The following is a 72,089-nucleotide window of genomic DNA, read 5'->3' as shown; positions in this document are numbered from 1 at the left end:
CATGCCGAAACCTTTGCTCTTTTATTATGGCGCTGAATAAGAAAGAAACAAACAAACCTTGAACCACAATTGATCATATGAGTACATGACTTTCGATGATACTGTAAACAAAATGAGTTTCATATTGCATCCGACATTCATAGTATCCCTTTTCGCTAAATAATGTACTTTAATTTTATGCTACTTAGCTCCAAACATCTCATTTTAGAGGTTTCTCATACTTTCCAAGTTAGTATTCATTGTTAAGAGTTCGATATTCGATCCTAGCCTAGGGATCTTTTGTAGTCCATTTATTTGTATATTACGTCTGATGTAAAAAGAATATTTTAATTCTGTATATGGGAAAAAAAGTAATAATAATAATAATAATAGATTTATGGTCGGAAAATCTTAAGATATCAAAGTATTTTCAGGATCTCAAGATTCACACCAAATTTTAGAAATATTTTCACCAATAATGAAGAATACCGATTTTTTATGTAATTACTCCGATGCCTGTAATTACATTATCTATTTTTTTTTTCCTTTTTGGAATCAGCACTGGCTGCATCTTCTCTGTCCTTTACGTTCTAGGGAAACTTCATGTTGATGTTGAGGAAAGTGACGTACCACCGGCAAACTGCTTTACATTTCTTCCGCATTATTAGCAATCACCTGCTGGCAAAATTTTCAATTACCTACCGGTGAAGTTGATCATTTAATTTTGTCAACTGCCATATTTTTATGCAGAGTTGAAATCACCGAAGTGTTAAAAATAGCATCCGCTCATGTGGTGATGGTTATCCTGGTAGTAAACGTTAAAAAAAGCAAATCGCTGTTAAACTGCCATCAATTCATTTAAGAAAAAAATTTTCTCTACAATTTTTTTACAAATCTTTCAAGAATATTATTTCCTTATATGGACTTATGCTTACTCTAGCAGCGAAGAATAGACAGATGATGGGATATCGTGGTATTCGATGAAAGCCTCTTAATGCTCCTCCACAACCTTCATGGATATCTAAATAAAAATTTACCCCATAGTTTAGAGGTATAAGTGCGACAACCCCATGAATTCTCAATACATATTTAAATGCAGTTGATCTCTCGCTCTAGTAGCATTTGTTATGGTGCTTTCCTTTTTGCAATCGTCGTAGTAGTAAACCATTGTGATAATCTGTCAGTGACTACTTTCAGCTTATCATTAGTAATGATGGCATCTAGCTCTGCATGTACTTAGGAAATTCATATGTGCTCATTATGCAGTCATTTTTTTCACTGTGGTTTCATTACTGCAAATAATGCAACTAATCTATTATATTTAGTTATGCTACAACTTAACTGAATGTAATTGATTATTATATAGGGAAATTTTTTATCCTAGTTATGTCAGTGCCTTTGATGCCTACCATAACAATGAAGATCACGGGGATAGGAACAGTCAGCGGTTTCAAAGAATGTGACAAAATAAAGGCATTAAAAATTAGAAAATCAACTGACTTAGATGACATAAATACAGAACTTTGGAAATATGGTGGAGAATATTTGCATGACAGATTCTTAAAATTAATAAATAACTGTTGGAGGAAAAGTGAAGTGTCATCAGATTGGTCAAAAACTAAGGTCATATCTTTATTTAAGAAAAGAGACAGAAATGATCGTGGAAATTACAGAGGAATAAGTTTATTAAATACAGGATACAAAATGTACAGTAAAATCCTGAATAAAAGACAGAAATATTGAAAACACCCTACTCTCAGAAGAACAAAATGGTTTCAGACATGGAAGATCATGTATAAACAATATTTTTGTGTTAAAACAAATTATTGAGAAAAGATGAGAATGTAATTTTGAGATTCATACGGCCTTTATGGATTAGGAGAAAGCTTTTGACAAAATACACAGAAAAAATTATGGAAGATAATGAAAAAACAAGGATATCCATTGCATTTGGCACAAGCTATACAAAGTTTATATAAAAATACAGAAATACAGCTATAGTTAGGTATACATCAACAGAAGAGATTGAAATTAATCAAGGTGTTGGACAAGGTGTGTGTGTGTGCGTGCGTGCGTGCGTGCGTGCGCGCAGATGATCAGATTATATTACAAGGACAATGAAGATAACCTTCAAAAATCAGTTTACGAATTAAACAAAATAAACTAACAATACAATTTAAAACTTTCACAAAAGAAAACAAAAGTCATGCCATTTAAAGGTCAAGATCACGTTAGATCAAAATTAAGTCATAGAAAATAAAACAATAGAACAGATGACAGAGTTTATTATTTAGGCTGCATAATAACATATCTAAAACATAAAGATATAAATGGAACAATAAAGGAATTTCAGAAACGACGAGAAACTCAACTAAATTTTTATAAAGTAATGGCCGCTCCTACTCTATGATATATGTAGTTCAGAAACATGTTAAAAAGAAAGATGAAAGTAAAATACAAGCTGCAGAGATGAGATTTTTAAGAGCAATTACAGGATGCACAAAATTGGACCATATAACAGAAAAGAACTAGATATTTACAATAAATGAAAAGATCAAGGAATATACAGAGAAAAAGAACATCTAATTAGGATGGATATATAGACCAAAGGGGGAGGTAGAGAGAGGAGGACCAGTTGCAAGATGGAAAGATCAGTGAAGTCGGAACAGGCAAATGACTAATCCTTGAAGAGAAGAAGACTATGTGTAGCAAATGGCCTTATTGCCCTGCTTCGTAATATTAAACAACTAGTACCTTAGCAGTAAATCTTTTCAAAGATTAATGCATTCCTGACAGTAACTGAAATATTCCAACATTCTTGTTTGATTTCAAAACATCGTATTGCTATTATGAAGTTCAACTAAAACGGAGTAATTTTAGCCATCTATAAGAAAATCGTATCCACCATTTCACTAATTAGAAATTGTATCTGTTTTGCCCTTTTTTTGACCTGCTTGGAATTAGAATTAACCAAATCACTCTTAATCTGTGACGGCTTTATAAGACCAGATTACTCGTCCCTTGAGTTAAAGTTGAAGGAATGAATGTTTCTCTGCACAAGATTTCAAGCCTTTCTTTTCAACCGAAAAGTGCATATATATATATATATATATCATTCTTTCGCTCACGATATATATGCACCGAAAATGCATATATATCATTGTTTCGCTCACGTTATGAAAGTACCACAGAAAAAATACATTATTATTATTATTATTATTATTATTATTATCATCATCATCATCATCATCTGAGACCTCCAGGGAGTCAATGACTCATCGAGAGAGGCTATAAATCTCCCAAAACAGCTGTCATACCTTCCATTAAATTCATTCACACTAGATGTACTCACTACCCCTAAAGGCAAACTATTCCACTATTCTGGGAGAAAAACCTAGCTCTTAGACCTTTCTTGACTGCAAATAAATTTAACTTCCATGGATGCCTCCGTGCTCTCTCCCCCACCTTCCATACAACGAAAATTTTCATCAGACGCTGTCCTATAACCCCCATTCAAAAGTTTATAGAGCTCTATCATATCACTCCTCTTTCTCATGTTAATCAGAGTCTGCGATCCACAAACTCGCAATCTGTCCTCATAATCTAAATCCTATAATCCGGATGTAATCTTTGTAACTCTTCTTTGCACCCTTTCTACAGCTTCTTTATTCCCTTGGAACCCAAGAGAACAACTCCGCACACAATAATCCAGGTGTGGTCTTATCAAAGCCTTATAAAGAAGCAAAATGACTTCCTTATCCTTTCATGTCAAGGTTTGCTTCAACATCGCAATTATATTCTGAGTTGTATTTGCAACTTTTGCTATGTGACCTTTGAACTTTAAATTCTTATCCACCAATACACCAATATCCCTTGTCTCTTCAATTTCTTGTAGCATAACCCTCTAATATAATATGCCACTGGAAATTTCATCGCACCAAAGTGCATAACTTTACTAACATTAAACTGACCATTTTCGTTTGCCCAAATTTCCAGCCTGTTCAAATCATTTTGTAAATGCTGAATATCAGTGACATTCCTGATTGCCCTGCCTATTTTCGTATCATCGGCAAACAATTGCATATTTGATGTTAGACCCTGCCTGATGTCATTATTATTTGTTTATTATTTACATTTATGAGTATTATTTGTTTTATGTTTAAGCTTCGATAATAATCAGTATGGTTTCCTCTAGAAAAAACAAACAAACGCTGAACACACTGGTTTAAATTTTCTCAGAACATCTATAAAAGTTTTGAAAACAGTAAAAAGTAGACATTCTAAAGGGAATTTATTTGTATTATTCAAAAGACAACTCAATTCGGGAGAATTGCAACGCATCGTTTAGATAATGAGTACAGGATAGCAAGATGAATGATGTTGTGAACGAATCTGAACTCATCAAAACTGGAATACCCAACGTTCCATTCTCAGTTGCATATTATTTCTAATCTACATAAACTTAATTAATCTGGAAAAGAACCTAATTAGCTATGCTAATGGCACAGCTACAGTTTTCTTAAACATCGTGCCAAGCATAATCCATGTTATGAATTTGCATTTATATATTTTACACAAATACTTGCACGTTTAAGATTCAAATTGCGGTCAAGTGTTCTAGATTACGAAGGGGAAACTGGAATTTTCAAGATCGTTTTGCTGATTAGTTGGCCCATTCTCCAACACAAAGTCTGATAAAACTTGCAATACGTTAACTTTCTTTAAACGAATTTAACGCAAGCAGACATTTTAAATTGCTTCGGGAACGTTATTATCAGAGGATAACAACAAGAAATTTAATATACACCCGACATCTACCCTTCTCTCACTGATTTCAAAAGCTCTAGAACGGAAACGATATTTCTTTTCCTCGAAAAGGAAATACGATCGTATCATGTTTCTCATAAATAAGGACGAACAAATCCAAATCTGCTACAAAACGTTGAAAATATTGTCTTTAGTTAGATGGCCAATAACAACTGCTGGCCTCGAGTTCTTTTCTTTTTCTTATGAAAGCTAAGACCTTTTAACCTGAGGCAACAGATAAAATTCGTTTTCTGCCATTGCCAGATAATAACCCCTGCTTCTAAGTAACGGGCACATGAGTTTCCTGCAAGTCTGTGATCATTACTGAAACAAGATGCTTCCAATTGTATAGCGATTACTGCGCTCATGGGATTTGGAGAATGAAGAAGCTGGAATTGATTTTTTATTATGTACTTAATGAGACATGCAGGAAAAGGTCGACTCAAACACCAGTTTCCCATTGCCTGCTCGTAATGCAGACATTGGAGAGAGAGAGAGAGAGAAACAGGATGTTGCAAGAGCCAAAAAAGAGTTATTTGATACGTCTTATACGACTTTAAATCTTTCTTTAAGGGTAATTTTATATATGTTAATGCTAAAAACGTATGGCCGTAATGAAGGTAATTTATTGTAAAAGTTATTAAGTTGCATATATATGCATTACTGTTCTCTTATGAATTAGTTCCGGTGGTGACAGAAAAAAAATCCCAAGGAACTACCTCTTTTTATAGTTTATGTATTTAATGCTGACAGTTGCATTTTCATGTCCGCGCGGTTAGTCCAGTGGCTTTGCGCTTCGCAACCATATGACTGGGGAAGGAGTGTCCTAGGTTCGATTCCCGTCGACGACGTGAGGAGCTGAAAGATCTTCCTCAGCCATAGTAAAGTTAGCCGGTCTTGGGCGTGGACAGCAGAGTTTTTCCCGCTAGTTTATCTGGCGTTTTTCATCCCGCCAGCAGACAAACCGGCACATTGAACACACAGGGATACTTCGAGGCATAAGGGTGACCATTCTATCCTCGTATTTCGGTTACGAAATTCAAGCATGCTTGGAAGGTTGTGGGCCTTAAAGGCCTGTTAAAGTAATTGAGATAGATAGATAGATAGTTAGTTGCATTTTCATGCTACAGTATTCCCATGTTCCAAGTTCAGTGTTTGAACAATGAATGACATCATAATGTAAGACCAATACTCTTAACAATGGTGTGCTTATGGCTTTATTTTTATTAGATGAGTTGTATTCAACTCATCTAATAATGGGATCGTTAGTATTATTTCCCTATTATATAAAAAATTGGCTTGATTCGGATTACTTTTCTTAGTGTGATACGCACTTGGTCACTAATTAGCATGCTTTATCATATTAATTTATAAAATATCATAAATGATTTCGAGGTAAACTCAATGTCAAGGTAATTGATAGATTTTGATTTCTCTTCTTTATTTTTTGTTGTATTACTGTTTAAATTTTGCTTATTTAAATGTAAGCTAAGGTAAATCATTCTAACAGGAACAGTTTTTTCTCTTAAGTTCTAATAACACACAACCAAGATTGAGATGAACGTGACTCTTTAAAGGCTCAAAAGTTGCGTAATTCCGAGCGAAAAAATGTAACTTATCATATTTGTTGGTTTTGTCTATCATAGCTCCATTTTAATCAAAAATTTCATTTTTGATCAAAATGGAATTTTCATCCGTGGCACATATTCCTGAACTTTACCAGGTCGATTTTGTTTCATTATTAATTCGTTTCGCATGTCCACACTATTTTAATGTCTGTAGTCTGGACGATATAATTCCCTATCCCTATTTGTTGGTACATCATCTGATTAGGGACGTGCTGAAAAGAAACTAGAGAGAGTTTGCAATTTCTTTAGTAATTCATTTCGACTACCAATATTTTTCTTATTTTTACCCTTTTCAGAACCATATGTCATCACATTCTGCAGAATAGAGTTGTTGAATACGTTTTGGCGCCCTTTGTGCCTCTTTTCACTAGCGACGACAGATTTCAAACATTTCATTGCAGTTCTTTTTTAGCTGCATTTCGTAAAAATAAGTACCTACCTACCTACCTGCTTCGTATACGTCCTTATGCATATAACAACTCTGGTTTGGCTGTACGGATTTTATTGAAATTTCGTATTCGAAATGTTTACTAAACCTTGTCGAACGATCCAAAATATTGAAAGCAAATCATTTGTAATAGCAAAATTAGTATTATAAGAACGATATAAATGACAGCAAATAAATGAAACTCGGTCTCATACGAAAGCAGCTGGTTTTCCGTCAGGAAACTTGGATTTTTCATTCCACAAAACAGGCAAACATGTCGTAAGGATACACGTGACAGACATATAACACACAAGTAACAGTCATTCATAGTCTTAGTTGTTTGGCTGTAGCTCAAAATGGCCCAAATAGCTTTCCTCTCGGAAACTCGGATTTTTACTCCTGCTAAACGGCAAAATGGCCAGCAGAACATACGTTTGCTAGATGTTTCTGTTAACCAACAACAATATAGCTCTAAATAATGGCGTTACTGTAACGTCAATGATATAATTGGATTATTTATTGTCGATTCATGTGTTCTCCTAATTTATTAGCTGTTGTTTTTATGTTGCTTATTTACATGCATTTCCTAAGGTCTAGGCTCGTGCAAAAGATTTACGTTTTTACTGAGAATATCCATGAAACAACAAGAGAAGATGAACTGATTTGGATGAAACTTTATTTTATCTTGAAAGTCCTATATAATCGAGCGATTTTAATTTGACTCCAGTATGACGCACGCAGAGGAGATGCCACGGAGTCACTGATTTCAATTTTTAATCTCTTTCGGTGAACATAATCTAACACTTAAAATTCTCACTTAATTTGCCTCTGGTTTTGATGGTGATTGATCATGCATATGAGCGTGTGTGTGTGTGTGTGTGTGTGTCTGTGTGAGAAACGTTCAATAAAGGAATTTTTTCCATGTCATTTAGGATTTCTTTGCATGGTTTAGCTTTTGATAATGGAATAGTGACGCGTCTTTTTGATCCTCTCCTAACTTAGCCGCCCTCCTTTCACGCGGTCTTCTTCATCTAACAGACTATGGATTTGAATTCCAACGGTCATGTTTGTTTTATGTTGCTGTCTTTTAGTTAGCATATGAGTTTCTTCGCCTGATTCGATAAGTTGACAGGCTTTTCTTAGTGGGATATGTGTTTGTTTTTTGTACGGCCGAAGTAACTAAAGAAACCAGATCCTTATTCCCATGGTATCCTCTGTCTCTAATTTGCGTGAGTCCTTCTGACCAGTTTAACTCTTTTGCGGGATGAAAAACTCATACCGCCTGCATATGAGACCGACTAACTTACCTTCAATTGAAAAGCCTTGATAAATTTTCTTTGCCTTCTAGACGGGGATCGAACCTAGATCTTTCCAACTAAAAAGCATCGTGGAAACTGACTGAGCTACGAAGGCTGTAACTCTGCTTACACAGTTCAGTATTTCTGATATTCTTATTGGATTCATCTTGCAAATTGCATAAACAGTTATTAGATTTTTTTTCGTCATTACGAAACAAGCTATTTCTCGGTTCTGGCTGACAGGATTTAACTGAAATTTTGTAGTAAACGTTTTCGGGCCATTTCAGTTTTATTTCAGCTGGATCAATTTCAACCGAACAAAGCATGAAACATTTCGACATTATGTATTGCTGTTAATAACTCTGCTCTAGATGGATGGAATTTAATGCGATTTAGGATGTACACAAGGTGATATCAATCAAAATGTATGAATCAGTTTTGAGTTTTTTCAGTCGGATAATCTTTTTTTTGAATTAATCGAACTGATGTTAATAATCCAGCACTGGCTTCATGGAATTCGATGAAATTTAATATTTTCAATGAATTTTAACATTTGGAATCTCTAGTGAAATTCTGAATTTCTTGAATTGAACCATTTCTAGTAGCAGAATTATGCGGAAAGATATTCACTGTCTGGTTTACGAAAGCCAGAAACTGATGATTCGACGTACTATAAACGCGCTGTAACTTTGACACACTCATCGGATTTTTACAAAACTAAAAAAATGCAATATTCATGTTTGAATCCCATAAATCCATTTGTTGACATCATAATAATTCTCGCAACAACGAATGCAATATCGGCAATCACTAATGCTGCTCTGGACAGTTTAATTACAAACAGTTATAAGAACCTGATCAGTTTAATGTTTATATGTTCATAGGCGTTATGTATATTGCAGTACCGCAATTTTCATTGTCGAAGTAGGCTTTGACCCTCTGTAGCTTATTTAGTTTCAACGGAGCCGTTTGGTTTAAAAGAACTGGATTCGAATCCCGTCTATGACGCGAAGAACCTATATTAGAGCTTTCCAATCAAAGGTGAGTTAGCCGATCTCACACAGAGGTAGAGGATTTTTCATCCCTCTGCTCCCGGATTTCCACTCCTAGAATAGAAATCCGGCCATTAGTTGTCTAAAACCTAATTAGAGACTCAGTCGTTCTCGGACAGAAAACAAATGAATGGATGGATGGATGAGATAGGCTTAAGTTCAAGACTTATTATAAGGAATTAAGATAATTCCTCCGGTGCATGATAAAATTTAAACGGAATTTAATGTTTAAGGATCATTGTTAAAATCTGTCCTTTTACTTGGATTATTTTAATTTTCAAAAGGACGCCCAAAACATTAGCTAAAGAGCATATGCTGAAACACCGCTGGGTTCAGTTGTTATGATAATGAATAATGTCACCATACTAGAATGCGATTACGAAAAGCACCTTTTATGATGTCTTAGATGTTATTTCCTTATTTGTTTTTTAAGTTGGTTCTGCTATTAAGCTTTATTCAGCTTGTTTTCCCTGTACCAGTTATTTATTGTCTATGTTTTCTGTTCGAAGTCGTCATCTTGACTAAAATGTGAAACATTCTTATGGATTCATTATTCAGAATGAATGTAGAAGACGTTAAAGCTGATGTGTAGACTGACTGTTTCTGCCTCATGAAACTAACAGGTTCATTAGGCTTTTTTCTTTTTCTTTTTTTTTTTGAACGCCTCTGAAAACATCTAGCACTATTAGCTCATTAAAACCTTTGATAAAAGGATAAGTAACTTCCACACATGTTAGCATAGCAATATTTATTAATGTGTACAAAAAGAAACTTGTAGACAAATTTTTTATGCAAAAACTGGCGTTATTTATGTAATTATTTAATAAAAATGAAGCTGGGGCTTACATGCAAAACTCTAATGATACGTGCTTAACACGTTCATTGCCAATCACGCGATATCGCGCGATGCGAGTTCTCACCAAAGCAGTCGATCACGCGTTATCGCGTGGGCATCGCTAACTAAATAAAAAAAAATAAAAAAAAATTTGGCCACCACACGAAATTCCAATTTTCAGCTTGGCAATGAAAGTGTTAAAGAAAGTATATATATACTTCTATCGAAATAAGTATGGAAACGCTTCTGTTTTGGAATAATAACAACTGCCCTCCCATGTGGCCTCTGTTGAATATATAATTGACGTTGACAAAAGCAATGCCCAAAATATAAATTATAGGCAACATTATCAGCCGATGGAAATATGAAGGTGTCGCCTCAGCCCAAATATACAGACGAAGTCCCAGTAAGCTGACCCAAAAAGTGATTACAGGATACTTTGAAGGGCAATACGGCCAATACAATGCGGGAACGATTAACCGGAAGTCCAAAGCATCTGCTGCGGATCAGGTTATTTTATTAGTATGATACTATTATCAAGAGCTGGACGATCTCGATATGTGGAAGTACAGCTGCAGTGGTGATAAACGAACGAAGACTATACTGGCATGAAGAACGTCGCAGCTAGTCCATCACTGGAAGTTCGTGACGTGGAGCGACAATCATTCTATACTCCTTTTCAGTCACAGGGGCAGGTGTCAAAAATCTTGGGGAATTCATATTTTCCGTGTGCACCGTCAATTGTTTCTCCTGATATGCTCGGACTTTTGGTTGTGCTTCAGAGGATGAATGCTGAAGAATATGCAACACTTCATCCATTGTGAGAGTACTGACGGAACTTATACATGCCTCTTTCAAAACAAACTGCTTCCTAGCATACTGCAGATGCTGTAGGAATATCACTTGAAGGAAATGATGCGGGAAAAACAGGATTCGCCTGTAGACCGCTCCAATCGAATCCTGTGCAGTTTTGGACGAACCAAATGTCCAGTACTGCTTAGATCCACTAACAGCACGTGGGTTACGATTACAGTGGAGAGAGAGAGAGAGAATGGTTCAAAATATCTGATTCGTTATCACAGAGTAGTGGAGAGTGTTTTAAAGAGTGAAAAAGTTTGATCAGAGTCAGAAGAGTTCTCCTTGCTTATCGAATGAGAGTTCGAGTTACATTTCTTTGAAATCGAGTATCCTCCCCCCAGTACTTACTTATTTCAGCATAGCTAATATCAGTTACCAGTACTCTTCAGTGTTTATTCTATCCACGAAAGGTTATAAACCTGTAGTACATTAGTACAATGTATGGGCTAAAGATTGTTTTTCAGTATTTTATCATTTTATAATTTTTTTGTATTTTTATTTATTTATATAATCCGGAAATCCTGCTCTAGAGACTAAACGTACACTTTTTCAAGCCATTTCAGACTTCCAGTAACCTGGGTTGTTGTCTTGCTGGGCGATGCAATTTATCTCCCACCTTGGGATTGCGGTATAGGATTAGCAAAATAATCACATCTCAACTTACTGATTAATGACGTCTCGGAAAATTATCAAACAAAATCGTACCAAAATAAATATCTCTGAGGACTTGTGATTGAAATACTTACTAGAATGTATTTAAATGCTGTTTTTATATGACATGTTCATGACAGATGTGAAGTGATTGAATATGCTTCCATCCATCCTATGGCAATAATAGGTTCTGTTTGCGTCTACCAGGTGGCAGAGTAGTGGAGTAGTGAGCCAGCTGGTAAATGGTGTGTGTTTCCGCTCTCTGCAGCAGAATATCGTTAATAATATTACCCCCTCGCTACGCTCGCTGAAGCTTTAATTTAGAACAGCAGGAAAAAGTAGTAAATGATGGCGGTGTGCCTCTTTGTATGAACAGAGTGGCATATCAAAAAAGCAAGCAAAATTGTTTTTTTCTGTAAAAAATGTCGAGTTCCGTAAAGAAAATGAGATTTGTCTATCGCACGCAAACTATCTACTCGCGAATCAGCTATTATTTTTATCGTTTAATATTAGCTGCGTGGATAGCGTACTTGCTCTCAACCAATAGGCTACTAGTTAGAATCCCACCTTGGGTATGAACGTTTGTTGTGAAATGTCTTTAGGTAGTAGGATGATTTGTCATCGCTCACTGTAACGAAGGGTACTTCCATCTTTTGAAATTCAGTCATTCTCCCACTTTCCTCAAACTCAAACGAACATCCTTTTGGTTGTAGATCAGTGCTCGATTTCCCCACTTCCCACAAAAAGTAAGTTTATTACATCACGTGTGAAGCCACTTCGTTCATATTTACAAACTTTTTCTCGTGGATGATGTTAGTAATAAAGATAACCTTAGCCCTCTTTGGAAATCCTTCAAGAAGTATACTTCATGGGTGATTAAGCCACTTTTCGTCATAATTGTTATATTTATCACTCCATTAACCGATCCTATATTTAATTAAATTCACGTTTTTAATTTATTAAAAGGAGTTAGTTTAAAAATGTATCGAAAAGTTTCAGTTAAACTTTCGTCAATTTTAATTAAACTGACGAGTTTTTCATTCAACTTCACTTTACTTGGAACCATGAAGGTTCATACATGTGGAAGCTCTCTTAAATTAATATACAGCAAACTGATAACAGTCAAAAACTTCTAAGGATTAAAAGTATGTCTTTTTTATTATAAATAAATAAATCAGTATTGTCAGCATAAAACTGTTTTTATTGCTCCACTGGGTTTTAATTTGTTTTACAGTGCTAAGAAACCAAATACATGACATCGTTCAAGGACTGACACCAGTATACAGATTTCAGACTATTTACAATTACCGAAATGATATTTGCTCTTTAAAAATTTATTTACTTCATGATAATACCACACACAAATTGTGATTGTATGCACACAGAAAGATTGGTAAGTAGGTGCTGGTAGTTGGTTAGAATTGATCTATGTACATAATCTGTAGAAGTTCAGTTTTGGTCCTCCTTCGTATTTGGCATCAGGTAGATAATTAAAATGGTTTATAATATCTCCCTTATAAACCGCATTAAAGTGCAGTTTCGGTGATTGCCACTGTATAGCGATTATATTGAACCATTGCCATAAGCGATAGCTTTACTTGAAATTGATCTGTCGGTAGTTTAAAAATGCTAAACTTGTAAAACATTTCTGATTATATGTAACTGTCTACTGAGTATGCAGTCAGACTGTTGATTACAAAAACAATCATTTTTATCTGTTTTATGAGTAATGAGATACAGCATTAGAACAACGGTTACTGGCCATTTGATAAACTGTAGTTCGTGTCATTATTCTGAGCACTTATTGAGAATGAGAATCGCGACTAGAGCAATACAAATGTTATGCCTTAGTAAAAAGTACCAGAATTTTTTTTCTCGTATACACTTATCGCTATAACAAAATAGGAAGGTCTCCCAGGGCAAATTCCAGCACTCTCTATGGATCAAGTGGCAAAGTATAATCTGTTTTTCAATTTGTATACGCTAAAAAACGTAGATGGATCCTTATACGAAAAATACAAAACCAATATATGAGCCAGACGCCAAACTAGTTTCCGAGTCAGTCGAAAAAAAAATTTAAAGGCATATCCATTGGAACGTTGGTTAGGTTTTTTGGATCCTTATCTTGAAGGATCGAAAACAGGTATGGGGAAAACAGAATATAAGAGCATGGAATTAAAATATGATAGTGTCTCCTGGGAATGCCATTTAAGAGAATGCCATTTTGAAGATGCTTCAGAAATTTGACTTAACCTAGAAGATACTTTAAATTAACGACCCAAAATTTATTATGGGTCGAACTGTCATTTTTCGATTCAGACGAAAAAAAGAAAAAGAAAAAAAAAAGTACTGCTGCAGTATTCACTGAACAGCTATTAATTATGTGGATCAACTATATTTATTCTCATTATTTAAATTAATAGTTCCGTTGATTGTTAATCAGTAAATAGCGGATTATACACAGCACTTATGACAACGGTTTCAATTTAGAAGCTACTTGAAGTTGTCTTGTCGACAAACAAAATAATCAAGAATTAACCCATAGGAGAACTACGAACACATTGGCTAATCTGAAAATAGTTGTCACACTAACTCAAAACACACCATCGGTGTATAGAAAACAATTTTCAATAAATAACATTTGGAACACATTGGTATTTCAAAATATACATATGTACAATACATTCCTTTTTTTTTCTGCTAGGACGTAACATCGAGGAAGCAATTCAGGAATTTCCAGCAAATACATTGATTTTTGTTTCTCGATGCACTTGGAGATGGGTTTGTTTATAGCTCATAATTAGTGTGGACATGGTAAACTTTGCTGGTGTTTTTAAACCCGACTTTTACCGAAAAATACAACACCTGACCAAATATATCAAAATAATAATTAAATTATCTTACAAACACACGACGGCAGGTCTCTAGATGGACACATTTGCAAAACTGTGCTGGCAGAGAGACGTTTTGATAAACTTAACAACGTACAAAATTGTCTTGTGGATGGCCACCGTTGGAGAGGCACTTTTAATGGCCTGTGATGGAAAAGGAACACGTAATGGATGGGACTTCATACGTGGACTTTTTGTTCTTTGAAGTTGTGCCTTTGAAGTTCTTCATTAATCGCCCCTAATGTCCTGTAAATAGTTTTGAAACTTGGCCTGTTGCAGGCCTTTCTATGCCAGCAAGCTTTCATGAGATTGTACAGAGAAGGAGAGATGTTATCTGGATGTGGAAGTACGTTTCCTTCTTTGATAAACTTGACCACTTCTTCGTGAGTCATGCCGTAGTAAGGCTGCAGTGCAAAGGAAAAGATTTCCCACAGAACAACTCCATAAGCCCACACGTCTGACTCTACTGTGAATTTGTTGTAAAGGATCGACTCCAGAGGCATCCATCGGATTGGGATAGCATCGTGTTCATTGCCCTTGTAGTAATTAGCAGTGTAGATTTTCTGCGAAAGACCGAAGTCGGCTATCTTTACTACCATATCTTCACTAACCAGACAATTCCTGGTGGCCAAGTCCCTATGGACGAACTTTCTCTCCGACAGATACATCATTCCACCTGCAATCTGTCTGGCTAAATCTAGTAGGTCGAGATAACTCAGACGAACATCATTGTAGATGTCACCATTAGCTGTCCGCACGATGTAGTTGGTTGGCGAACAGGAACGGAGGAACTCGTTAAGGTCTCCTTTGCCCATGTATTCAAACAAGAGACACATTGGTTTTCCAACTGCGCACACGCCGAGGAGCTTGACAATGTTTGGATGGTCAAATTCTGCCATAAGGCACGCCTCTCGTTCAAAATCCGTTTGCAAATCTTCTGAAGCCTCTTCCTTAAGCATCTTAACTGCGACCATAGTGAATTCCTCCCCTTTTATCAGTCCAGGAGCTTTAGCTTGAAACACCCTTCCGAAAGCCCCTTGTCCAATGTCCCTGATGTAGATGATGTCATTGCGAGGATATTCGAGCGATTCCAGTCGGGGGTTCAGTTGGGCGGATGTCCGATGGTAGGCCATATTGGATGGGAGCTTCTCGAGATCAATTTCGACGTCGGACGTTGGCGTTGCATTGTAACCGCGACGATATTTCTGCAAACGACGGCAGCCAAGGACGATAAGGATGGAGATGACCACTCCAGTCAGACTTAGGACGATGATGATCAGGATAAAAGTAGGAGAGAAAACAGGTTCTGGCGGAGGTTCGAACATGTCCATGAGCTCCAAGTCTGCTGCTAAGATGTGGCTGTTGTTTTCTGAAACGATTTTTGAAAGAAGAATGAAAGATCAAATTTCTGGAAATGTTAAAAATTACACAAGAACTCAAAGTTATTGATATTTACTAGTTTAATAGCTTTACACCAAGAGACATCTTAGACCACTTTCATTGAGGAGAGATATTAATCATATTCCATATTCTGCTCTTTTATCGTTCCGAGGATCGAACTAACATCGCTGCATATTCGAACACTACGAGATCATGGTTTCTATGAAACCTGCAGACTGACCTTGTACTGATTAAGTTTAAAAGAGGTAAACCGTGAGTAGACATAACTATACATAATAAATAACGGAAAAACTCACGTAGAAATATTATTTAATAGTATAATTTTCGCCTGTGTGTCACAGGCATCTTCAGTACAATTAAGCTCAAAATTAAACACTAACTGACAATTCCAAAAAGCGCCACCTAAGTAGCTGGTGTAAGATAACTAAAAAGGTCGATAACTTTCCTTAAAAAAATAAAAATAAAAAAAATAAAAAATTAATACAATAAAAAGTTAGGAAAGATTAGCTGATTTGTAAAGTACTATCTCCCATAAAGGGGATAGACGTAAGCCGTCGGATCTGTTTAAGTTAGGAGAATGAAGCAGAGTTTCACATGCTTCTTTATAAAGGCGTTCCATGAGAAACTGACTTTTGTGAAGAACTCTTGTCTTTCTCCAATGAACTCTGTGTCTAGTGAAGATGGCATGTTCTGCAAGTCCAGACTTTTCAGGTTTAAAGTATTCAATATAAGATTGGTGTTCTTCTAGCCGAATGGAGGCAGATCTTCCCGTTTGTCCGAAATAACATAATCCACAAGAGCACGGAATCTGGTAGACACCTGGATGATTAAGATGTGGAAGCTTGTCCTTTGGAGAAGCGAGAAAGGTGGAGATTTTTCTAAACGGTCGAAAGGCAACAAAAATATTCAGTGGTTTTAAAATTTTTGCTATACGTTCACTGATGCCTTGTATATAAGGGATAGTAATGCGCGTTATTTCCTCTGTGTTTGAAGAGGGAGACATATTAAATCTACTCAAAGTTCTTTTAAAACCACTGAATATTTTTGTTGCCTTTCGATCGTTTAGAAAAATCTCCACCTTTCTCACTTCTCCAAAGGACAAGCTTCCACATCTTAATCATCCAGGTGTCTACCAGATTCCGTGCTCTTGTGGATTATGTTATTTCGGACAAACGGGAAGATCTGCCTCCATTCGGCTAGAAGAACACCAATCTTATATTGAATACTTTAAACCTGAAAAGTCTGGACTTGCAGAACATGCCATCTTCACTAGACACAGAGTTCATTGGAGAAAGACAAGAGTTCTTCACAAAAGTTAGTTTCTCATGGAACGCCTTTATAAAGAAGCATGTGAAACTCTGCTTCATTCTCCTAACTTAAAACAGATCCGACGGCTTACGTCTATCCCCTTTATGGGAGATAGTACTTTACAAATCAGCTAATCTTTCCTAACTTTTTATTGTATTAATTTTTTATTTTTTTTATTTTTATTTTTTATTTTTTTTAAGGAAAGTTATCGACCTTTTTAGTTATCTTACACCAGCTACTTAGGTGGCGCTTTTTGGAATTGTCAGTTAGTGTTTAATTTTGAGCTTAATTGTACTGAAGATGCCTGTGACACACAGGCGAAAATTATACTATTAAATAATATTTCTACGTGAGTTTTTCCGTTATTTATTATGTACTTGTACTGATTGTTCATCACTGCGACAGATACATTTTAATTCACAAAACTACAACACTTTCTTTTAAGTTAGCATTCGAGAACTTTTTTTACCATATGCAGTTTCTTTTGTTTTAATTAACTTACAAAACTTGTCACTTTTTTTCTTTCATGAATTCTACGTACAAAAGGTTTATAAACTTGTCGTATATTTAGTACCTTGGGTGGACTAAGTTTGGATAATCCAGTCGCCAGGTTTAAAGAAAAAAACAACAACATGGCTTTTCGAGGTGTTTTAGGCTTCCAGTAAGTAGGCTGATGGTCACCTAGCGGGCAACAAAAGTCATTAACCACTTCAGAAGGACATTCACAAAAATTCATGCCACAGTGAGTTTGGAATCAGCCTGTCATTTGGTGAACGGCGACATTATCTACTCTCCCAACCAGACCGGCAATATTAAATCAAGCGTTTACATTCTCCTCCATCATGACGTCATCAGCCCATGTACAAGTTTTGCATTGGAGCCTCAAAACTGTTAATCCAGTCGGTCAGAATTAATAATGTGTAGCGTGTAATGAAATGAAAATTAAGTGCAAAGCGTGTCCAAATCAGGATTTAGGAGAATTCTTATCAGAATACGGAAAAAAAAAAGTGAAAGGAAAAAAGTTTTTGCAAACCGTGTTTCTTATCTCAAGTTCTGGAATTTTTTTTATAAAAAATCCCTTACGGCACTACACTACTCACATATCAATAACTTGGTAAGAACACCTTAACTTTTTACTACGGATACCTCAAGAATTGTAGCGCCTTAAGGCTTAATTTTTTTTTCAGGAAAATATCACGATTTATAACAATTTGTTTTGCTGTTAAACAAATTCTTTTGTATTTTGCTCTATATATGGAAAATTTCTATGGACTTCACAGGATAAGAGAAAAAGAAGAAAATTGGTATGAGATGTTCCGCCACAGCAGGTGTGTTTAGATTGTTGTTTGCTTTAATCTCATTGCAATTTTATTATAGTTTGCTAATGTCGTAAATGGTGCTGGTTAGTTGTTCTAGTTACCTGATTAACTAGATTAGAGAGGTAAAATCTCTATGACTGCTCCTCTCCTTCTCCCCACAAAAAAACAAAATTTGTGAAGTTTTAACGACAATGGGGAGAAGGAGAGGAGCAGTTATAGAGATTTTACCTCTCTAATCTAGTTAATCAGGTAACTAGAACAACTAACCAGCACCATTTACGACATTAGCAAACTATAATAAAATTGCAATGAGATTAAAGCAAACAACAATCTAAACACACCTGCTGTGGCGGAACATCTAATACTAATTTTCTTCTTTTTCTCTTATCCTGTGAAGTCCATAGAAATTTTCCATATATAGAGCAAAATACAAAAGAATTTGTTTAACAGCAAAACAAATTGTTACAAATCGTGATTTTTTCCTGAAAAAAAAAACGAAAAACCTGACTAAATACGAATTCTGTGTTTTACTAAATGAGAGTAATAACATGGTTCATCAAAGCAAAAATAATTGAAATTATTAGGCATTTGGTTTGAAGGGAGAAAATCTAAAAGAATTCGTAAGTAAAAGGTATTTTCCCACTCGAGTTGATTAAAGGAGTAATTTTTGTAGACAAAAATACTGTTAGTGGCATTAGTGTTATAGTGGACAGCGACGTTGTGTGTAGATAGAGGAAGTAGTGTAGACAGACGGCGGGTTGTATGGAGTAAAGTACACCCCTGCACAGGGGCGACTCGTGCATGGGTACTGCGGAACTGCAACATCCCCAATTTTTCTCGATATATAAATATATTTATTAATTTATTTATATTTGCTTGTAATATTTAATTTTATCATCAACAAACCTATATAATTCTCTTATTTTGTATAAAAAATGATAAAAATCCATCTTGTAGCACTTAGGAAGGCGAAGGACGCTAGCAGCACTGTGTTGTTTACCACAGTGTCATATTGCTACGTGCCCAAGTATATACATGTCATAGTGAGATGCGAGCTATTTGCGTACGCTAATAGCTCGCATCTCACTATGTACACTCAGTACGCTAAAATTGAGCGACGTACACTGTACGTCGCTCAATTCCACTGTTGTTTATATGCAGTTTGCACCAGTAGTATAGTGTTCGTAGTGTTTATCGCGTTTACTCCGTCTCTTTAAATATTTGGACATTGCAATTAAAAGATTTAATTGGAATGTCCAAAAATTGTAAATCCATTATTCCTTTAATTACAATTAAAGGAATGCATTTTATTTTTAAGTAATTTTGAATTATACGAAACTGTATAATTTTGCAGATAGTAAACAATTTTTTTTATGTTTATTTTTTTTTTTAATTTTTACCATAATTTCGATATTTTATCCAAACACGTATACACTGTACTTACAGTGTGTATGTATATTTCGAAAGTTGCAGCACCCCACGATTTCAAGCCACGAACCGCCACTGCTCCTGCTATTAGTCTTGGAGACATCGCGTAATAACAATAATAATATTTACATGCAACAGTGACGATTAATAAGTTAAATATGGCGGTATACCGCAGGATCAATCGCCAATCTCTCTACGAAGTAGTACATATTGTAAAATAATGTTTGCAAATAGAACAAAATCATTATTGTAGTCTCTATTACTGCCTATTTAAGTTGCCTGCATCTTAATGTTAGAACGTTAAAATGCTAGTTAAAAAAACACGTGTTTCTATGAATTATGAAAAAAACAATCTAGAATTATCGGCGAAGATTTTTTTTTCTTCTATAAAACGTTATTCGATGAATGGGCAACCGTTCGTTAGATTGTTTATTCCATTAATTGCTATTGAACAAACTTATGAAGCTTCATGGGACCGTGAGTTTCGCCTGTCCGTAATGTTCTTTGCTCATTAGTGTATCATTAGTATGTATATACATTTTTTTTTCTAGTGTTTAAATGTCTCACGATGGGAAAGGAATTCAGGTTGGATGAAAAATTTCTTTTTTAGTAGGGATGCAGTTATACTGTAGATACCTCTCAACTGCTGGAGAATGTCCCCAGAGAGGATATTAGAATCTCAGGGGGGGGGGGGGAAGGGGATGTGCAGCTAGAAAAAAGCTCCGTTTTTTTTTTTTTTAAATAATAGCATAATTTAAACAGTGTTGTCCTCTTGAAGAGTGATTTACGTGGTGTTTGTTCCTGCATGCTAGACACCCATAGGTTCTGACAAATATGCAGACTGAATGTTTCCATTGATAGCAATCGAATTTGATAACCTATTTTTGATATAAAAATGACGATCAAAATAAATACTCTTTCCAAAGTGTATAACTGCTTTGAGTTTTTTTTTTTTTTTTATTTCATTTACTTTGAAATTCAAATCAAGTTACTGGAGGAAAACGAGGTCAAAGCTGAATCAGGGCGTGAGATTTTCATGTTTATGAAAAGTGGAAGCATGGCTAGTTATAAAATCTGAGACGCTGTTGTTGTTACAGCCGGAGCAGCGGTAAGACTAGTGTATTTTGCTTGTTTATTACTAGGTCCGTTTTTCTGGCTGGTTTGTCTGCTGTAAAACTTGAGTTTCCTGGAGGGAAAAACCAGCTTTTGTACGAGGCTGGTAACTCTCGCCTTATGAAAGTTCCTCACCTCCTAGACGGGATTCTAACATTCTAACGCAATTCTTTCCAACCAAAGGGCATCCTTAACACTTCATTCCCCCCCCCCCCCCCGATCATGTTCAGGTTAGCTCAGATACTTCACAGAAGTAACATTTCTTTTGCCAAGCGTGACACGTCATCTAACATATGATGTCCATGACATCGGAGCTTAATAAATATTATCACACGCGGATATAATCTCGTGAAAACGGATTTTCAGACAACTCACCACAGCGAGGTATGTCGCAATGTTGCCATCGTATCCTTGGGTCTACGGTGTAACACCAGGGCATTGGCTCTTCTCCTCCAGCATTGCGGCAATAGTTTTCCGAGTTCAGAACTTCGGGGAACACCATGGGTGGACGGTTATGATGGTGAGGTTCCTGCAATTGAAAATAATTCAGATATTAAAAGATAAACAGCACGCACAAGCGTAAAAGGTTATTATAGTTTCTTGCATAATAAACTTCTACACATATTGGAAATCCTTTCTAGATTTTTTGAATACAAAGGAGATATTTCCAAGCTGTAAAAAAAGCAAATAAATGAAGTTACTACGAATAATTTTAAATTCCAAATGATTACTGATTTCTTTTTAATGTAGAGGAGTTAGACATTTTGGATTTATCAGTTGTATTCGTATGTTATGTTTAAAATGAAAATTTATTTAATATTTGATCGATCTCCACCCAGTTTCGTTAAATATTAATTTATTATTCATAATTTCAGGTTTTTTTTAAAAATACAATATACATCCTCACGTGTATTTGTGTTACAAATGAAGTGATGATGACGAAATTGAATATGCACGTTCAGTATTTGAAATGTTCTAAGAGCATATTTGGCTCTTCATGGCTTTTGTAATATTTACTGGTTTCACTTCATCGATCAGAAAATATTGTATTCTTATTTCCTTGAAGTTAGTTGAATTGCACAGCATAAACGAAGCATGAAACGAATGTAGTAATAAGGCCGTCTCTCTCCGAGATTAAAGAACGGATTAGGTTTTAAGCCATTTCCACCAGTAGCGAGGAATATAAGAATTTTATCAGTCGGAAACAAGATTAAAGCTCCCATTTTATCACAGCTTGTGATCCCTTTTCACAAGTCATTAAAGTTCATGACTTAATCTGCGTATTATGTTAGGATTTATAATATAACAGTACGTTAGAAACGTTTGTAGCATTTACTAACTGCTGTGGGTAAAAAGAAAAGTATGGCTGTATAAGTTGAAGTTAAAAACTATTTTTAATTTTTTTGCCGGAAAACGTTTTGTTCGTTTAGGATTAAACACCCGCAGTAACCAAATTGAATAACTTTTTTTTTATTTATCATCCAGTTTATTGATTCATGACATAGCCCTTTTTCTGCATCGGTTTATCCGTTTTTTTTCTTTCTTTTTTCTTTCCTTTTCTTTTATTTATTTATTGTTTTTTGTGTTGTTGTTGATTAAACCAAACTCTAAAGCTTGACTCGCTAGTATCTCTTAGGAAATGAAATATTAAACCGCAGAACTGGAAAACGTTGAGATTTAATACCGAACACGGCATTAGACAACATCAGAAATTGGATGAGAAGTGAAAAAATGCCAAATACATTTTTATATAGAACAGGCAAATTTTATTTAAGAATTCATTAAATAACATTTAGATCTAGTTAATTTTTTTATTTAACTTTTAATTTTTTTTAGTTAATTAATTGAATCTTATTAAAAAGATTCAATTAATTATCCTCACACTTCTCAAGAGACCAATGTTTTTTTTTTCTTCGATAGTCACTTAATTCGCTTTGATTTTGAAAATCTTATGCTTTTCGCGCTATCAAAAAATCATGAACAATTCTCATGCGTTGTTCGTGATTCTAAGATCTATAGAGATGAGGAAAGAAAACAAATGCCATGGAAACCTCACATATGTCAATATTAGGAAGAAACAGTGAAAAGAGCTCGAACATTCGAATTAGTTTTCCAACTTTAAAATAGAGTGGCATTGCAGATAATGCTGAACTTTGTGAACGTTCGTCTAAGACTGAGTAAAATGGATTAAAATATGACACGGAAGTGATCTTTTCACGGAAATAGACTGATCGTTATCTTTGACTTAACTAAGCAGCTGAGATTCATTTGGATCAGGCCCAAGCATTTGGACAGAAGATCTAAACAAAAGAGAAAACAACATTCGAGATTTTCATGTAATAAATGGAAGTAGCGCTTATTACATTCACAGCAAAAGTTTTAGATAGAAACATCCTTTTTTAATAATGGTTCTGTCTGGATTTCGAAATACATATGTTTTACAATACGCAGAGTTCTTGGAATCACAATTTAAAAACATGGCCTTGGAATCACAATTTAAAAACATGGCCTCGGAAGCACACTTATTTTTCTGTGATCTTCAAAATACAATAAATACAAAAAATGGTTCATATTGTAATTGTGCTCCATTGTTTTCAAAGTAAATATATACATATATATATTATAAAATTTATATAACATTTTATATCGTTATATTTGCTTGTTAGTGTGACAATCTGCGACGGGATTTAAACATAGTAACAGTTGACCAAAGACTGTATTTGAAGTCTGTATTTCCAAATGAAAGCTTATATAAAATGCTTTCAACTGAAGGTGGGTTAGCGAGGTGGCATTTCTCCTGTCTGATGAGAAATACATTGGTCATAGCCTTAGTTGATTCAGCTGTAATTCCAACCAGCTCAGCAGACGTGGCTGAAATAATAATCAAGTTCCACCTATATGCGAGTTCGTTCAATGTAGAATTGGTTACAGTAACTTTGATAACATAGTTTCTCTGATATGCTGGTTATTTGTTTAGAGAAACTGTTGGATGAAAAAAAAAATGAAATGCCTTAATGCATCATTCTTTATGTGGTAGTGGACGCTGTCTTCAACACAAGCAATACTGAACTCAACTGTAGTGTGTTGTGATTTTAAGAGTAACTTTAGAAACTCTTTCTTGAGCAGTATTGTATTAACACTGACTAGCTTTCATCATGGTCTTTAAACTTTTTTAATATCTCAAAATTAAAGAAAGAAATCCTCAAGGATAAGAAACTTAAACCGCGTCCGATTTTGATAATTTTTATTAGTTATTTATTATTTTTATTATTTTTTGAACGCAGATAATATTACATGTATTATTTATCCTGTTTAATTGCTGATTCTAAAGACCAATTCCACAGAGAAATGAATAAGTAAGAAAAACGGTTAGAACATACATCAAGTTCATAGAAGGCGTGCAATATTTGAAAATAATAAAACAGTGCTGCACCAGTTTCTCGCTTATGATAAAAAAAGTTTTGCAAACCATTTTACAAACATTTTTGAAATCACAAAAAAAATTACAAACCATTAGGAAAAAGAAAACTAGAATGTCCTCTTAAGAGATTCAATGATGACTTCTAAGGCCGGAACATGATGATGATGGTATTTTGATAGGCATGATGATGACGATGATAAAAAAAAAAGTAATGTGCAGTCTGAATATCAGAGTGACGGACGACACCATTTAAAACATCGATAGCATAAGTTGGAAAAGTGGCTAGAATGTAAACAAAATACTGCTGGAAACTTATTTATTTTAGCATTATTTCAAAGCCGAATGTATAAACTATGAAAGTTTCGTACGAAATTTGACCAGAGAGTTTGCAGGAATACACTCGCCGGCATTTACGAGTTGCCCTAGCGCGGACCTTATAGAAAACATAATCTTGCCCAAGCGTCCATATATTCGCCTTCTATTGATCCATTTTTGATAAGGTTTCACTGGCCTGGCAGCTGTTTCAAACTGGTTGGTTCTCTTCAGAGACCAGGCAGAAAACTTAAGAGAGCAAAACTCTTGTACTAAGGAACTCGAAATGTCGGAGAAGTGTATTTTTTCGTAAGCGAACTCTCGGTCGGTGCGGAAAATATTTACTAAAATAAGAGCCAAAAAGCTTCAGATTGCATCGCCAAAATGAAGCCTTTTGGCTCTTTGCGAAATTCAATGCGAGCATACCTGAGCGTCCCATCTTTGACAAGGGATTCCAGATTTAGTGACGTTTGAAGTTCCTTGATAAAATCTTCCTCGACCCTGCACACAGTCCACTACAAAAAAAAAAAAAAAAGAAAAAAAAAAAGAAGAAGAAATAAAATCAAACTGTCGTAAATCTTTTTTTCTTAAAAAAAAAGTTAAAGATATTAGGATACCGAGAGCAATCTTTGCCAACGGCTCGTTCATAAATTACGTAACGTTATTCTTCATATTTCAAAACTTCTTTGTAGCAAGGGACATAATATAATGGACTTCTAAGGATAGTGTGATAAAAAACTCTCTTCCTTCAAACCATGGAATCTGTCTGGTGGGTGTTGAAGTTCACGAACCTTTGCCAACATGTGAAAAATATGGACAAACTTTAAAGAAATATCACCAAGAAATTAACTATAATAAGTCTTTTAGTACCTGTTAAAGTTAATTATAAGCATATTCAGTAACATAACAGAATTCATATGAAACTGAAATGTTACAAGAGCATCTCTGAAACATCGGTTTTGCAAAAAACACATAACGACGAATTCTTATATAATTTTTAATAGAGATTATGAGTTAGAAGTATCCCGAATAATTCCCTGGCATCTTCGAGACAGAGACGTCTCAGTTTATTCAAAACGTATCGTTTTACTTGGGTAATGGTCCGTGAACTTCAACACCCACCAGACAGATTCCATTCGCAGCGAGGATTTTTAAACTAATGCGTTTCTCTTATGATGAATAGCCGGAGATGGAGTGGGAACAGTTTGAGCTAATTTACTAAATCTGCCCTCGTTGAGTTTACATGAAATTGTAGGCGCTAAATATTAATCAAAAGCCCAGTGGGAAGACTGAAGAAAGAAGAAAGAAAGAAAGAAGTTGCATTGACAGTACGAGATAAATCTCAATGAATAAAGTGTGCAAAGAAAGATGTCTTTGTAACAAAAGGCGGCTTCAAAGGAAGAAAAAAATGCTCAAGTAGTTTAATATTCACGGATGTGTGCTTTCTTACTTAGTTTGATGAATGTCTTTTGGAATCTGCTACTTGGAATAGAAGATTTTTTTTTATGATCAGTGTCATTGTTTTTATGATCGGTGCGAATGTCTGCGAACAGATTTTAAACTCGTCTTTTTTTTTTTTAATAAACGAATAATCTATGATTATATAAGTGGCAGGAATTATAGGTTGATTTACCTGTAATGTCCTCTTCTTGAAAGTCGGTCAAGTGAGTGTGGGAACACATACCGTTAGAAATGTTAGTTCTGCTTGGCAACACATTACATTCTGGCAACCGGAAGTGACCTCTGGACTTGAAGTAGATACCTCGTTGTTTGTTGTCTTCAATCATTGCCCATTCATTGTAACAGAACAAATCCTGAAGAGCAACACAGTCTTCCCTGTATGGACGAATAGAGTGTTAAAGGATGTTTTCATTTTAAAATGAAAATATAGAGCTACATTCAAAAATTAACAGCATTATAATCATCATAGTTTTCAAGCTAATTTGCTACTCAAATGATTCCTTTAAGAAAACGGGAAATAAATGTGTTGTAATACTCTGAACAATCAAAAGAAAACCTGTTTGATTTTTTAGAAAACTTATTTAAGGAATAGTTATGTGGACACCATTAACAATTAAGCTCTCTAGTACCTGTTACTATTTGTGCAACATTCGTTTGATTATAACAATTTGACTTCCTTCTAACAAACCATAAGATTACGAAAATACAGATTGTCTATAATTAGCAATAACACTGAATGATACTCGATGTGTACTGTCAGTAGTAGAGTGAACAGGATGAAAAATAGGCCAGTTCTGATTTATTGTCTTGATTTTAAAGTTCAAAGATTGGGTAGAACTGCAAGGAAGCTTTGCTGTTTCAGCAATCCATTTATCGGAATGTCATGTTTTTCATTAAATAAATCATAAATTATAACATTCATTGAAAATGAGCAGAAAAGAATAATATCTGAGGGAGATCTACATTTAGGAGCTGAGCCTTCTTATATTAATATCCTCCTAAAAATTTTCCGTATCCTGTAAAATATCTCCTCATCACATAATTAAGAATGCCTTTATATATATAATTATTTTTTGTGGTGGGAGGAATGAGACTCGAAACTTGGCAGAAAAAGAATTCCAGTTCATAGCAATATAAGCGATTAGGAAATTATTTTTCTGTTAGCAAACACAGAAGACTGCATTTACAAGATATTTTCTGTTGTCGTTCGTTCTATTTCTAGGGCTGTGCCTACATAATTCTCAACACTGACAAAGAAATAGGCCATTGAATGCACTTGGCGACAAACGTCGCGGAAGATTTCATTTAATATATTTCACTAGAAACTCTCCGGAGAACTACTACTGAGTCGTTTCCTTTTAGAAGAACATCTCCTCCCTCCTGCTTGTTAAGAATTTCAAATAAGATAGGTATTTTCAGTGGTTGAGTAGAGGAATTTTTCAGCATTAAAAAAAAAAAAGGAAATTCAAGTACTAGAGTTTGAAACTGGTGGTCATGATCATGATACCTAGATTAAGAGTCAAACCATCGATCGCTTCTGATAGAGCAGGATAAGAAGATCGTTCGCTTCAAATACTACGAAAATAAAATTAGGTATCACCATGGGGGTGACAGAAACGGAACATCTGGCTGTGGATATCAAAAGATGAAAATAAATACGTTAGGCATTCGAAAAAAGCATGCTATTGGTGTTTTACTGGTGTGGAAAGTCATCTACCAATCAATATCTTTTATGGTCTGCTATGATGTCATTGTTTTAAATCAATATCACCTTGAAACTGCGTTTTATTGAACATTTCTTCTAAAATGACTAATTATTATATTCATAAATGAAGAAACATATAATATCATTTTTCCATTTACAAATTAAATTAGGTCATTTCTGCATTAAAATGAAAACGATTATGTTGAGAAATTCTGAAACAAATCCAATCATGAACCGTAGTACATAATAATTCTGTAGTTTGATCACGACTGATAGATTACGATCCTCTGAGACTTGCAACTGTAGCTCAGTCACGAACATAACTTGACTGCAACATGACGACGTCTGTAATCATCACAACGCTGACATAACTACCAGAAGATAATTTGTTTTCGCTTATGGCTAGGTATATTTCCAACAAGCGGTTCATATTTTCACATAATATACAGTAATATGTGATAGTTATTGGAAAGAAATGTTACTGATCCTCAGAAAATATAAAAATTCAAAATATAACACATGTGCTGTCGATAGCGAAAAATCAAACTATAAACGATAAAAAAAATTAAATTAAAAGCACGGAAATGTAACTGGTTTATTGAAGTTTAATAACATGTGCATAGGCACAGAAAATGCGCACTTGGTCCAGATTCATTACCTAACCGATATCATTAAAATATCGTATATTTTTACTAAGATTTAAAAATCTTAATTATGTGAACTACATACATACATGCATGTATGTATGCAGCGCAGGATTTGAGTTCGTAGGGCAAAATGTTTCTTCTGTTTTAACACTGACTGCGAATCACCACAGATGACGTCATTCAAATTTCAACTATTATACAGCATATGATGAGCCATGTTAGTTAGTTGGAGAGACTTTGGTATTCGTTTCTAGAACAGCCGCTAGATAGCATATGTGTATTAAATGAAAGCTCCTAAACACACACACACACACACAGTTTCAGCTAGTTTTTTTCTTATTCTTAGTCACCAAACAGTAATTTTGAAGATAATCAATTGTGCATTCCCTGGTAAAAAAAAGTTGGTCACATTTTGAATGTGGTCTGATGAACTACATTTTCATATGTTTAATCCTATAGTTTACCGTGCTGACTGAGCTGGATCTGACCTGAAATGTCCGATGAAAGACTACCTTTGTTTTTATCAATCTGTCTGCATGAGAATGTTGGACAAGGAAGATTCATATACAGTGATATTCTTGGCATTTACAAAGACATTTGATAGACTACTACATATCAAGTTGAGATACAAGATGCAGAAGATGAGAATGATAAACGGGTTGGAGATTGGTTCTCTGAACAATACTAACAAGTTGTGTATGATCAGACAGTGTCTCAGAAAGAAAGATGGCTGCTAGTGGTATGCCTAAATATGCCTGCATAATAAGCGATAAGAATCATTTATTATTTCATTCGACTTGGATTGCCACACGGAATTGAGTGAGAATAATCCCCTTTTCACGATTTCTCTTACATTTCTCAGAAGTGCTGGTGTCATTCACGTATTAGTGCATCACTCTTTTCTAGTTGTTTATTCAACTTTCTTTTGCTATACAAATATTACCATTAGGATACTGAAGCAGTTTTAGGAACGTACTTATTCGTTTATATATATATATATATATATAAAACTTATTTATATGCATATATATATAAATAAGTTTTTTTGTAAAGAAAAGAAAAATAAATTGATTGAGCGAGTATTTCTGCGTTTTAAAAATCAGTAAACCTCTTGAATAAATTTAAATCTTTACAGAAGATATCCCAACTTCAGAAAACTGTTTTTAAACTAGGTATTTATATTATTTGTATTCTTATTTAAATCAAAAAATAAAAACTAATTTGTATGCACGTAGCCGTATGATAACAGTACGAGACTGTCCATTTTTTTTTTAAAATAAATTTTTGTTTGTTCTGCGAATAGTCGAAATCATTGCTAACATGATTTATATTTGTCCACATATTTTAGATATTTCACGTATTAACAGAAAGGGGGATGGTAAATCCCTTTATGTTTTAAAAGCCGGGTACGAAACTCGGATCGAAATCCATAGAGTTTCATGCCGAAAAACTATCGGCAGGTCCAAGTGTAAATGATCACTTGGGTAGTACCACACCAGGGCAACTCCGAGCAAAGGTGGAGCAAGCTCCCTCACTAACCTTAATATTCTCTCATAATGTAAAAGCCAGCTCCTAAGAGATGTGTGTGTATATATATATATATATATATATATTATTTTTTCATTATGAGAAGAGGTCACTATCCAGACCGGTTTCAACCTTTTTTAAGGTCTCATCAGTGATTAGGTAGACCTGGAATATCAAGGTTTTAAGTGAACTCGTTTACACTTGGGCCTGCCGATAGTTTTTCGGCATGAAACTCTATGGATTTCGATCCGAGTTTCGTACCCGGCTTTTAAAACATAAAGGGATTTACCATCCCCCTTTCTATTAACAATTTCGCCGGTAAAATAGCCTTTTGGCTTTTTAAATTTTGCGTATTAGTTTTGTTCTGGTAAGCATTAGCCACGTGCTGCCATCTGGTGAGGATATTTCTTTTAATCGAAATGCATATTTTAAATTCAGATAACAATGCCGGTAATATATTATTTATATATATATAAATCTTCTCTACTTAATTAGCTGTTTAGAATTTCCAGTTTATTACTTACCTGCAAAGCGGCTTGTTGATAGCGAATCCCTCCACCCACTCGCAACGTGGGAAAGCATAATGGCACAGAAGGGTTTCTGCGGCAGTCCGACATGGTTCTAACAGAGATGAAATGAGTTCATCCCACAGCCCTTTCGTAATTTGCTCGTTAATGGGTGTGGTAGAACCATCGGTGCTGAAATTATAATACACCAGCCCTATATCTTGCAAATATCTACTGCACACGGTCCCTGTATAGACGGAACAATACCCCTGAGGGATGTCTGGGATGTTGGGCTTCCTACGAAAGGGAAAGGCGTCACCTCGTTGGTCGTCCGCTGTATCGGAAGAGACGTCTGAAAGGAAAAGCAAAGCGAGATCGTTTTAAAATAGTTTTGACGTTATTTCACTTACATGAAATTGTAAAGCGGGCTGAAGAGAAAAAAAAAAACGGATGACTGGCTTAGAATTCGTTATTATTCTTGAAGGAATAAAAAAGAAATCCAGTTTCGTAACAAACTGTTTTCCTCTAACACTAATGTTAACAAAAATTAAATTATAAATAAATAATTATCATTAAATGTATATTTTAATATTTATATTTATTTCAATAACTTGAGTCTGTTTTCTAAGCTCTATCATAATATCATTATAGATGTATTCTGTGTTTTAGAATATTATGAATTTTTTGAATATTTAAACGTTTAATAATTGGTTTTAAGTAAAATATAGGTTACTTTATTTCAGAGAAAAATAAAATAAGCTAAATTAATGAATCATGTAATATTGCATTCATAAGGGTACTTCTGTCTAATATGACGTGCAAACGAAAGCCCTTTTTTTATAGACATCTTAAGAAATACTAATTGTTAAATATTCTTTCATTGAACTCAACTGACCTGTTTTGAGAACGTAAACGTAAAATTGTTTGGTGTCCGTGACAGTTCTGTTATTGCTGCTTACATAATTATCGGCTCTACACAAGAAAGAAGTACTCTCCGTGGCGTTCACAGTTAGCATGGAATGGGAAACGACTACTTGCTTGTAAGAAAGCTGTAAAAGACATTACAAACTTGTTAGACTTGTGACTACTTATAGAACAAATCGCGAAGTACAACTCAACACGTCCGGCAAAGTTATCTAATTAAATTTCCACGCTCAAAGCTGTTAAAAGATAGGGGGCGCTCTGATTCAACTATTTTTTTTTTCGGTAAGAGAGGGGGGGGGCAGATGGGGTGGGAGAAACTTTCCCGACTGCCCATCAAAGACGGCAGCCAGCGGCCTCTAAGTAATTGATTTACCACATCCCATCGGAACCCATCACCACCTTCCCCGCTAGCATCTGGGAGAAACGAATGTCTGCGTGAGCAAGCTCTTGACAGCGCACAACGTATGAAGTGCACGTCTTCTTAGCACAACATTTATGTGGCAGACGGATTAAGGAACGCAATGACCTAAAGCAGGTTGGATTTAGTGCAACAACTGGTGCCTCATGTTGGATTATTTGGTAGCTGTGTGTGCGGGTAGTGACAGTCACTCATTTGGTGCTCCGTCTCTTTCACCCCATTTCATATAAATGGTTTTCTTTCCCTTAAGTAGAATCGGACGAAGCGCAAAATACTTAGCTGAGAAGGTTAAGATTTTGTGCTTTATCCTTCACAGTTCCTAAAAGGAAAACAAAATTATAAATCTTTATTCGATAGTCATACTACTCCATCGTTCTAATAGAAATGATTGTATAACTCTTGGGATCAGATACTAAGTTTAATGCAGTTTAGATGTGTCAGTTTTCATGCGTTATTTATTTTTTTTTTTTTTATCAGCCAATGAACTCGTTTTAGAGAGTGTAATTAGCTCTATTTCTAATGAAAAAAAAAAGTTGGTACTGAAAACCAAGGAACGTTATTTTTTCTTTCTCTTTCTCTCTCTCCCCCTCCTCTTTTTTCAAGTCCTCTCGAGACTTTAATGTGTCACTTGCATAGATAGAGATCAGCCAATTAAACTATGGCAGGCAATTACTGTTTGTCGAAATGTCACCCCACGGCAATGAGACAAATAACAGGTTTGGGAATGCTTCGAAACGGTCATTACGGAGCAGGGGAACGTGTAATTAGTAACCATTTGAACCGGTAGTTTCTAGTTCACATAAAAGGATAGAATATCTGTCTTAAAACAGGGTGGAATTTAAAAACTCATTTCGAAAATAGTTTGGAATAAACACATGATTTGAATCCATTTTTTTTTTTCAGAGGCTTTGTACAGGATTACAATGAGTAGATATTTTGAATAGTGTCTGTAAGTTATCTGCGTGATGAATACCCAACTGGTAATACAATGCACATGCAGTTAATTATTACAAATCGTTTATCGTCAAAATAGTGTGAACCAAACTTCATCTTACCTGCTTTCCATTCTGCCACCACGAAATCTCTGGGGGAGGTTCTCCTTCTGCTGTGCATTCTAGCGTAACAGTTGCTCCCCAAGTAACGTTGTAAATTGTGCGTCCACCCTTAATTTCAGCTGGAACTATACCAAAAAAGACAAATACAACAAAGAGCATTAATTGCAACATCATATACTAAAATCGGGTTTGGAAGAGGGTAAAAGTTATGAGGAAGGTATGCCACTTTGAAGGCTGTGACTTCGAATTAGTTGTAATTCAAACCATTCAAAATAGATTTTGTCCTAGAAACAAAAATTCGTAAAAGTGACACTAGAGTTAAATATTGACTTTTGAAAAAGCTTTAAAGCAGGTGCATGAGTGCTTGGTATGGAATAAAAATAATCATATTTTGGGCAGGAAATTCTTATGGAGCTTGGTCAGAGCCACTTGATATTCTTTTTTCTACGTCGTAGTTCGCTACTGGAGAATATTGTTTTGAACTCCTCAATCTGTGTGTTATTCTTGCCTCCCTCCTTTTTTTTTTAATACAGCTGCTTTACTCACTAAAACACTTTTATAGCGTTTTGGTTATGGAGAGGTTTAAATGCTTGAATCCATCAGGCTAGTTTGAATGACAGAAATGTTTATTTGTTGTAGTATGGTTGGAATTGCAGTTATTCGTGTTCTCCAGCTCAGACTATTTCTGTCGAATGAAAAACAACCATCCCCGTCCGAGATCATTTAACTCACGTTCAGTTTAAAAGCACTTTATAAAGGTTCTTGCATTGGATTTCAATGTCTTTCCAGCCGAAGGGCAAAACTTGGGTAATTTGGATGATAGGATTTAAGATACTTGACAACATATGAAATTTTATATACTGAGAGCAACATTTGGGAATCCAGTTCGCTCTGGCGTATTATGAATATATCACTGTCCATAATACGCTAGACATCATGCATGCATGAATGAAGAAAAAAAAAATTGAAATTTAAAAAAAGTAATTTCTATCACGCTCCATATTAGTTTAATTTTCACATGATCGAAGATTCTGTGCAGATAGGCAAGCTCTTTTGGTTAAATTATTTGGAACTTTTACCATCCAAATCAACGTCTCTTACAAATTGAGGTTTTTAAGTTGATTTTGGTAGAGCAATCAATGAAAAAACTGTAAGCAGAGCAAATTCTAATGAAAAGAAGAAAAAAACAGAAAAAAAATTAAATACAATCCTGTTATTTTCTGTTTCTGTTCATTCTATTTTTTTTTCTAAAATATCTATAATAAAATTATTTCATTTGTTGTCATCAAAGACGGATTTAACGTCATATTCCCATGGCTAGATTCTATTGGTAGAAATTGGCTGATGAATTGATTCTATTGGTACTAACGAACTGGATTCTAAAAGAAGGGAAACGAAGCCGAGGACGTCCTAAAAGAAGGTAGATTGATGAATTGTCAAATTTTGTTGGGAAAAATTGGTCAACCATTACCAAGAACAGAGAAAGGTGGAAAGAACTGGAGGAGGCCTTTGTTCAGCAGTAGACAGAAAAATGGCTGAAAAGAAGAAGATTCTATTGAGCACAGTAATTGATGCATGTGTCCACTGTCATTTTTTTCGTCTAAGGCCTAAAAAGTGACAGTGGTATCGCTGCTCCCGTTTTTTATACTTTTAAAGTGGTTCTAACTCCTGTTTTTAATTTGAAAGTGTTCCCAAGTAACTCTACTTGTCAAGCCGAAGACAGTGATAAAAAAAATTCATTTGGTTCTTCTTAGCCAAAATCGGCTAGAACCAAATTTTGAGTGCTGAAAATTGAACAGAGAGGACCGTGGGCAACGACGAGTGAAGAACAAAGGACGTCGCCATCTTTACAATCACACTACAGTTGCTTAAGGGAAGAAAGGTGAGCCATGAACTGCATCAAATGCCTGAAGGATTTATCGTCCGACTGAAATCATATAACCTGTAGGAAATGCCATAGGAATCTACACTTTACATGTGCTGGCCTTTCAGAAACAACCTGGCAACATAAATCCAGTGCAACACGCGAGGAATGGAAGTGCCTACTTTGCAGGGAGAACAAAGAAACGCACCTAAGGCAGCCGTCTATGATGCAGTCAATTATATCGGAGGCAAAATCAGACAACGAACTGAACAGACAAAAAAAAATAAATACAGGTGAGTCCCATAATTTTAACTCCTTAAATATACTACTAGAAAACGGTCTAGAGACAATAGCCAGATCTTGTGCGAGAACTCTTTGATAACCAGAACGAACAAATAACAAAAAAATCTAGCGAATATGAGGATTTGGTCAAACATAATAATTTAGCAGTGAAAGAAGCTTGAAACGGTAAAAGACATTAAAATCAACATTAATGCACTAACTGACAGTCAACACAATTTGATGAAAGAGTCATTCGAACTCCGTCAAGAACTTAATTCCCTAAAACTACAATGTGAACTTTTATTAAATCAGCAAGAATATAAAGAAAGTAGTAGTATAGTCACCTCTGACCAGATCAAGATAAGATAAGGAATCGTGATGTGATTGGTTGTTCATTTGATGACGTCATTGTGTGTGTGTGACGGCATGGGTTTGGTATTATTGGAATTTCCCTGGGGGCATATGTGTCAATGGCTTCAGTTCTTGTGTTTTGGTTCGCATATGGAATTATGGATGATGCTAGAGATAAGGATTCGTGTTGTGATTGGTGGGGCACTTCTGAACAGATCAAGATCAAGATAAGATAAGGAATCATTACATGGTTGTGCGTTGTTTTCAGATGTAGATGTGACGTCATTTGTTAGTTGTCAATAAGCGACGTAATTTGTTAGTTATAAATAAGTGACATTATTGTTTTGAATGGAAAAGGGAAATATATTAGTGGATAAGGAATCGTGTCGTGATTGGTGGGACACTTCTGACCAGATCAAGATCAAGATAAGATAAGGAATCGTGACTTGGATGTATATTGTTATGAATTGTAGATAAGTAAATAATTTGCATATGCCATTATGGGTGATGGACAGTGATAAGATAAATTTTCCAATACAGTTTGGGGTATTTCTTTCCTGTTAAATGTGGGAATTCTTAGAGTAGAGTCGTGATGGCGGCAGTGATTAGGGTTTTCTGAATAATTTAATTATATGCTGGTGTCCCTCAAACATTAGTACACCCATCTATAGACAACCAAAGACAAAACATGACGACAATGACGGATGTGTGTCATTCTGGGAAAATTCCAAGATATCGTATCTCAAAAACATCGCCAAATTCCATAGGCAAACCAAAACACCATGTGATATCACAGAGAGACATATGTTCCCCAGAAATTTCAAAACACATAACATCACGATTTGTTATCTCTAAATATCACCCACAATGCTTTACATGAACCCAACACACGACGTGATGTCCCTGAGAGAAGGGGGGCCCCCAGCGCTTTTTTTGCTCTCCGAAGTTTGAAAAATTAGTACACCCATCTATAGACAACCAAAAACAAAACATGACGACAATGACGGATGTGTGTGATCCTGGGAAAATTCCAAGATATCGTATCTCAAAAACATCGCCCACAATTCCATAGGCAAACCAAAACACCATGTGATATCACAAAGAGACATATGTTCCCCAGAAATTTCAAAACACATAACGTCACGATTTGTTATCTCTAAATACACCCACAATGCTATACGCGAACCCAACACACCACGTGATGTCCCTGAGAGAAGGGGGCCCCCAGCGAAATTCCAAACATTCCAAAATTTATCTTATCAGTATCCATCACCTATAATGGCATATGCAAATCATTTGCTTATCCACAACTCATAACAATACACATCCAAGTCACGATTCCTTATCTTATCTTGATCTTGATCTGGTCAGAAGTGTCCCACCAATCATGACACGATTCCTTATCCACTAATATATTTCCCTTTTCCATTCAAAACAACAACGTCACTTATTTATAACAAACAAATTACGTCACTTATTGACAACTAACAAATGACGTCACTTATCTACATCTGAAAACAATGCACAACCATGTCAAGATTCTTTATCTTATCTTGATCTTGATCTGTTCAGAAGTTCCCCACCAATCACAACACGAATCCTTATCTCTACCATCACCCATAATTCCATATGCGAACCAAAACACAAGAACTGAAGCCATTGACACATATGCCCCCAGGGAAATTCCAATAATACCAAACCCATGACGTCACACACACACAATGACGTCATCAAATGAACAACCAATCACATCACGATTCCTTATCTTATCTTGATCTGGTCAGAAGTGGCTACACTACTAGTAAAGAAGATCTTGTTATAAAACGGTCTTCCTGATACTGCACCTACAGAAAACCTCAGAGACGTAGTTTTAAAATTAGACCATGCAATCGTCATCCGTCTACAGCATAACGACATTCAGATCGTAAATCGGATTCCCAGGAAGAGCAAAAAAACAAGGCTTGTTACGACCACACCACTCATAGTTTGTCTTACAAGCAAGTCCCCAAGAGACAATTTCATAAAGCCAGCAGACAAAAAAAAAATGGCCAAGGACGTGTATGAATTGAAGGATAATACACCAATCTATCCGAATATTTAACACCATTCAACCAGAATCTTTGTACCAAGCAAGAAAAGCAAAAAGAGAAAAAAATTACCTATTTTTGTGGATCAGGGATGCGAAGATATTTTTGAGAAAGTCACAAACTTCAAAGCTGATAGAAATTAAAAGCTCAGAAGACATAGAAAGACTGCCAGAGTGAAAAATAAGTCTCCTAATTAATTCAAAAAGAAGACCACAATAAAAATGAATGTCAACCATCAAGACAGATGTAATAACACCAGAATATATCGGCAATTTCACTTTGATCAGACCTTTCAGATCATTAATTTGACCTCTCAAACATCAGCCTACTTCCAACATAGCAATCAAATTAATAAAAGATATCTAACCGGTGTCTTCCTCAGATAAGCTTACTAAAAAGCTTCGGGGATGCAAGCTGAGACATTACATCTCAACCGAAATCAACAGAAAGAAAAAAAAATCCATTTATTACATTGAAAGATTGTAGTTACAGCGCTTAAATACATTAAAAGCAAAAATTGTAAAATATATATAACGTATTGTTATACTCTAAATACTGTTAAAAATGCAATCTTACTCAAAATAAAAAAAAGGAAAATTTGTACGAAATTCATTGTTTAAAAAATAAACAAACTAGAACATGTTTTGCAAATGCATAATATAAGGTACCTGAGGCAAATAAGGCTCCCCTTATTTAAAATTTGAATAAATTAGACAATTGTTTAGATTAATTGAAACAACAGTGTTCATATTAAAGTTTGTATTATCACTAATTAAAAAAAACACAAATAAGAACAATTCTTGCAGTAATTTATATTTTAACCAAGTCTTTTAAAAACACCTTGTGTGGGCCTTATTAAACCATAGTAGTTTAATAAAGCCCTTGAACAAAATTAAATATTAAAAAGAATATAATAATTATTTTTAATTATTATTAATTTTAATCATAATTATTAGCTTAAGAACATAAGGCCATACAAATATGCCGCATTCTTCTTTGGTGAGACCAACACACTCTTCATGGTACCATTTAAGACACCGTGTGCATTGCCTCATTTCAGCAACCTTTTCTTCTCTGAATCCATGGCAACACCACCTCTCTTTTGACACTCTGTTTGTTCCTTTATTTATTTATTTTTTGTTCTTCCTGGTTTTTAGTGGTAGCCTTCTCTTTCTTACTATCATTTTCTTTGAAAAGATCTTTGGTCACTCTCTGGCCCTTATAATTTAACGCTTTTCTTCATGGCATCATTTGGCGTTGTCATTAACTCCTGAAACGATGACTTCAACTTTAGATTTGCCAGTGGAATCTCATCATCGGAGTTATCTGAATCACAAGATGGAGGATTAGGACATGTTCTTACAACTCGAGCAGGATTCAAAAATTGAGCTTTACATTTGGAAATTGTTGGGTTTCTCTTTAAAAATAACTTCAACCAATCTTTTCCTGCGAGGCCACTTTCTTTATTGAAGTTATTCCTAATTTCATTTTGTTCGCAAAATATAAAAGTTTGCCTGCGTATAGCTTTTGGAGTTAAAGGGACGCCAATTGAAGCAAACTTTACTATTCTTTCTACGAAGTTCTCTTGTTCTTTTGTTAGCACAGTATTTCTTCCTAATCTTTTCGTCGTCGTCTTCTCTGTCTTTAAATGGTTCCTCAGTGTTCTTCTAGATACTCCATAGCGTTCTGATGCTGCACGTTGTGATAGTTGTCCTCTTTACACAGCTGTCATAGCGGCTTCTAGTCTTTCATCTGTCCAAAGACCCCGTTTCTTCTTAACTTCTGACATTTTCAGAGGCCTTTAGCAATAAAATAAGTAACTATTATGAGCAATCACCAAAAAAATGAAATCATAAATTATAGCAGTTTAATAAGGCCCATCAACAAATTTACTGGGCCTTATTAACCGCCGCGAACTAGATTAGATCACATCTATTTTCAAGTAAAATATGAATTCAAATCAATTAAAACATTTTTTATCATAAAACTGAATGTTGAAAGAACACTTTTAATATAAAACAATGCGAAAAGAACAATATTTTTAATTAAAACTTACGAATTATTGTGGCGTAATATTATTAAACGGGAAGACACAACCACCTCCCACTAAGGTCTAGGTCAAACTGACAGTACAGTCGCTAGACAATATGCCGCCACTGATTTGCCATTGCTCATTGCGTCCTTTGTGTGTGTGTGTGTGTAAGAAACCAAACCGGCACAACTTACCGTAAATGTGATTTTTTTTTTAAATGGGCTTTATTAGACATTGGACCTTATTTGCCTCAGGTACCTTATAATCATAATTTTAATAATAAAGATCACTGAATTTTAAAAAATACTATTTTATTATTATATGTATGTAATTCTTATACTTTATAAATTTTGTATTTCTATAATTTTATAATGTAATTATTATATGTATGCAAGACATAATAAAGTTAAAATACACATATGTACACATGTATGCATTGTAAATAGTATTGTATGTATGAACAATAAAAATTTTGATTGATTAAAAAAAATTATTATTATTCTGTTAGAATGCATATTTGTGACTCAAGTTGAACTTGAACGCAGAAGTTAAGAATTGTAATGTGCGCATCTTGCTGCTCAACCTAAAATCGAAATCTCTGGTTGCTATGGTAACAGTGTTTCCGTTTCCATAGCAGTCAGTATTACGTCACACTTGTTTGTGATCAAACGATTTTATTATTATTATTATTATATAGAAATATGAATGGAACTTTGCTCACTGCAAGTAAATTAATTTGCTATTTGGTTTGTGCTGTTGGATAGTATGATTCGCAAATGTCAGCGTTTAAAATCGCATCTTTTCAATACCATTGTTTTTTCCCTTTTATTTCAAAAATGAACAAATTTCAACGAAACTTATTTTTTATCACTATTATATTTCATGGGATTTGTTTACAGTTTCATGTCTGTAAGACATCTCATATTTTCTTTGTCATATGTGGATATTAGTCTTAATGACTTCAGATAAGACGAAAAATATTTAACCTTATTTACAGTACCGTTTAAAAACGTGTTATTATGCCTGAGCTAGGCGTCATTTTGGCAATGCAAATTGAGTTTATTTGTCTTTTTTATTCATGTGAAAGGAAAAGGAGTTACGATGAGTGAAATTTCTAATTTTAATAACAACCAACTATGTTACCAAATCAATTTGCCAAACCATTTAACATTTCTCGAATTATACATTTCCGTTTTCCTGCGATTCGTATTATGATAGCAGACTGTACGACGCCCTTGAAGTTCAATGTACGTTCCTCTATTCCAGGGGTGTTCAACCCGTCCATCGTGGAGCGATTTTTGGTCGATCTCTAGTGTATTCCTTCTTACAAATTTAATTAAAACTGAAAACATAATATTTTTTATCATTATTTTGTATTATTTTTAATTCGCTTTAAGTGTATTGCTATTGTTTCTTTATTTTTTGCTAATTTTGTCAAATCAGTAATTTTCTTATAAGCCCGAGTAAATGAATTATATTCGATCAATGGAAGTCAAACAGCGAGCCGAGTGAATACGATTACAAGCAAAGTGTAAAAACTCGATTGTAGCTTAATTATTAAATATTCCAAAGCACATTACATCAATCTTTACTTAGGTTAAGTCCCATGTGGATATTGTAAAAAAAAATAAACTTTGTTTGTTTCGGTATGGTTTGTATTACATGTTTTTGTAAATAACTCTTTTGAAGCTAACTATATATACTGCTTTAATAAGAATATGTTAGAGTGTTAAAAACAAAGGCAATGTTTTTGTCGCCGAAGCTGTACATGGCGGCATTAGAAAGATTGTTATTGAAACTTGTATGTATGAGAAAGGCTTTCAGGCTCTAAGTGTAAACATCTCCGAAGTCAGTCAGAAAGAGTTCAAACAACTTTCTGATGGCCGGCAACTTACAATCAAAAGAAAGCGGAGAAGAACCAAAGGCGTGCCGAACTTGAAACTTAAGATGAAAGACTCATACCGATTCTTTCGGGGTTGCCAAACTTCATGCGAGGTCTCAGAGGAGGCCTAATAAAAAGGGGACTGAAGCAAGCAGAAGGGGTGCCGGTTCCAGAATTGCTGTCAGAGGATGCCGCCCGGTCCAGAGTCGCCGTCAGAGAGACTGCCACATCCACATTGCTTGAGAGAGGAGTTTCCCGTTTCCAGAAAGGAGCTTCTCGGTTCGAGACGTCGCTAGAGAGAGACTACTTCTATGCCGCAGACAAGGTTTCAAATTGCCGAAAGGAAGAGTTCCAATTGCCAGAGAAAAGTTTCCAGGCCAGAAAGGGATGCAGTTAACAGTTGGCGGCAGCTCTAGCTGTTGAAACGGCAAAAAAGAAGGCAGTCGTCCAGGCATTTTCGGCGAGCCCAAGCAGAGGAGAAAAGCTGAGCAAATTTCCTGAAGCACCTTCGCTCGTAAATTTTTCTTTTCGCCGATATATAATTAACGATATAAAAATTTTTCTTGATGAAAAAGGAGATATTTATCCACAATTGAATGATAAAAGATGGTTGTTACACTTATCATTTTTATTAGATTTCTGTACGAAATTAAGCAATTTAAATTTAGAGTTACTAGGTAGAGATAAAAATTTAATTGACATGTAACTTTCCAACAATACTTACTTTTATTAAAGAAAAATATAAATGACTGCAAATTTAGACATCTCCCATATTTATTAAAATTTTTTGAACAAAATCAAGATATGCTTCGCTATGATTTAAAAGAATTTATTCGTGAAATAGAATTAGTTGAGGAAGAAATAAATTCAAGATTTAAAGATTTTAATAAAACTGAAATAATTGTATCTTTTATCAATAATCCATTTCAAGAAAACTTGAACATCACAGAAATTTCAAATAAAATTAGTGGGCTGTGTGATATAAACCAAGCTGAAGTAGAACTTGAGATAATAAACATTCAGAACAGTTTACATTTAAAATCAATAAGCAATGAAGTCATTTGGAAGTATGCACATGAAAAATTCCCAATATTAACTGATATTGCGCGAAAGATTCTGTCGTGTTTCGGATCGACATACTTGTCAGAATCCGCTTTTTCAAATATGGCCGTCATAAAAAATCAATTAAGAAACCAAATTACAAATGATCATTTGGATGATTGTCTGCGATTGGCCACTTCTTCATATCAACTTGACTATGAAAATATTGCGAGGTCCAAACAATGCCAAATTTCACATTAACTTTTCTTTCTTTCTTTTTTTTTTTTAATTAACCAGCATTTCCTGTAACTTGTGAGTTTGTAATCAATCTGTTGTTTTTACTAACTTTGGTTTTCCAAAATAGAGAAATAAATATTTTATTCCAATATATATGTTTTTTTTGTATTAAAATAATTAAAAGTGATAAATAAATTTTTAAATACACAAATAAAGTTTTTAGTTGTGTTTTTTTTTAGTTGTTTATTTGTGCGTAATCAGATATCAGGTTGGGGGAACGTGATCTATATAAGAGAGTAGATTGCCGAATAACTTTTTATACAAAAGTAGCTGGCGTAGTAAAAAATGTTGAACACCACTGCTCTATTCCTTTTGTCTTCAGCTTTAAAGTCTTTCTTATCTTTTATGATGATTTGTGGATACGCTGAACATGAGTTCCATTTCATAGTAATTTGTAATAATCTGAAGTTTTTTTCCCCTGCTTTGATTTATGCATCAAAGTTAAGCAATTTATTTTATAGTTTTCAGTGTGCTCCGCCTTAGCGGACGCGGTGAGTAGTTTTGTGTAGTCTCTAGCATAGACTACTTCGATTGGTAATAGAATGAAACAAGTACAAATAAATATTCGGTAAAACAAATGTCATGCTTCCGCAAGTTTGTTTTCATTGCTACTTAAATATACGATATATAGTAGTCATATCTCAGCCGCGAAATAGCCTGGAGATGATCAGAATGTCTGCCTAGGATAATTTTTGTAGAGAAATTTAAACATCTTCCATTGACTTTGAATTATTTTCCTCAAAGTCGTTCTAGGTTATTAGGAAATGGCCTGTAGTTCTGTGTTGTGTTCTGTTGAATAGCCACGAGATCTTGATCATTATTTCAGGGAGATTTTCGGTCTGAGAAAGAAGTTGCAGGGATTGGGGACATCTAATGAGTAATGTCGGTGTGTGGAACCATACTGGAGTTCCTCGTCGTTTACTAAAAATTTCGGGACTCTCAGGACAGTGCGGTGTGAAATAAAAGCCAGATAGCGAAAAAAAAAAATAATTTTTCCGCGCAACGAAATTCATCTGGAAACCGTTTGAGAATGGCTATTATGTAAGCACTTGGCTTCATAGTCTGGCAGAAATATTGCTGATACACTTGCTTAGTGTTTCCCAAACTTTCAGTACCCGTATTAAGCTTTTTAAAAATTTAGTAATCCCGATGTACCCCTTTTAATATTTTACTAAGACCAGCGTACCCGCTCTCAGGTAAATGGGAGAAGTTATAATAATATTTCTTTCAAATTCTCATAATTAAAGTTTTTTTTTTTCAGATTAGCGTTATAATAAATCCAAGGCTTACCTCATTACAAATATTTGATCTTGACGCATCATTTTTTTTTTTCACATAGTTACCACAATCACTTTCATTTCCATAATTGTACGTTTCAAAGAACCTCTTTTTAACTAATGACCCATATTAAGGGATTTAAGAAATACATTGCACTTCATGATTTGCTAATAAACATAAACACAATTGCTAAAAAAGTAAGAGTATTACCGCGCGTATAACCTGTACATTCGTCACAAGTTGTGACGAATCTAAACATGTATAGATGCACTCACAGGCGGTGAAACAATCGCTGATGACCGTTATAATTTTCGACACGAATGACTCCGAATATTTGCGGAGAATTCCGAGTGCATGGTTCGAACTATTTTGAATTTAAACTTTGAATGCACACAATTCGAACCACGCGGTGAAGGCGATCGTGCCATCAACCAGATGCTGCCCTAAATTTTTATTACAGAATCCTTTAGATTTTCTAGTCAGTGAAAGTTTATTATAGAATAGACCTGCACATATGTATGACAATATGACGACAAAAATATAAAAGTAAAATAAAGCTAATAAAATTTTTCATTTTTTTTAAAGTGTCCGTACCCCGTAAAGACCTTTTGTGCACCACTTTGGGAAACTCTACACTAGACCAAAGTGATCATCATTTATTTGACTCTTTTTTTTTTTTAATTGGAATGTCACTCCTTCCTTGATTTGAATTACATATTAAAATATACTTAAAATATACTCATATCTGAGATTTCTCACAATAGATAACAACGGTTGCAATATCTTTACCTCCGAAGTAACAAAGGTTATATGGCCAGTGTATTATGTTTGTTAATTGCATGTATTCTTCTTACCGGTTTGTCTGTTTTGTAGGATGAAAAAGTCCGCCACTTCCTCATGAGACTGGATAAATCACCTTCAGTTGAAAATCCGTTAAAACGATTCCTTGCGTCCTAAAGGGTTCGAACCTAGATCTTTTCAACCTAAGAAAAAATATTCCATCACCCTCGTAGCTGCACTATAGGATTTGGAATACCAGCTAAATGTCTTGGATCAACTTAACGCTGTTTCTCTGAATGATTGATGTAACATTCACGTTTCTGAGGTTGTCTTGATAAGTTTGTCGCTTAACTAAATCCACACGTGGTTCCTTAACACATTCCTCGGCGATTGTTTCAAAAAAAAAAAAAAAAAAAAAATATATATATATATATATATATATATATATATATCCGTCTTCTTGAAGACGGATCCCGATTTCACTAAATTAACTTCTTCCCAACTGAAACACTTTCATATTGGTCTCATTAAACTTTTTTCTATGACAGAAAACTTAAATTGCACAATTTTTGTTTCTACAGTATAACTATTGTTTCTACTGTTGGAGTCCTATATCTAAAATGTATTTAATAATTAAAAAACTGATTTATATATTTATAATTTATTATTACGCAAATGTTAAATAAATAAATATAATTATTTGTGTTTGAATGAAATATAACGTTCCTCAAATTACCTTTGTCTATGATAGAGTACGCCGGTGTTATTAACATTTTAAAAGTGATATGTGGATATTGAAATTTTTGGAAATTTAGAGGAGCACGACTGAAATAAACTGGTATGTCTTCTTTTTTCCAGTAGATAGCATTGTCTGACATCCTATATGGTTACTATTTCCATCCTGTTAGTAAACCTGAACAAAAAAAAATCCTGTTCTGTATATTTTTGATTAACTTTCGTACGTCGTATATTGTGCTCAGATATTGTGCTACTTAAATATACCCATATCTGAGATTTCTCACAATAGATAACAGCGATTGCAACATCTTTACCGAGACGCTTTTGAAGACATGAGCATCTTACAATGTTTCATTTTATCGCATGCGAAGCAACTATTTATATTCTTCCTATAGGAGAATAATCTGTTTCACGAAGAGTTCCACCTCCTGAGGATTAATGTATAAGAGATTTATACTGATTGCACTAGTTAGAAAAAAAAAAGTAATACTAGCTAAGCTGATTCAAGAAGTGGTTTGAAGAGAGTGAAGAATGCACTCCAGTATTCTTGTGTATCTCTTGGCAATCAAGATCCCGTGAGGAAATCGCGAACACCGAGTAAAAATTAAAAAAAAAAAAAAGATCACAACAACATCAAGTCGCTGACGTGGCTACGAGAACGGCTTTAACGACATATCGGAAGCGATGAAGTCGTCACCCAATCGAAATCAATTATAAAAAGCAACGTCTCCAGAAACAATTTATCGCCGCTGACAAGAGAAACAGTGAAGTGAAAATCGGGGCTTTCCATCCACTCGGTAACTATCCTGGGAGGCAGAGCGATTATGTTGGTGTATTGTAGGACAACTGCCGAGAGAGGAATGAGAAAACTTCCACTTCTCTTGATGCGTGCAGGTGGTCCGACTCCCTCGGAATCAATAGACCCGTGAAAAGGAAGCTCGAGGAAAAGATAAACATGCGAATTAAGACAGCGGCGCCATAGAAACGCGTAGACAAAATGTACTCTTGTAAACTACTAAAAGGAACAATTTTAGACTAAAAGATTTCTAAAAGAAATCCACATTAGGAGGGTGTTTTTCACCTGGTGGCGAGAAGTTACAACGAAAGGTACTCGCCAGTATTCTGATTCATTAGATTCGGCTCAGTTTTCTATGGAAGTATTTTGGGAAAATATTTAGCTAAATTTTGTTTTTGGTCAAAACAAATGAAAATATTTGGCCAACTTTAGTGTAAACTGAAAAGTATTTGGCCAAATACTTTGTTGCAAAATAATGCAATTAATGCTTGCTTGAATGCAGTTATTGTTTAACTAAAATGCCACATTTTCATAATGCTGTATTTAAATTTTTGACATTTAATAAATGCAATGATTGACAGACTACACAAGCCTAATTTGAGGGCTACAGCTTTGCGATGTCTGATTTACTGAAGAAAAAAGAAAACAGCAACCATAAAAGCAACAAGATCTTAAGATGCATCCTATCTTTCAGAGATAACTGTACTTGCTAGAAGCTACAGGCTTTCTGTGTCATCAATTACAATTAATCGAATTTACATCAACCTCTATAAAATGTCCAAACGTTCCTAGAGGTACCTCCCCCCTCATTGTATAGTCCACCTTCATCCGAAACACCGTTAGCTGAACAGAACGAATTGTGACAATAGGATTTACAACTTAGCGTCAAGCTGTCTTCTCAGATTTAAACGCGTGCATGCTAGTGACATACCATTTCCCTCCCTTAACAGACACCTGCTTGCTAAAAAGAAAGACAGATGAACGTGTCTATTGATGCTTAATCATCCCTACTTACAGTGTATGAGTCACATGTTACCCCTTCGTAGCTAACGTTTTACATTGGCTAGCTAATGTTGTTAGTTGTTGGAGCCGCATCGCAGACAGCTACTAACAAAGGATGATGGATGCTGCTATAGTTTCTGCTGTCTCCGCAGTAGGTGGGGTCCAAGGAACAATGAACACGTGTTTCCTGCTAACTTTGGTATTTATAAGACTCCATACAGGGTCATTCATCGGTCCATTTAAAGAATACCAGGGAGGGGGGTTGAGTCCTACGAACTTTTCTAGTTTAACCAGTTACCTTTATCGTTCTATTGGATGACACAGATCTACTTCATTATTATAATTGGTTTATTTTGCACCGGATAATATCATAAGTACTCCCGAAGCATTTTATATGGTGCAGAACCGTATTATTTTGCTCTTTTGATTCAGCTTTGTTACCTCTCGAAACATTTCAACTCATCAACAATAAAACAATTTTCCACTATTAGGTTTTGGAATATTTTCATTGTTGCATCATTTAGGCTTAACAGTTGGGAATCTCTAAATATGATTATGCGTTTCACGTTATGTTCCTGATCTCAATTGTTCTCAGTGCCCTTTGAACATTACGTAGTGCGTTTCTGTTCTTTTTTCCTTTGACAGCGGATGACATCATCCATAGTTGTTGCATGACCAATTAATCTTCCTCTAGCGAATGAAAAGTGCACGCTAGAGTGCTTAAGCGCCACTTTGTCTAGAAAACATGCAGCTTTTATCCCAGATAGTTTTCGGCTTTCTTTTGTAGTATCAAAGCACTAAATGGACTGGATCAGTGAGACTGAGAAAAGAAAAGAAAGAGGCAAACATTGAAAGTCCTTTAGGAGGCACATTGCTTTTAAATGCTATTTGATCTAGAAAAACAATCCTAATACTGAGTACAACTTTCTTTTCTTTTTTTAGTAGGTTGTTTTTTTTTCCTGAAAACTTTCGATTCTTTTAATTCTATCTGCTCTAATGATTCTCACGAGTTCTCTTAGCACGACTTCAGGAATGGTTTTTCCAGTACTTGGCATTGCGATCGTCCAAGTTGAGATCAAATTGCTCAAATAAAACACTATATTAATGTGCGCTAATGTTACTGATTGCATTTATTTGCTTTCTTTTGAGTTTTTTTTTTTTTTTTTTGGTGGATCCTTCGTCCGTTCATTCTCCTCCCTTCCCCCTCACGCTTCCATGTCTTCTACCAATTTCTGAAGACATCAGCCAAAGAAACGCATTAGGCAAATGACTGTCATCAACCTATCATTTAGGGGTCTGGAATTTTATAATATCAGTTATTAAACAGTAAACGCGCGCTTGTTTTAGCTCAAAATGATTCACTTTAAAAGTGCTAATGTTTCATCAGTGGGTTATCGCCAAACCACTCACGAGCTGCGATAACTCTTAATGCGACTTTTGTTTTGTAAGAAAAGATATTTCCTTCCAATTGTATTTATTGCACTGTGCACTTAAGTAATGACGAGGTAGTTCCTTACATCCAGATGCAATTCGCCCTTAAGAAAAATACAGATAGCTACATAAAACAAATTCGCAGGAAAATGGAAGGGGGGAAAATAATCGATTCAAACCATCATAATGAAACAAATTAAGCATTTATCATATTAAAGTCGCGGTATGTCCATTAATTTCGCAGAATTCATGATGTGAGAAAAACTCAACTACTTATCTAGTTTAATCTGAGTGCTTTTGGAGAATCCTTACCTTCGACTTGAAGCCTAGCTGCCTCTGAATGCACTGCTCCTTTATCATTCCTTGCTATACAGTGATACAATCCATCATCCGCTACTCCTACAGTTTCTAGTTGGAGGGCACCATTGTCAAGTATTCGATAGGTTGCATGTCCATTATGATGGAGACTTCGACCGTTTCTTTGCCAAGATACCTGAGGGGGTGGGTCGCCAGTGGTTACACAATTGAAGACTACATTATCTCCTGCTATAGCTGTTACATTATGGGGACTCTCTAGAATGATGGGTTCTGAAAAGAAAATATACAGAACGTGTTTTACCAGCGATTTTCCCATTCTAACTATTTTCTATTGGAAAATAATTTTTGATGAGAGAAAGGGACCACACACACCAAGAAAAGTAATATAATTTAAATTCAATCTAAAATCTACGTAACCAATATTTTTATAATCTATCTGGGAAAGAGCGAAATCATTTGGGGTGCAGACAATGTATAGTTATTCCTTAGTCAAATTAGACAGTTATGCCAATAGATTCAAATTTGTATATGCAATCTGTGATTTGGTGATTTAATTGTAGCGTTTAAACCATTTGCTGTGATCCTAAAATCATGCTTTTCTGTATTACTCCCGAGTGCTACAGACAAGCAGGTTATGCACACGGAACCATTCCAACATTCAAACACAAACTGCATGAAAAGAAAAGGAAATGCTTATATTTCAATAACAGTTTCTGAAGAACCAAAAAAAAAAGATATTACCAACCCTTATGGCGAAATAAAGGAATAAGTCTTATTCTAAGAATGGCATCACGCTGCAAAAATTACGAATTTCATAAAGTATGCAAGTCCTAGTAATCTCCGTTACTTGTTCATCACATCCGAAAGAGATTACTTCAGAATTTACAATCGGGATTAATTTGCGCTCTATATAAAATCTGTAACCCGTGGACGACACCAACGATCATATATTTGCTGGACAGCTCTTAGCATCGGAAACTGGTGTGACTCAGCAGTGTCCCCTAGCGGCTAGTACAAAAGATAATAAATGTGACACTTTAATAAATCGCTAGGATTTTTGTACAATGACTCTGTCATCAGGGGGGTTAGATGGAGTTCTCGAGGGAGCAACAGGATGTTCACAGTTTGGGGTACTGACACAAATGACCCTCTGAATCTGCAGTGTATAAGCAAAGAAGGCCAGTAACAGCAGAAACTACAAGAAATAAATGTCAGAATAGGGATATTCGCGCTGCGATAATCCTGATGTATGACTTTGGTACTGGTATAAACTGTGGAAATTTAAGGGCCAATTGGTGTATTGAACTGGAGAGGAAGAGAGGATTTAGAAGCACTCTCTGTTTTTACTGACCCTTAATCCTTGTATCTCTTACGTATATTGTGATTTACTGCATTTATTTCACTCAAGGGATTCAATAGTATTGTCTTATTGGACACATATCTATACTTTAATTTATTTAAACGATTGTGATTATCGTCATGCCCGGTGAATAGCAGAATCCAAATTAAATATTTAATATATGCATTCTAACTTATAGAAATTCCTTTAGCAAAGAATTATTTCAAACCTAATTAGCTAAATAAATGCTTTCAAACTGCTATAAAGTAATTAAAATTCATCGGTCGAAGTGGAAAATACAGCGCTTCTGTTGCTCTTCAACAATTGTTTACATTTTCCGCTGTTGCTCTTTATAATTGCTCTCAATTTCCTTTGTTCTTCAACAATTGTTTACAATAATTGCTACAGAATAGTTAATATTTAAAATAAAACAACCCAGCGGACTGGAATGTGAGCGGATCTTCGTACTAGAATATTTGATTCGCTCTCTCGGATTTCTCGTCTTCTGTATCATTTTATTTTTCTTAAAAAAAATGAAATTCTATTCGACTCTTGTTTCACAGTTATGTAAGCGAACAGAATTCGTCGAAAGGCACCAGACTAGAGCAACAGTCTCCATCTCTGGAGGCAAATTCGAGTTGTTGCCATCAATCTGTTTAGCGTGTGTGTGTGTGTTGCGCGAGAAGTTGAAATAGCGTGTGCACGTGCTGAAAGCTCTATTGTTCGCATCACAACAATTTTCTCTACCAACAATGCGCAGTGACACAAGCTGCTGGCTAAGCATTGACAACATGACACTTGAATTGCCTCAGGAAATACACCATGCCACCGGAGTTCATCTAGTGCATTCCTGCTTGATGTGTGCAGTCGGCACGTACTAGCTGTTGTCATGGATACGGACAATATAGGCTAACACATCCGCTAAGAGTCTTGGCTCTTACATTTTCCACCTGACTACGGCAATAACAAAGGTATACGCAAATAGCTTCCAGCAGTGCACAATGTGTACTCTTCCTTTGCTGCTGTAGTCCGGGAAATAGATGAATCTGTAAATGTTAGAAGCACCTGCTCTTCCCAGAGTTAGTGCAGAATATGGTAGCATTACTTACCAGTTGATCGCCGATTCTGTAGCAACAGCGAATAGCAAATTACCATCGTTCCGGTAGTTTGGTCATTTTTCTTTTCTGTTTATCCCATTTCCTCAGCTATGGCATCTTAGTTGAACCAACGATGAAAATTTTTTCCCGATTGCATTCTTAGCCTTCATACTGTTGATGCCGAGAGTAAATTTTCTGGTATTTCTTTAATGGCCCCCATTGACTGGTGTTAAATGATGAATCGCAATTTATCTGTTGAAATACACATTATTCATTGTTCTAGTACAAGGATTTTAATAGAAAGTGGTTGAGGATCATATTACAAAGCCTATTTTCATGTTATTCAGCGACTGTCTGCTTTTTTTTTTTTATTGCATGGCGTGGTGTCTCGCTTCGTTGGAAGATCAAATGTCACTGTCGAAGGCTAGAAATAGAATACGAACAACTATTTCAAAAGTTTTAGATTACTTCTTCGAACTCGTGCTATAATCTTTTCACTGAGTGATTGTGATGAACTGAAAACCCATTGTGTGTATTAAAAATAGTCAGTCAATAATAAAATAATTTAAATATCTAGGCTGTAAACTATCTTACATAAATGAAATAGATATTGATTTTAAGATGATAAACTTTATAAAAATCGCTGGAGTAATTAACAGAACCTTTAAACCTAACTATATACAGAAACACACAAGACTTGGTCTACAAAACAATAGCCAAACCTACACTATTTGAAGTGAGATCTGGACCTTCGGAGAAAGAGATATACAGGCAGCAGAAATGAAATGCCTCAGAAAAACAAAAAAACTCACCCTGTTAGATAAAAAATGAAATAGTGAAATAATTAAAAACCTTAAAATTAATCCTATAACAGACTCAATGATTAAGTATAGGAAAAACTGGCTAGACCATATAGCAAGAATGCAGAGAGAAAGATTACCAAAAACGATCTTAACATATAATCTTAGAGGAACAAGGACTAGGGGATGACCAAGAAGAAGATGGACTGAGTCCGGAACAGGCCACGTGGCCTAGGACCTGGATAGGAAGAAGAAGAAAAATAGTTAGGTTGCCGTATCATTTAAACAATATCGCGCCCTCAACAGTGTAGATAATTGCAAAATATGATTAAAATCAACAATATCTTTCCTCAGTGTGGTAGTAATAGTCATATGATATAAATTCAAATTATCAGTATGATTTCATTCGTTAGTTTCTAATACCCATTATTGAAAGACGAGTCTTAGTTTTTCAACAGTTTCGTAACGACTTGTTTTATGAAACTAAAAATTCGTAAAAAAATTCGTTTATTTCAACTATTGTGACTTCATCGATTCGGTTGAAATATTGTCAGAAATCACTTTTGATTACATTCACTGCGAGAAATTCCGAAATAATCTGACAGAAAGCTATAACGGTTAGGCGATACTTTTTTTTTCTTCGAAATATTATTTCCTTCTCTCTATTGAAGTAACGTCTTATGCATTACATCTGTGCGTAGGGGGAGGGGAAACGCGGTATAAATATCCCCTCCAAACACACACACATACATATAGAAGCGTTTTCAAAAATTTAACCACAAATCATGCTTAGAGAGCGGCAGTAGTAAGGAAAATAAAACCTCGTATCTTTTAAGTATTTTTCCCCTCCTAGAACAGTTTCCTGATCAATAACAGCCGCAGGGAAAAGGGAAAGGGGGGTGAGAATGTTGGCAGTTTACATCCCTACGTGAGCTTCCAACCGCAAGAAAAATCTTTGATAATTTGATTTTAGGGACAAGGAAATTCCCGTGCTACCCATTTTACGTCGTCTTTCCGCTCAGAATGACACAGAAATAACTTAATGGGGTCTATAGTTTACGGTGCGGACGTGTGTTCGCCGATACCCCCGTAAACCAGCCCCCATGTACTAGATATTTATGACGTCGTCCGTTCAATTTTTCAGGTGTAATCATGAAATTTTACTTAGGTTTCTTGCCAAGGATCTACAGTGCACTTAAATGTGTTTGCGATTTTTTTTCTCTTTGTAAGTGTTCTTTCCTCTTTTTCGCCACTGAGCTTGATTATGTTGTCAATATATTACGTATTAATATAACTCCCCATGAGGATTGCTGAAATTTAACTTTAGCGACAGATTCTTCAGTGCGTAACGTTGACTGATAGATCAGTAAACGGCTCATCAGGGAAAAACTGATTCGGATAAATGATTCATGCATTAAAAGCTACTGTAGAAACTGAAGTGAGCAGACGCTTACGTAGACGTCTTATTCGGGAAATTCTACATACGTTTTTATCCATTTCAAAATAAAATAATATAATAATGGTCTAATATTAAATTCTCTAAGTAATGCAGACATTATAAATAACCTATCCGATTAATCCATAATGGTCACGTGTTATTATTACAAGTAATATTGGACTCTGGGTTGGATACATGATGGATAATCATGATTCTAATATTGTATTTATTCAAGCATGTTGAATTACATTAAACCATTTATATATTTATGTAAGCTGCTTGATAAAGTGGGATTCAAAGTGAAGGCGTATTTAACTTTAGCGGAGTGAATGGTTTAAGTGTGTTTAACACGACAGGTTTTTGTTTCTCTTTCAAATCAGAAAAAAAAAACAAGTAAAAATCCCATTGTAAAATAATTTAGGAACCTCATACTATTAGAGATCATTGCCAAGTTTCTAACGATAGAACCTATCAGTATGTGTTCAAATTTCATCTGCATAACCGCCATTGGGTGGGTCTGTCGCCAGAAGAATAGGAAAAGGGTATTGGCGGAAGTGGTCAAAAGACAGATTGTGTTATTTATTATTTTTTTAAAATAATTATACATCAGATTATATTTCGAAATTGAACAGGCATATGCATAATACATGAGCATAAGTTTATCCCTTTATGAATTGTAAAGATTACGTACATAAATAATAAGAATTATAGAGCACTACACAAAAGTAATGCATGATAAATATCATCAGTATAAAGGGCATAAAAATATATACAGAAATTCACTAATTTCTAAATTGATACACTTTTCTAAACAATCAGTATTCTTATAGCAGTTCAACTACTTCCAGAAGATTTTCTGTGCTTGTTTATGATGGCTTCGTTTCTTATCAAGAGCAGTAGGCTATTAAAGATTTTTGGAGGCAAAGAGACGGAATAAAAAAAGTTCCATATTAGTTCTCTGTAGCAGAACTCCCAAAATTGATGATTGATGTACTGTAAGCTTCCAGCCTTTCGAGGGTGGAAACTTGCAGTATCATGGACGGATTATCATATATCAAGAAGACTATTATTCTGTAACTGTCTAAGTAAAATATATTTAATGATATATGTTTCTTTAATATTGTCACTATATTGATGGATAATTATTATGCTATTATTCATGTCGAAGTTTCTGGAACAGAAAAAAGAACTCAATATTTCGGACAGACAGGACGAACAGGAAAAAAGAACATAAAAGATACATCCGGAATGGAGAGCCAAAAAGCGGAGTATCCCAACATGTCTTAGAAAAGACCACTTCATAAGATGGAAGAAAGCTAGGCTATTTTACAAATTCCGGTTTAAATCGGAGAAACCGTTCCTGGGAGCTGCACACGTTTTACAGAACCCGGTTAACTATAACGGAACGAACGGTATGATTTTAAATTGATTTTGGCGCACTGCCCTATCTACCCAAGGCATTAATAACAGAAATCACTACGAAGAGCGCTACTGTCGCCTTCCATGTACGTGAATGTCTTTGTTATCCTGTTCATTTTATTTCGTGCCTTCACTGAGTGTGTATTGTTAAAGTGCCTCTGATAATGTTAACTTAAGCTAGCGAAACGTTGGCTGTAAATAATTAATTTTAGCTAGTAAATTATTTATTGATATTACAGTGTCTAAAAATAAATTAGTAGAAACACAATATTATGATAAGAGCAGTATATGAGAATCAACTATAGAAAAGAGACCAGCTTGGTGCATGCAGAGTAAGTTCTTTTGCACGTTTCTTCTACTTTAAACCATCCAGGCCTCCAGATTTCGAAGGCTGGAGAAAGAATTGAAAACGTTGCAACTGGCAATCGATTTTCACTCATTCAAATAAGAAAAGACTAAATACAGTAGCCTGTATAGCAAGCAGGCTACTTTAAGGAAATTACTATGGAGAGTGATGACCTGTGTTCATCTCTTATTCAAATCGCATTCAAAATAATTTAAGTACTTACTTACTTGAACCTAGTTATCCATATTTCTGTGATTGCAGACGTAGACATGGGATAGATGAGCTCGATTCCCTTCAGTAATGGAATACAGTATGAATTCTGGTGCTGTGAAGTTGAGTTAAAATTTCGTTCCGTGAAAAAGGACTTCACCTTAGAAGATTCTTCGTGTATTATGAACTTTCTGCAGAATTCTCGTGTTGTTTAGTTAATTGATTTCATCTTTTTTTTCGCAGAAGTGTATGTGCTGCTGAGAGCATGAGTTTTATATTTTCAAGATCTTCCACTCTCTATGTGATCCCCCCCCCCCAAAAAAAACGAAGCCTCGCTTCAAGGCGAGAAGCGTTTTTCATCAATAAACTTAAAGCGACTGAGCCAATGCCAAGTGAGAGATCGGCAAAAGTTTGATAAAAATAAATATTTCTGTGGCTTATTCACAATGTGTAACGTAGAATTTAATATACGATCTTATCGATTATAAAACAGCGTACTTAGAAGAAGTATATGATATCCACCACGTGATTAAAGTAAAACTAAGGTGAAGATATATCCCTAAAAATATTAAGGTCGCACATGAAGTTTCTCTATCCGATGAATCAGACAGAAGAGAGTTTTTATTACTGTAATAATGGATTTTATCTAAAAGCCATTTTTCATCTATTTTATCTATGTAGATAATTAGGAGTTTCTTCTTCCTCTTCCCTTCATTCTACTCACTTCGTTTGCCAGTCTCCGGAGCTTCTCATCTCCAGCTGACTTGCTTCTTGGAAGCTTGTCAAAAGGATATATAGCGGAGTTGTTTGACGATGAGAATTTTAAAGAGCCCCAAGAAAAGCAAAGCGGTGGTTTAATACCTAGAGAATGACGGAAAAAACATGCGAACAGTTTTATATCCATAATAAATTTATTTTGAAAGACTAAACAATAATAGGTCTCTGTTTGTAAAACAAAGAAAGCTTTGGCATCTAATACAATAAGATTCATATACTTTAAATTGTTATTTAATCTTTCATTGGACACCAAAACTAGGGAAAAAGTAAATTGTTAGGAAGACACCCAAAATTCGATAAGTGTAAGTTGAAGTCAAAAAGATAGAGCAAAACATCCACATCCAATTCTTCTGCTTTTGTAGTGACTGATGAAGAGCATTCTCCACAAAATTCCTCTAAAAATGCCTGTAAACATCACTCTGTTAAATTTATATTAAATTTAACATCTTTAAAGAAAACGTTTAACATCATTAAACGGTTTCTTTCTCCTTGTACCAAGCTGACCCCCCCCTCCCCCAGAAAGGTTCGGAATTAATTACACTATTAAAAAATGTGGACCATTATTATCTTCAAAAATAGCACTAATAAAAGGGAAAAAATTCAGTCGTTGACACCATGTTTTTTAAATATAAATATAATACCAAGGCAACTCATAGAAAACGTAATCCCCATATGTGCTGCCATAATAACACTGTAAGGAATAGTCTTTAACGCAAATGCCAGTGTACCTATTTGGTGAAAAGGCGCGCCCCTTTTCAAATACACATTTTCTTTATTAATATAGTTTGTGTACTGTTTGTGTTAGTTTTTCGTTGCTGTGTATGTGTGTGTAAGTCAAAATTCTTTCGATGTATTCGGCTAATTTTGCGGTCAAAATTTTCACGTTTTAATCAGCTGTTTGTTTTTAATCGGCGCATATTTATTTTTGTATGTGTGATGGATTAAATATTCGCTTTACATTTCTTCTCTATATGTAATGCTTCATCTAAACACCCTGAAGTAAAGATGGATTCATTTCTTTCTAAGAAACTTTTAGAAAAATCCAAAGAGACATGACAGATCAAGAAATAGGATGGAAAAAGACATTAAGTATTGCTGAGCCAGCTGATAAGCACATTTGAGATGTGCATCTGTTTTTCCTTAAATTCTGCTGGAGTTGCATTTAAATTTTACTAAACTTTATTCCTTATTGTGAAGCTAAAGTCTCAAAATGTCTTAAAGCAAAGGACCTTGAAGAAAAATTCTGAGACTGTCACACTGCTCTCTCTCTCTCTCTCTCTCTCTTATCTCCCAGTAGGCCGCAGAATTACCAGTAGGTCTCAGACGTAATTGAAAAAAAAGTAGCAACCCAGTCTTTAAAAATCTGTGGTTGTCAAAGAATCTAGATAGGCTCTTGCTGTAAGACAAGAGAATTGCGCCGGAGTCTTATTTCGGTTATTAGAAGTTCTGTGCAGAGAGTCGCTTTACATGGCCGGTATTGCTGCTCTTCTGTCAGAGCATAACTGATTAATGGATTTTAATGAAAGTATGGTACGTGAAGACACTAAAATTAATTTTGAGACATAGTTTAATTAAACGAAATCGTCTTTATACGTTTGGTTAAACTAAATTGAAAAATATAAATACCACTCACACTGAAAAGCTACAGTAGTTCACTTACATGAATATACAATATAAAATCTCGAAGTATATAAATATATGTGTTCTATTCTCTTCAGCCTTATGGGGCAGCAGGCTACTATACCAGGGAGATAATTATGAAGAGAGGTTTACGAGAGACCCGTTAACTCACCTTTAGTAAAGAGACCAGATAAAGGTTCCTCACTCATGAACGGGAATCGAACCCGGGTCTTTCCGACCAAAGAGCTTCGTCTATACCGACTAAGCTACGGAGGCTCCATATAAACATATGACGAATTTTAAATAATATTTATTACCGAATATTATGCCTAAACAGTATAATTGTCATCGTGTCTGGAAATTAAAGAAAAATATCCAGACACAGTAATTATGATCGCAAGGAACTTAAATCTGACTATGTGCATGCGCGCACAAGTTCTACTTCTATACAACAGGCTGCTCGCTGAAAGTTGGTTGTTCTCTCTCTCTCTCTCTCTCTCTCTCTTGCGTATCTAATTGTTGGCATGTACAAGGTGAAGGACAGTAGTAAGTAGAGGACGCTAAGAAAGTTATATAGTAGTAGAAGGCAATTTATGGAAAATAACTTTATTTTCTTTAATATCAGATTATTTATATATTTTCTAGCTGACTTTCCGGTTTAAACGTTAGACAGTTAATCTCCATTTCTCACTATGGTTGAGGGGGGGGGAGAGGAGTTAAATCACGCCCGAAGAAGCTAAGGTTGTTGATGTCAGTGTATTATGCGAAATGAAAATCCTCAAAACCCTCCGCTCACTGTACGGGATCGACTAACTTACCTTCAGTTGAAGGTTAGTTAGCATCCCAGACGAGATTCGAACCCAGGTCTTGCCAATAAAAATATATCATGGATACCCATGTTGAGCATTCATACGGCGTGCTAGTTAAGAGGAGGTGTTCCTAATCCTAAATAGTGCTGATTTGTATGTGCTATTATATGTTCTATGGTCGATTTTGCTGAGTTGTGAGATTAAAAACCCGACGTGGGATGTGGATGAAAAAATCCTACTTACTGGCGTCATTGATTAACCTACTCTGGAATCAACGAAAAAAAAAATTCTCTAGTCGGTGACTGCAATTGAATCTGTATGGTCTTTCTTCTGTAGACTAGTGTCATGAATGTTACCATGAGGCAAGCATAGTATGGTATGATATGGTATATAACATGCTATAAAAGCAGCAGTGGAAATTGTAATAAATTCAAATCTTCACGAAAGTTGTATCATTGGTGAAGTTTACCAGCATGTAAATCATCACTTAAGATTAGCTTTATTTATACAGCTGTCCCATATACATTAAAGGTTCACTGAGATATTTGCGCATTAGCTTGCATATATATATTTTTATTTCGTAGGATGATACAACAGATTCCCGTGAGCCCCTTTTACGGAGAGGTACGATCCCATTTCGATCACCCCCCCCTATTTTATCCGGCTAGGAGGGACCGTTTCTTAAGTATTCCTGACTGTAATCCATGTGTGTTCACGGGACCGGTTTGCCTCTTTTGAAGAAAAACCCCGAGTACCGGGAGAAAACCCTCCATATCCGTATGAGACTCGCTAACCCACCTTTCACGTCACGGATGGGAATTGATCCAAGGTCTTTCCGACTAAGCTACGGAGGCTCCATGCATATATAAGAATTTACTAACACTATTATGATTTTAACAATTAATTCACATGCTGCCATATATAATTAATATTCTTTTCCTGTTCTCCATAAAGCGTCATGAAATTTGTGGGTAATTACTAATGAACTAATGTAACAAATGAACGGAAACCCAACTAAGCAGTCTTACCTCCTGCCTCCCGTACCAATATTAACTGAAGGTGTTAGAGACAGCAAGTAAGACTAGACAGTATGATTTAACGACCTTTGAAAGTTTGGGTTGATGACAGAAACTGGGTGTCATTAAAACAATAGATATGGTGGATTGTTTTCCCTATCCAGGAACTGGGAAACCTCGATGGCATCATTGGAAATATTGTTTATACAAAAGGTCAGTATGAGGGAAAAGAAAAATGCGATTTATGGTGCCTGTGTCATTTGTGGATAAGCCATAAGTTAAACAAACCAAGATGACGTTGGTAGCAAAGAAGTGCATTTATCCACTCAGCCAAATATCCGTCTGCGTGGCAATAAGGTCCTTGTAGAGTTTATCTGCAATACCTCAGTTAGATATTGCACTAATTACTGCAATGTTCTAATTGAATCTGTATAAGGAATAAAAATGTTAGTGAATCGAACTGCACAAATATCACTGAATGGATTTGATTTTATACTATGTGAAAGATGGAAATATTTTACAGTTAAGGTTAGTTGATGGCATTGGAGTTCCGAAAGGAATGCTGGGATTAACACAAAATTTAACTTTGACGATGATAGGCCACAATCATATTAGCGGCTGTTTGGTTTTGGGAAATATATTTATTTCTATTTTTAATGATGAAAAACCCAAAATTTCACAACGATTGGGTTTTTTTTCCTAAGAAAAATTAAATCTTATTAGCATCTAAAACCTTTGAAAAAGATTCCGTTTATACCATATGCGGTAAATATATCGGGCATAAAATTCCGGTTATGCGAGACACTTTTAAATGAAATAAAAGATTAATTCACGTACACAATGAGGCTGCTCTAAACCAATAATAATTGTCCTTAAGATAATGTCAAAAGTCGATGGCCTTTCACAGGCGATCACATTTTCTGACTCAGTCTAGTTGGATTAAGACACTAATTATGGTAATAACTCATAATTAGAGGTTAATTAACCTTCACTCATCGTGTGTTGACCTGATAAACACAGAGGCAAGAAATTCGATAAATCAGTAAGTCTGCTCGCGTAATTCTTTGCCTTGAATATAACCGGAAACTAGGAATGTCGTTTTCTGGACCGTAAACAAAAGCCTTTTGAAGCTTTTTTCAAATGCTTATTACTGGTACAGTATATTGCATTGCTGATTGCCAACAATACAAGTCCAAAGAAAGTAGTTTTTTAAGTTCAAGTCATTTCTGTGTTGCAATTGTTGGAATGCATTGTTGAAAAATCGTTATGGTTATTAATATGCCTATTGTTAAGCCTAATTGTTCCATTATATATGATTATTACATTGCCCTGCTTCATATCGAATCCCTTTTTCTTTTAATCTACTTGCACAAGACGAGATTTCGTATTTGGCAGCTTTTCAACATTATACGGCTTTAAATAATGTGATACCACGACATCCGCGATTTCATTAACGAAATAAAACAGACCGTACTTTCTGAAGGCCTTGAAATGAAATCCGATAACTCAGAGAAGTCATTCTTATTACACTTACAGTAATTGATATGCTACAAACCGAATGTACTTTCTTCTAAGTAACACATTCCTGATAAACTATTTAAAGAAAATTCTCGAAATGGTTAGTGACTGATAAATCGCATATGGTTCAGTTATTTAAAAATATTTCATATTTCTATAGCATATATTGCCATTTTATGAATTTCGAATATTAGCATTCTGAGCATTCCTCAGATCCTCTGATCTTAATTGATATTAAGATTAGAGGATCCGAGAATCTGGAAAATAAATAGGTAAGGAGGAAGTAAACGTTTTTTTTTTTTATTCTTTTTGAAAATTTAAATGAATAAACTATTTGACCAGAATATCACTTATTGTTCGCACAACAGCCAGGAAATGTGTGGAATCACTAGAACTGATAACCGATAAAAGCGACTAATTTCACTGATGCACGATGTATCAATGTAATCGAAACCTCTTGCTTTCCGAACGGCATAATAAATAAATCTTAACACTTCAAAATGATGTCATTTACCAAATTATCCTTACATAACTGATGTTTTAACCCATGTTCGTGGGTATGGAGCTCAACGAATAGAAAATAGTTATAGTGAGTTATAGAAATAATTCCCCATTTTAATAAAAACTTTTTTTTTCATTTATTTGATCACTGAGGAATAGCCACACTAGAGTTTTGAACAAAGAGTGGCCTTCATCAGCGTAGCGCACAACCAGCACTGATTACCACGAATACAAAGACACTAAAGAATGAAACGGGCTATGGTGGTCCCAAGTTTGTTTTCTTAAGACTGTCCTAGCACATTGAAACGATTAAATGTACTCGTCTGAAGGGGGAGAAAGGGGGGGTGGAAAGAAGAAAGGGGGCTGCGGATTTGTGCAGCCATCCAAGAAGACGACCGAGCAATATTGATTTCCTCAGGGTGCATCCTTCAACGTGTTCTTTATTCGCTCCGGAATAATAATAATAAAAAGAAAGGGGGGGGGAGCGCCCGCCATCGACATCAGAAGGAATTCATGAGAAGAGCCAAACGACTGAATGGAGTCCCAAGCAGTGAGCCATGAATATGTTCGCACAGAGCATGTCTGAGAAATGTCAGACAGAATGGTAATAGTGAATTTATACCGGCACGTGTTCTCGCTCGTGTGTACTTCATCGATTGGGGACTCTACAACCAGACGGCATTTATAAACGACGGAAAAGATACGTAGAATATATATGTAAAACACAAATATTTATTGAAATAATAAATTGCTGTCTCAAACTACTCGAAAGGCAACAAACAACAACACAATTGCATTTGCAGACGATAATATGCTAACAGTCAACAATGGTGATGAAGTTTAAAAAGGCTGTTTATTCTATCTTCATATTATTCAGATATCCGAAACGTAACAATAAAGCCATTGCTTTTGCAGACGATATTCGCTAACAATCAACAATGGGATGAAACTCACAATTCTGTTTATTTCATCATCATCGTTTTATTAGATTTCACATGATATTTCTTTTTTTAATTGACTTTTGTTATGTGTCTCGACTCAAATCGTAATTGTATTTAAATATATTAGGATTTCGCTGTTTATATTACTATGAAAAGAATATTATAGATAGGAAAACTCTAGCATTACGTGGCGAATCATTATTTTTCCTCAAGGTTCAAATAAAGATTTTTTCCCCCTCCGAAGTACTCCATAAGTTTGTTTCTGATTTTTGATGTCTTTCAACAATTCCGATTTCTTCATCACGCACTGAGGGGTTCACTGAACTGGTAGCAAACCGATGGATATTGATTTCCGACTGACTTGTCACTGTATCTCTGCCGTAGCTTAGACATGGTGAACTAAAGAAATTTTCTGTACAATAAAAAAAAAAAGCTTGGCAGAACGTGCGAATGTGGCCTGTTCAAGTTTGAGAAAAAGAAGTAATTCTTAATAAGTGTCAATGGCAGTTAGAGAAAAAGTTTTCCCGATTTCATTCGGAAGTTTTCGAGGGGTGGTTTATCCCCCCCCCCCCCTTGAAAAAGCATCTAGCGTCACAGCTGAACGAATGACGACAGGTGGCGTTACTTTAAGAGCCCGATAGATTTTAAAGAAAAAAAAAAGTTTCTTCACATAAATAGAGGATGTTTCGAGAAGCCATACTTTCTTTTACATGTGTGGGATTTCTTTATTGATTGCACTCCAACTGGCACGCTAGGAAGTCGTGACAGTTAAGTTGAGAACTAAATGAATAACAAGGAAAAATGTGTCTCCGATAAAATATGATTTTCCTGATACAAACCTATTTCTTCCATCTGTTTTCTAACTTTTCTCGAAAAGGTTAACGCGAATTTTATTTCGAAGTGACGATCTACATGTAGTTTTTTCCATTCATTTACGTTTTCTTCTTTAAAAACAAAAATGTGCAACAATTAGAACTTTGTGACGTCATATTTCTACTCTGTTACATCCATTACAACTTTAAATATTTTATATTGTAGGCGTAGGTTTCTGTGGTTTAGCAGTTCAAAAGAAAGATTCCGGTATTGCGACCACGTGTTTATTAAGATAAATAAAAATAAACAAACCCGATAAGTTTCGTATGTCGTTTGACTTACATCTTCAGGGATTAAAGGTACCTAAAAGTTTAAACAGAAGAAATGAGAAATTACTCAAAATAATCCATTCTATGATGCTATGGCCGTCTAATTAAATTAAAAAATCCGAATGCAGAATCTGTGCATGCTAAGTTTGAACAATGCTAGATGTTGTTACATTCTGTTGTTCACGTTCACACTGTCCGAGGTCTGACTTGGGTATATTTTTTTATCAATGCTGACCAAACTTGGTGTAGAAGTAGGCCCTGGTTTTTGTTGCATTGCGTTGGAATTCTAAGCATATTTGCAGCTTCTTTAAATTTCCTTGTAAAACAGTTTTTTTCAATATAGGAGATGTTCGTTTTATGCCAGAGTACATTATTGGCATGTGGAAGTTGTGTGGGATGCTAGGCCTGATTTGTGTTCTCTCCTTTTTTGCGCTTCTTTTTGGTGTTCGTTCATACGAATTTCCCTTGATCTTCCCGTCTGGCTTATGTAGCAGATGCCGCAGGAACAATGACTTTTATATATACCTGGTTTATTTAAAGGGTGATGTGGAGGTTTTGGGGAATGTAGAAATCTTGATATTTTTTCTAGCGGAAGAAAAAATATCAGAAACTTGTCGGGTTTGTTTATTTTTATTTATCTTAATAAACATGTGGTCGCAATACCGGAATCTTTCATTTTAAATATTTTATTGTTCTAATTGTTGCAATATTTAGTACAGATTAAAAAAAATATATTATCCATATTTCTTTTAAGTGTTTTGTATTAAACAGATTTGAAACTAAGCGTAATGTTTTTTTTGTTGTTTTTTTTAAGTTTACCTTGCTGAGGCGTTCAGCAAAACAATAATTTTGTAATACACGCCGCTTTATACAGACGACGTCTCTACTTTTTTTCTCTTTTTTTTTTAAACAATAATCACCTTAGTCTTAGAGGATTAGTTTTCGCTTTTCGTGTAAAACAAAATGAAATTCTCCACTAGTGTTTTAACACCTTTTTTTTGTTTTTGGATTTTGTAATTTTTCTTTGTTCTTGAGTAGAGAGAAGATTAGCGTCTGTTTTTGATTGCTAAATAAACTTTTCTTAAAACTTTAATTTTTAACTGAAAGGAAAGAAGACCATTCGTATTCACATCAGAAAGCATCTATTTCATATATGAATTTACATGCAAAGATTCATTATTGCCACAGAAATTTATACCTTATTTTCGATAACGCCCTTGCATTATTTCTCTTTTCATGGCGTTAAAGGATTTGTCGAAAGCAGTTATTTAGTTCGTATCTATAATGGCATAAGGATAACCGGCTAGGAGGCTTCCCTACAACCGTAGGTCCCAAGATCGTAGTTAATTTATTTTTATCTTCTCTACCATTGAGTCATTTGCCCCAAGGCATCGCTTAGTTATTTCTCCTCTCCACAGCCAACATTAATGTGAGCTTGCTTCTGCAGCACGTCGATAAGCAATTTGATTTATTTAATTGTTTCAGCCTTATTAGTATGACTAATTAGCCGCTGGCATGGCATAAGCAGGAATGTTGCGCGCATGCGTTGTAAAGCCTTTTCATTTTTTTTTTTTGTTTGTTTATTTCAAAATGCTGCTGCATTGTTTCTATTGGTTGTGATGTCTGAACGCTGCAATATTTCTACAACCACAGTTATCAAATGTGGTCCTGAAAATTATCAGTTTGTCAAAAAACCTCAGTTGGTTCATCGATACATGATTTTTTTTAAAAAAATAAATGCTATGGGATAATAGTTATGTATCTTTAACGTATTTTTAACATATCAGACAGATATGTGAATAACTGACCACGTTTTCTTAATAAAAGTTTGACTTTTTTTTTTTAACTTAAGGCGATGACAGCCTCTCGGCGAAGTTCTCGACACTGGTCAGACGGTACAAGTCCATCTCAATAGGGTCAAAATTCATCATATCGGTAAACCTCTACGTCCAATGGCTGTATTAGAAATCACTTCGCCTCCAGACGGAAAAAAAAAAAAAAGTGGATCGGGCGCGCGGGGGGGGGGGGAATTGGGTTGGCGAGTGTTATTGTTTTATTGACCAGTGTTCCTTCCCCTGTTCCTATTCTTCTTTGCCGCTCTTTCTTCGGCCAGCCGTCACAAGGATCGTAGTCGACGATCGCTCAAAAGGCGCAAGTTGACTTGAAGAGTTTCTTCGATTTTTTTTTTCTTTCTTTTGCAAGAGAGGGTGCGGTGCAATTGTCTTGTCCCGTCCGCCTATTGATCACGTGCCGACAGCGAACTAAGTGCTAGCAAAGCAGTGCCCTTTTGTAGAGTTGAGGACGTCTTCTGCTGACCAAAGCATCGATATGTTACATCCTGACAGCCACCGCTTATAAGAAACTTGGAGAGTACTTATTAACATAGCAAAAGGTCTTTCACTGCCACGCGGAGGTCACCTTCTTTCAGAAACGTGATTAGGCGCTGTCAGTTTCTTTACCATTCCAACCAGATTTCTCTTCTTCACTGGAATATGGACAAAAAAAATCTTAGTCGATCCTTTTTGTTAGGCGCTTTAAAAACTGATGCATTGAAGTCCGTCTTTGGAATTGCTGCTAATGAGCTACAGACGGAGGTGACAAATGAGTGCAAAGACACCTCACGTTAGAATGATTTTATCGTAGCAACTGCATTTACTTTCATTCATTAGCGTTATGAATGAAGTTTATACTGTTTTTATGGAAACGGTTTTTCGCATTTGATTTGCTGGAAATAATTATCCATTTCCGGTTACTTGATTTATTATTTCTCAATGGCTGAGTGGTTTTACATTCTGTGACTGCTACGTTCGCAGACGAGAGACGCTACTCTGGGAATGGTCTCATTTCAAATTCGTGATTGGAAAAGATTATTATCCGGTCTTAGACCTCAACGGAAGCTCCCGTCGCTTCACAAGATGTGAAATTTTTATTCTTACTAAACAACGCCGCCTATGAATGAAGCATTCAGATCCATACTGTGAGACATAGTGCTAATTACAATATCCCTTCAACAATAGGCTCAATGTTAATGACGTCATCAACACCTTCAGCAGGTATTACGAATGTGACCATGTGGTTTTAATAAACAGTAAATCCAAGACATCGGCGGCAATGTTGATAAAAAAAAATAATAAAAAAATTAAAAAAAAGTATAAGACTGCACACTATTTTCAATAACTGAATATTAATTTTTTTAAGTGTGGTTAGTGGTTTAAAAATTGCCTTGCCCACTTACCTGAACTTGACTGTTGGGTCTACCATACTTGTGTAACAATGCTTTTGGTTCTCAGTCTAAACAGAAAATCTCTCAGATAGATTTAGACCCAAAGTATAGTTAATATTTGACCATTTTTATGTCTATAATAACATTATTTGTTTGAGATAGATGTGACACTATACCTATGCTACTATTGCCGATGTCATTTGATCTCTCTCTCGGAAATAACAATGAGACGCATATTATAACAATGCAATTTATATTTGGCTTAAAATCTGACATTCAGCATTAGAAATCGTTTTAAAATATTTCTACAATGCCCAAACCTACCACACACCGTTAAATCTTCCATATCACGATATGCAATTTTATTAAAAAAGAGAACGTAGGCAATTAACATCAACAGCCATCTTCTTGTACCGAGTGTAATGATGTTTATTTATATTTATTTCTTTTTTGACACAAGAAAAAAAGTTCAGGAATTTGAAATATTTTAAGGATTCGTTCTTAGGAAAATTTAAAAGTGGTTGAAATTCTGAATGGAATTTGCTAATCCATAATTAAAACCCATATCAGGCAGGCTTTCCCTACGCGATTTGAATATCCATCAAGGAAAACTACTCGTAGCTTACGGAAGATGACGAGAAAGCAGCTATTACATGTTTAGTCGAATCGATCGCTCCTCAGGCTACGCAATGACAGAAAACATTAAAAGAAAATGGAGAAGTTTTGTTATTTCCCAGACAACCATTTCTAGTTGTACTATTTCACTGTAATTAGGAAATTACTTTTTTTTTCTAATTATTTTTCGGTAGGAGGTCATTAGGAAAGCCGACAAAAGGGGTTTTAATTCTTTAACTTATTTTTCGTTTCTTGGCTCTTCCGAAAATGCCATTCATCTCTCTCTCTGGAGTTTTATGAACGCTTAATGCACAGGTTGGCAGCAATCCAGCCTGATTTGTTATCGCATTAGAAGATAAAGTAGCTTGACATTTAGGGCTTTGCATAAAATCATTAACGATGAGAGTCAAAAAGCAAAGAATGAATTGCCGTGCTCCTCACAGAATTTCAATTTTTGTACTTGTGATTATTTATCATTCATTTCTTGGTAGAAAATATTTTTGTAAATTCCATATGCTTACGGTTTAGATGGATAAAAAGTGTGAGGATTGTTCTAGTACGTTGCCTGCATTTGATACAAATATCGCCTCAATTATTGTTGTGCTATGTCCAGATCTCGATTGTTGTAGTTGTCATGGGGATAAGGAGTACGTCTCAATCATTCAGGAAAGGTCTGATGATTACTACTTTTAGGATCTTGGATTGCTGTACATTAAATTGAGACATTTCTTTAATGTGGCATCGATATCTGGAACAGTGATCTTCCATCTTATTTTTTTTTTTTATCAGCTGACTACAAATGTTGTGCCATTTTAGTTTTTCCTTCATACTCATTTCTTGTGAGAAAGCGTTATACATTGAATTCGCTTCCATTCTGTTTTTATCTTCCTTCAAAGATCTGTTCCTTCATACGGCAGTTAATATTTCAATACACTCTTGGTACAGAGTGTATGCTCATCTCTTCCCCCTAAAAGAAATCCTCGAAACTCAGAAACACTTTATTTCATTACCTTTACAAGACATTCCTTTGCCATGTGGGGGATTTCCCACACCTTCTGCTAATGTACCGCCAGGAGTCTGTTCACTGGAGTGCATTAACACTGGACAATGAGAAGAAGCAAGGAACTGTGCGGGAGAAGCTGAATCTCTCGGCGCAGTCATTAGATGTGTTGTTTCTGGGTGCGTCTGTTCTTCCTTCCCCCCGTATTGACCTCCCTTTCTCGTCTTTGTACGAGTCGTATAAGGAAGAATCGTACAGCATTTTACTTATCATCTCCCATATTTCTCTCAGTGGGTAATCTTTGTGCGCATGCGTGTTACGCAGTTCCATTGTTGTCAGATACAGTTGGATAACAATCACTGGTTGGATAAGAATGATTTGAATAGAAATTTCAATATTGTCAATGCAATGCCTTTACAAGCTTGCATTAAAAATTTTTAGACAAACAAAGCATAGAAATCTAACGAACAACCATTCTTTGAATTGCATGAATTAACAATGAACCGACTGGATTACGACAACACCATTAAATATAAACATGAAAATTGTCAAAGCTGGCAAATGAATATCGTTTATGAATTAAGAAATTCTGTGTCTTGGTTTGTGTGATCTGATTGACCATCACGTTTTCTTTAGTAGCCTTATCATTAAAATACAATTATTTGGCTTTTTTTTACAATGTACTTATGCATGCAAACTATCTTTTCTCTGTTGTTAATTTCTTATATTTTAACCTTTGCATTTTATCCAAATGATCCAGTCGATCTAATTAAAACCTGATATGCCGATATAACTTCGTATTATGTTACAGAATCTTAGCAAATGAACCATAGAAAAAAAAGAAAAGTTAAAACCTGAAATCAGTGAAAGGAATTTTTCTGGGAAACTTTATGTCCAATCTACTTGACGATCTGATTCGAGATTGCAGGATTGGATTGGCGATGAAGTTACCATTCCTCAGCTGCTTTAGTTCGGCCGGTAGCAATGATGTGCTTTGTCGGAAAGACCTGGTTCATTCCCAATGTAGTATACAACAAGGACATTTATAAGGACTTTCAATTAAAGGCTAGTTAGTGGTTCTCGGAGGTGGAAGGGTCCGTTTCTCCTTTCGGAAAGTTGAGTTTTTTTCTTCCTCGAAAAAGTGCAGTGGTCTGAGTCTCGATAAAAGTTGACTTCAATCCATAGGCTGTCCACCTTAATCCGATAAATTGGTGTTGAGAATCTTGAGCCTAGGCCAGAAAGCAATTTAACAGAACATGAATATGGACACTGGGGGGGGGGGGGGGGGGGGGGGGGAACTTCATCACTTATGTGATATCACTCATTCTTGAAGATTGTGGTGCACCCCGACTTGTATATCATGATGAGAAGTTAATCTCGCTGAGTGGAGTAGTGACAACTGCGCTAGCTTTGTTGTTCCTCCAGCCATTGGTGGAGTGGGATGACACTGTGTTTTCCGAACAGGACAATAACAGCACGAAAAGCCTATTCCTAGAACGCGTCGCTTTTCAATACGAAAAGTCCCGTGTTAGGAATTTGAGTTATTTCAATCTTATTGTATACAATAAAATCTCGTCCAGAATGAATTTCTGTCAATTTTACACAATCTTCGATGATAAAATGTCCTCACATGTTGGCGATTTATCTACAAATAAAAGTTTGTTGTTGTTGTTTTTTTTCATCAATCCCCATACTTTTTCATACATTTGTGAAATCTGCCCACAATCTGATCTTATTCTATGCTAAAATTGGAGCAGTTCCATCCCTCAACTGCAGTAGTGCAGCCAGTGGTGATGATATTTTTGTTGGTAACACAAACAATAAAAAAAATTACAGCACTTTTTCTTTCTTTTTTTTCTCATATGAGAGCTCAGTCAACTTTTTTTTTTTTTAAACTGACAAATGTTACTAAAATTATCGGCCACCTTGAACAGTTTTCTTTTTCTTCAAAATTTGTTTCGTTCCTCTATGCATCATACGATGTTAGTATTTTCTTGTAAATCTCGGAGGGTTTGGTATCCCTTTTAATTACAAACATCTGGTGACAACATATCCACTATTGGTGCCATCGGAGAGCAAAGCGGGCTTGTTTACTTATTGACTGTACAAGAACACGATGAGCAATTGCAAGTGCCCATTGCTTTGCTCAGATACGGTTATATGCAGGGAGTATGATGAAAGAACATTCTAACGTGTCGTGCTATTCTTATACGAAAATTGCCTTCAATTGATTGGATTATAAGGCCATCATAGTATATGAATAACCACTTTTCGCTAGCATGACCGGCTTCCATTGCTTCCAGTGGAACTCACTCATTTCAACTATGTAACCATAAAAATTAGATGTTGAAAATGGAGAGACTGTTATTATTTATTCGTTAAAGTTCACTACATTTTACACCCGGAAGGCATAATGGGTGTATAACATTTGTTCACCCGAAGCTACATTTGAGAAGATCCTACATAAAAATTTGCTTCGTTATTTAAGTTAGAATAAAATGAAAATTCTTTATATATGATCTGATGGTGCCGCAAAAAAGAATCATATCTTCGAATTATCTCTGCCTACGACATCTGTTGTTTCACCTTCACATCATTTGCCCTGCAATACAACATTAATAATCAGAACACTTCTAAATGTTTCAATTTGAATTTCCGTTGCATAGATAGTTTTGGAAATGTGTTAAAAACTCAACACTACGAAAAGGAACAAATATTTTCGTTACGACCTATAGCTTTCTGATTAACATATAGTTTCCTCCATTTTTTACTTCAAAGAAACTATATTTATATTAGAGTACAGTATTTGCAAGAACGACCATAACTTGTTTTTTTTTTTTTTTGAAAAAACTATGTTCGAATCAAGTTTAGGACAAAAATATATTTAAAAAAGATTTTGTTTTCACTGAAGATGAATCTTGTCTCATATCAAACCGAAAGGATTTCTGTACTCGAAACTCGAGATCTCCCCCCCCCCCCCTCTCAAAACAGACAAAGACAGGAAAGACATGCGATTGTCAGACGTAATAAAGTCCTCACGGCCGGAACTTCCTTGTCGTAATGTTACCCATTTCAGTGTCGTGCATATCAAGTGCCTTGCACTTGATATGCACGAACAAGTATAACATA

At 35.2% G+C, this 72,089-nt stretch overlaps 1 protein-coding gene across 1 annotated transcript; it reads right to left on the bottom strand.

Annotated features, from left to right (window-relative positions):
* Positions 1-14,480: 14,480 nt before the first annotated feature.
* Positions 14,481-69,121, bottom strand: LOC150096682 (tyrosine-protein kinase transmembrane receptor Ror2-like). The gene is made up of 9 exons (XM_090408691.1): positions 68,971-69,121; positions 49,144-49,419; positions 32,971-33,095; positions 31,469-31,622; positions 30,592-30,925; positions 26,361-26,563; positions 25,154-25,242; positions 21,370-21,523; positions 14,481-15,794 (listed from the first exon to the last, which is right to left on the bottom strand). The coding sequence occupies exons 1-9, from the start codon at positions 69,119-69,121 to the stop codon at positions 14,605-14,607; spliced, it is 2,676 nt and encodes an 891-aa protein (XP_090264817.1). The 3' UTR covers positions 14,481-14,604.
* Positions 69,122-72,089: the final 2,968 nt, after the last annotated feature.

The sequence above is a fragment of the Typopeltis vanoorti genome, chromosome 18 (genome assembly GCF_054136105.1).
Source record: "Typopeltis vanoorti isolate ZY-2024b chromosome 18, IOZ_Tvanoo_1.0, whole genome shotgun sequence".
NCBI classification, from domain to species: Eukaryota; Metazoa; Arthropoda; class Arachnida; order Uropygi; family Thelyphonidae; genus Typopeltis; species Typopeltis vanoorti.
Note: the sequence above shows the minus strand (reverse complement) of the source record. Positions and strands in the feature narration are given on the sequence as shown.

Coding starts and splice junctions, on each gene's coding strand:
- LOC150096682 (XM_090408691.1), bottom strand. CDS start 69,121: ATGACTGCGCCGAGAGATTCAGCTTCTCCCGCACAGTTCCTTGCTTCT. Junction 49,420..68,970: donor CAAAGGAATGTCTTGTAAAG/GTAATGAAATAA, acceptor TTTTCTTTTCAG/AACCCATCATTCTAGAGAGT. Junction 25,243..26,360: donor TCAAGAAGAGGACATTACAG/GTAAATCAACCT, acceptor TTTTTTTTGTAG/TGGACTGTGTGCAGGGTCGA.